Source organism: Apteryx mantelli, chromosome 28, assembly GCF_036417845.1.
Source record: "Apteryx mantelli isolate bAptMan1 chromosome 28, bAptMan1.hap1, whole genome shotgun sequence".
In the NCBI taxonomy this organism is placed as follows: domain Eukaryota; kingdom Metazoa; phylum Chordata; class Aves; order Apterygiformes; family Apterygidae; genus Apteryx; species Apteryx mantelli.
In genome coordinates, this window is record NC_090005.1 from 1,162,321 (window position 1) to 1,233,844 (window position 71,524).

The window sequence follows — 71,524 nt, forward strand, 5'->3', positions numbered from 1 at the left end:
CAATGAACCCCCCAAAAACAGGAGCAAAACCCACCTGTGGCATGAATTATATCTGCTCTTATCTTAGTAAATACTCTTGCTCATATTTCAGCTTACTTTGAGATTGAGAAGTGTATATAAACTGGTAAGACCAGAGAAATTGTCAGGAAATAATTTGGAGAAGAAAAGAAAAAGAACACTAGGAAAAGTCAGCCCAATATCTTTAAATCCTAAGTGTACATGATACTATTGCTCTGTACTTCCAATTGCATATGCCTTAAATGGTTTTGCTTAATAATCAAAAAGATTTTGGAGGAAAGAAAAATGTTCAAGGTTCATCTAGACATAAACTAGGAGAGCCAGAAGCCAAGACAAATGTCTGCCCTAGTCCTGATGTCCATTTTGATTCAGATCACTGTGTAATGTGAAGTCAGAGAAAAGTTTAGAAATTTTTATGTATCAGTGCATTTTATTTCACTATCAATCTGAAATGTAAGTATTTTATATTATTCTTATATTTCTAAATAGTATCCAACTTCTGTAAATTTCAAATATGCGACACTAATTTAGCAACACATACAATTTGCTTTTTTGATAGTTAAACTATGTAGCTGCTTATCCATTTGGAGGTGGGATAGCTGCAAATACAAAGGTTGAGAATTTGGCCCACAGAAGCCAATCCAGAGGTTTGCTGACACCTGTTATGTTTATAGGCAAACAGGAAAGTTAACAAATAATCTTTGGCTTCTGCTCAATAAAAGAAAAAATGGAACGTTCAAATAGTGATGTTTAGAAAAAACACCATCAAGGTAACAGGGAAACTAATTTGAATAAATGCTAAGAAAACAAAGCAGAATGTTTACTATTAAATAAGTTATCAGGAATTACAGCCAGACATGCAGGCAGTGAAAGGCAGAGCCAAGAGAAGGATCCTGTAGCAGGATCTCCTGGATCTGCTGTGTTCCTCTTACAGCTTTAACGTGTATGCTTTGTCCCACTAACTCTATTGATTCTTACTCAGTCTGAGTATTCTTAATAAACAAAAGACCTGCCTTGAGTTTCTATAGTTACAGTCCAAATAATCTGGCTAGTGCACTTTGGTTTTAACTGTCGTAAACGTTCTTCTGTCATTTACGCTTATCAGTTCCACCCAAAAAAGTTCAAGGTCCAAAGACAATTCATGTAGATGAACAGCATCCTCCTGCAAAAAACGTTCTGCCCTGCACACTGATCAATTTGCTCTGGAAGACTCATTTTCAGAATAGCTAAGCATGACAGCTTAACAATTTTCCTTGCCCCAGTACTATTTAGAATAATCTGTAGGCAACTTTATTCTAAGCTAGATAGCATCAGTGACTTTTAAAACTTACCAATACTGGTTTCCTAATGCTCCAGACTTAGGGGTTCTCAGCAGTTTGAAGATACCGCCAAGACACAGTTTTAGGCCCCAAAGTGTAGTATTTCATCAATTTCCCTGCCTCAAGGTCTGAAATCAGTATGCAGAGCAGCTGTTTTCCACCAGTACAAACAATATGTGTTAATTGTTCTACCTGACTAGCTCTGCATTAACAATACACTGAAGTACTATAAGTGCAATGCCCCAAGGAACTACACCTACCATCTGTTCCAGTGCACACCTGCTACACACTTTCCAATAGCACCAATGATCCCCTCAGCAATCAGCTTCTTCCTTTGCTATCCATTTTCTCTCTCTATTTAAACTGTCAAAAGTACACGCCATCCTCAGTTTAGGAACCTCGGTGCCACTAGAAATAGGATTGTTAGGTTTTTTAATACACTTAACAAAGGCAGTCAAATTCCTGTTAATGCAGATACCATCTCCTTTCTGACAGAACGCCCCATAGTGCAACTACTTTTGTACAGAAAACTCCAACTCTTCAGATTGTTCACAGAGAGGGAGAAGGTTTGCAGGAAAGTCAAGTTTTCATTTTCTTGAATCCTGTGAGTGTGACAGCTTACGATGATGGCTTCTGCAAGGATTCCACTCACTCCGAAAAGCTGCTATCGAATGTAGAGGCTAGGTGATCTCCAAGATGTCAAATACCAATGCATATATAGTTGATAGCATTTTTGTCTAGAATATTGACAAGGTAGGATCTAAGCGCTGTCACCAAAATAAGGTTCACACCTGCACAAACAATAACTACATCTGAGTATATAAAGTCAGATGGGATTATTTAATGAACAACTACTGGTGTTGCTTTAATTTCAGCCACACAGCAGTGCTAGAAGCGAGTCATGCTGGAAGCTTGATCTCAACACCTCAGATCACTCCATGGACTTCAGCATCTCAAATGTAAATGAAAGAGGACCTCCAATATTCTTCTTCTTACTACTTTATCCAAAGCAATACCATTTCTGTTTAATTTCGACTGCACTGAAAGCTTGTTCAACATGCAAGGGCTTCTAATACTAAGTGAATGCATATTCAGTGCAAGTTCCCAACAATGTTCACTTTCTGATTACAGTATGAATAGCATTTTGGGCTTACTATAAAATTAACATGGTAGTTATTATCTTTCTAATAATTTATACACTGTTCTAGACCATTCTGAGGCCCAGAGTATTGCTTAATCAACAGAAATATATACTTGATTGTAAATACATATATTTTAAGTCCCTGTCACATATAATCAACTCTCATTTTAATTTCATAAACTGCACATGGGTGTAAGAATCTATTTGTTCATTCAAAAGCACCACACAAACTACAGCTGCAGGTATACTGTTATAAATCATTCAATAGCTTATTTGTGTTTTATGTTTTATTCAAAATAATCACAAAGAAAGCCAAACTACCTGAGGAGTTTTTCTCAAACACAGATGAACAGAGTAAAAACCCCTTACATCCCACAGATTGTGGGGGCAATTTCCTGCATGTTATCTGTGCTGACACCGATTACACTGGGTGTCAACAGAGGTGGGGTTTATAGCCGTTGTGCTTCCTCCTTGAAATACAGTACAAAGGTTTACAGAGCATACGCTGCTCTTCACTTTAGCTGTCCTAAATTTGTGGAGACGTAGCTACTTCCTTTTAGACAAAGAAGAAAAACACAAATGGCATTCTCTAGCCAAAGCTCTCAGTGGGGTTCAACCCCCCGTTTCTATCCTCCTACACCCAGTGTCACTGGTTTAACTGTCAGGAAACCAGCCATCCAACAATTTCAAGCACCTAGCGTCTATGGCGGAGCTGGTGGCTATGGTACCCGCATATCTACCAGCACCAACTACAGACAAGGCTTTGGTGGAAAATTCAGCAATAACTTCCAACTTAATCTTACTGGTAATGACGAACTGCTTACTGGCAATGAGAAAACAACTATGCAAAATCTAAATGACCGTTTGGCTTCATATCTGGAGAAGGTGCGCTCTCTAGAAAGGGCAAACTCCCAGATTGAAAAGCAGATCAGGGAGTATTATGAGAAGAACACCTCAGACATAAGTCATGACCACAGTCCATACTTCAAAATAATTGAAGAGCTCCGAAATAAGGTAAGAAATCATATAATCATCTATAAATATATGTATTTCAAATATTTGGGGAGAAAGATAATAATCTACTTGCATAAAATTTACTTTTCAAACTGTAATTGTCTCAGTTAAGAACAATACTTTACTTTGATTGGATACAAATTAGATGGTGACTGATTTTACATAATTTATATTAGTAGATATATGTCTACAGATGCGAGTAATCTAAAACCTGAAAAATCTTGGAAACTGAATTAATTCTTCTATTACATGTGCTTTGGGCAAGCTTAATTAGCGAAAGTACTAAGGGTTCTTTAAATATTAAAATATAATTTGGTATCTGTGGATTTCAAAGAGCTTTTTCGAAAAGATTATCTTTTCCTATTTAATGTCTAAGTAAGTGGAAACATGGAAATTAACTTACAAAGTAGGACAGCTGCAGCATTAGGGGTGGAACATTGGTGCATCCTGGCCCCCAGTGTAAAGTGAACTGCATTCCTGAAAGGAATATAATATATAATTGAATTCTTTCCTCAGTATCCTTGCAGAATGAAAAATATAAGCTAAGTCTTCATAGTCATTTAATTATTTTACAGGTTCTTAGAACAGCTTGACAAAGTAGACTAAACCTAAGGCTCTAAAAAAATGAAAGGTTTGGAAAGTGCTGCTGCTATCTCTCATAATTTGTGTCTCAATTATTATGACGTCAAAAACAAATACAATTTCATTGTTAATCACCTCATATCATATGCAAATGTCAATAACAATATCATTTATATTGTTAGGAAGGAAGGAATTTAGCATTAATAGTGAAATTACTTTTGTAATTTATCCCAGATGGTCTATTACAAAGGTGACCCAAGTTACAGCATTTTATTTGCCTGGATATAATGGAGTGAGTTATAGAACACTTTTCATTTATGACCAGAAATTGTCTTACATTTGTGAGGTTCCATAACAGATTTTCAGACCTTTACCTTTTTGGCAGGTAGGAGAGAGGAGATAATAATATGTAGTTATTCTAATCTGAATTTCTACCTTGGAGCCTGAAAAGTAATACATTTGATGGCTGCCTGAGAGGAGAAATTGAGTGAGGAACATTCAAATCCAAAACTCTCTCTTCCACTGTATAATTTCCTCTAATTTGCCCAAATAATTTAAATTGATCGTATTGTTAGATAAACATATTATATCTTTGTGTAAACATCTCTCAAAGATTTCTGGCTGCAAATATCCAGAAAGCAATCGTGGTTTATAATCTTATCTGAAAAGGTAGACTAGGGGGGAAGCAGTTTTATGACTATGATGGTGATCAAATGAGGTATGGCTTTTATTTACAGTAAATCAGCTACTAGACTTTGTCCTCCATGTATGATAAATCCATCTGGCTTAAAGCCAAAATTCAGAGACGTCTATTTTCATACCTTCAAGAAAATAACTTTCTCAAATATGTCAAAGAATGTATGGCTCCTAAAACTATGGTATAATGAAGGATACGTTTATTCCTATTATAAGATCCCTTATTTAATACAACAGTTCCATCTGTGGTTCTCAAGCTAGATCTCAGGTACACCTTCCCAATTTTTTTCAAAAGGGTACATTATCTTTTTACCAGTTGCTTAATTTTACTTAATGTTCTTCGGTACCTTTCGCTTTTTTTCTAGGGCAGACACAAACCCTACAGTAAGACAGGCTTCAGCTCTGCTTTTCCAGTGCACGATTTATCATTATATGGGAAAAAGTGGCCATTTTTCCAAATGTTCAGAATAGGAGACTACCAAATGTCCAGAAAAGCAATAGATCACTGCTTGAAATAGTAAATTACCACTATAAAAAATAACCTGCTTGCAGGTTATTCCAGCTGACAGATTTGTCTTTCAAATTATGTTTCCAGTTACCAAAATCTTTCCCCTCTTACTTTTCGCTAGTTCTATTACTGATCCCTTAAAAACACATGTCTTCCAGAGTGCAGATCATCTTGACTCTTTTAGAAACCTATCTTATGGCAGCATACTTCACGTTTCGGAGAAGACTATTTCTTTCCATGCACTTTAAAGGGAATTTAGCTTAAATCTAGATGACTAACAGACAGTAAAGTTAAGTGAGATGATGAAGGCCACATGCAGTATTAATGAGGTTTCCAAGAAAGGACAAAGTGTACATTTATGTGCAAAGATTCTTGTTCTCTTCTTCCCCTCCCTCAGAACTTTTGTTTCCAATTTTCAATTAGAATGGCTTCTCTCAGTATCATAACACACAGAAGAATATAATATACCTGTACAATCATTCCTTAGATAACAAAAATCTGGTTGCTGGTAGAAATTTAGTGTTTATAAATGTAAAACAATGTTATCTTCTATAACTTTTAAGAATCTATCAGCTTTGTCTGCTAATTCTACCACCAATGCGTCATCCCTTTTAACCATTCTTTTTTAGATTGGTGTTGCCCAGCTGGAAAACGCAAGGCTTGTCCTGCAGATTGACAATGCCAAACTGGCTGCTGATGATTTTAGACTGAAGTAAGTTCCATGATCATTCCACACATTCTCTTTTATGCTCTTGTTATTCATGAAAGCTTCTAGACAGCCAGTTTCATTTTTCAAGGGAGAAAAAAAAATTTTATATATGAACTAAAATCCCTTTTACAAAACACAGTTAAATAGTAACACAGAATAGGCGCACTGTGCAAATGTCATTTGCTCCATTCCCTCGAAAAATTCTACATGCATTTGCTATACTTAGGCTAAATTTGTACTTTGTCTTGAAAGTTAACTATTAGAATCAAAACTTTGAGGCAAACCTTTGCTAATACAAAAGTTAGTAAAAGAAAAACTTGAGGACTAAGGCAGCAGTAGCTATTCATTCCAACATTTCTTCAACCAGTTGCATTTTGATGGTGACAAAGCAAGCCTTATTTTACAGGTTTGAGAATGAACACTTGCTCTTGCAAAATGTACAGAATGACATTAATGGACTGTTCCGAGTCCGTGATGACTTGACCTTGACGAAATCTGATCTGGAGTCACAGATTGAAAGTATGAATGAAGAACTAGTTTTTCTTAAGAAGAACCACGAGGAGGTGAGAGCAGCAGAACACCATCACAGAGCGATTATTTTTTCAATGGCATACGTAAATTCAGCCCCACTAGGAATAATGAAATTTTCATGGTTAATCTGAAAGAATATGACACTTAGGGTGGGATTCAGCTCAAGATTAACACATCAAAATTTAGTTGCCTATTTGTATACTATCTGTGTGAATGCTATGCGCTCTTTGGTCTGTAGTGGGCTTAACAGGAGCTCTGGCTCATGCAGATATCAGCAAGTTAGATAACTGCACTAGGTATCTGCTAGGAGTCTACGCTCAAACTGAATCACACCCTTAGCATTACATTTATAATTTCAAAGGCCTACAAAGATAAGAAGGTTCAACAACCACTATTTATCGCCCCTTTTTAAGTTAAAGACACAAACAGAAATGTTACATTAAAGATGACTCTTAAATGTTAACACAATCAGAATTACAGCATATACCCAAGCTTCCCTTTGAGATTGCTAGCCTTAGTAATTAAGAGTCATAGTATCAGCTCTATATTTGTAAATTCCTTGTCACACTGCAGAAAAAATGTTCTTTAAGCTCTGTATTAGAAATAGCCAACCTAGATTTAAAAAAAGCTGGTGCACCTACTTAAAACTGCGCTGTGCTTCACTGAAGCATTTGTACATTTTCCAGAAGCAGTATAACTCTACGTGGCACTAAGCTACATCCCAGCTATTAGGCATCAAATGCTGAACAGCTCCAAAAATTAAGGAGTAAAGGTTTTCCTTAAGAATAATTTGTGTTTTATGAGTTGTTACTAAACACAAAAGCATACAGATGGGAACCATGACTTCTATAGTCATTTCATGGATCGGGCCCTGAGGAAATCATCTTTTTATAATATGTTTATCTATGATATAAGATTTCTTGCTACAAAATAAGTAAAAATTTCTAACGTAAGATGCAATATACAATATTTACGAAGTGATTAAGTTATCTTATCCTGAGGTGCTATTTAAGAATTAAGAACTACTTCTGTTTCTGTGGATTTTGAATTTCCTTCCAATATTCAGGATTAAAAGTTCACTTTAACTGATGCTAATACAATCCTCATTGTTGTAGGAAGTTGACCGACTGCGCAAACAGGTGGGTGGCTCAGTTAATGTAGAGGTGGATGCTGCTCCAGGTATCGATCTTGCAACTATTATGGAAAACATGAGATTGCAATATGAAGGAATGGCAGAAAAGAACCGTGAAGAAGCCAAAGAACGATTTGAAAAACAGGTAATGCTCAGTTACTTAAACATCAGCAAGATCCTCAAGCATGTTTAGTTCTGGGTTACAGTCCTTCCATTTTTTGTATTTCAGATAGACGAACTGAACCAGGAAGTAGCAATCAATACTGAACAGCTTCAAAACCAAAAGACAGAGATCACGGAACGGAGACAGACCTTTCAGGGCCTGGAGCTAGAATTACAGTCCCACCTTAACATGGTAAATAATCAGCAGTACTTGAAATCAGGGATGTGCTTAGCAGAAAATTACACAGATAAATACAGAAACTGTGAGGTTTTTCAGTCTAAATGCAATTTTAACATAAAAATGTATCCTCTTGAATAATACATCTCCTAAAATCTCCTGTTCTTTTCATCGGCTATAGAAAAAGTCTTTAGAAGATACCCTGGCTGAAACTGAAGCACATTATAGTTATCAACTAGCTCAAATACAGGAAGCAGCTGCCAATGTAGAGGCTCAGCTGAGACAAATCCGAGCTGACATGGCAGGTCAGAATAATGAGTACAGCATATTGTTGGATATCAAGACGCGTTTGGAGATGGAGATTGCCACGTACCGCCGCCTCCTGGAAGGAGAGGACAGCGGGTAAGGAACTGAGTATTAAATGCATTTTGCTTATCAGTTCAGTTTCATCTGACAGCAGACAAAACTGTAAATACTGTTTATAGTAAATCTGATAGTAACCCCAAGAAAGGAGAGGAGAAAGAAAGATGAAGACTTACTCTTGTAACCAACATAATAAAAGGGTTATAGATGCTTCTTCATTTTAAAGTATGTTACTGCTGACATGGGATAGTCTACTGATATAGCTGCATTCTCTGTCTGGATAACATCAGTAAGAATGAATGTCAGAAAATGTAAACTGAGAATCTTTAATACTCTAAAACAGAATCATTACTATATGTGGTTTAATTTTCCTCATGTTAAAACAATAACTAATTTTTAAAATTCCCTCACAAATAGCAATAGCAAAATAATAATTACAACAGTTCTCTTTTCCTTTTGTAAGATGTCTTTTAGGCTACAATCTCGAACTATTCAATGTCCGAAACAACATGAGTGGCACTACCCTATGCATACACTTTCACTAAGGGTGAAAGTGGTAAAATCTGCCATTTGGCAACTGGTTTGGGGGAATAAAAAGGTGTGTTTGTTGCCCAGTTCTCTACCATAGATACAGAGCAGGCTGCAGTTCCGGCTCTATTTGAGAGGCTGCTGTGGAAGTCAGTTGAGTTTATAGCCATCGACCTCTGCACCGCTATGTCCTGTTACTCTTTTTGAGCTAAGTAGCTAGACAGGTGTTGGCATCCCATAAGCTGACAAGTTAGAAGCAAAACTAGAGGGTAGAAATGATGCATCAGGTATCAGTGACGCAATTTTGTATCGACTTTTCCATAACTGTAATGACCGTAGCTTCTGCAGGCCTGGGCTAAGCAGGGCTAGATTTTTTTAAATTGGTTTAGACACTGCAGGCACCTAGTGACATTAGAGCAAGGCATTCAGCACAAGCATATTGACCTTCACTTGCAGTCTACGGCACATTCTGCAGCCCGCACTGGATTCTCTGCTGCTCTACCTGGGTCACTAGCGGCCAAGCTACTTAAAAATGCAAGAGGGTCAGGTGAGCCGTCACCAAAGGTTCAGCTGTTCCAGTACCCCATATCCTGTAGTGAAAAAAAGCAGACAACTACGCAAAAGTATAGAACAGGGCAAGCAGAGAGTGATACTTCCCCCTCCATGTATAGCAATTGTGGCTCGGGGCCTAGTTTGGGCATATCTGCATGAGCTGAACTCTTAACATTGCAGAAACTGGACTGCAGATTAATTTCACCTATGGATCGTGCTTAACAAATTTTTCTTTATCAGGGAAAACTGATTTAAACACATGGCTAAATGTCTTGATGAAATGAAGTTAACTGTCTTGATTAAATATACAGGAAACACACAAAGATGTTTCTTCAATGTGTTAAGCACCAGATATTTATATTTTTATAATATATTTATAATATATTTATAATATATTTTTTATAATTTCCACAGGCATTTCCAAGTGGATATAGCTACAGCAGAGGCTGAAAAAGGTATGTCACATAAACTTCCATATTTTTGATGGCTTCCTTTTGAAATGTTATGGAATTAAATAGCCTGATATAAAACAAATAACAGTTTCACAGCAAATATTCAACCAGTGAAATCTTATGCCAAGAAAGCAATCAACTGTTTGGATAACCTACAGGGATTATACAAACCATGCTTTATGTATATAACTCAGGTGCCCAAATTAAAACCCTAGGCTCCTTAGCGAGCCAAAAGAAAAACAGAGAATTACTGAATTACTCTCTGGAGGCCTTCAGAAGTATCTGCTCCTTTCCACTGACTACACAGGGAGAGCAGGTTCCTAAATAAAGCATCTGATTTTAAAATATCCCTTTCAATGTAAGAATATTTCTAGTTTTTAGGTCTACTAAGTTGGTGCTAAACTGAAGCTATGAGGTCAGTCAGGAGGTATAGGAGAGTTATTCAACATGATGTCCCATGTATCATCATGGGTAATAGCAGAAGGACCAGAAACTGGATCCCCCCCAACCTTGCTTCGCAGTAACTGTGCAACGAAATGATGCCTTTCTATATTTTCTAACTGTTGGAATTGCTGCTAGGACTCCAGTGACATCATTCTGTGAATATACATTGCATTTAATTAATTCACTGTTCAATTTTATTAACAGAATTAAGTAAAGTTAAGAAGATCAAGACAATTGTTGAGGAGGTGGTTGACGGCAAGGTCGTCTCCTCTGAGGTCAAGGAGATTGAAGAGAAGATATAAATAGCACCAGCACAAAGGAGGCAGCCTTTGAGCTTCTGGAGCTGACACCCAAACCACATGATTATAAAGGACTCAATCTAATTCTCCCTGAAATCAACAAGGGTTGAAACATGTCAAATCATCAAATGTCAAATTTACTACTTCTTTTTTTCTGTGGGAATATTAATAAAAATAATGTTTTGTATCACTAAGTTAGAAGGTACAAAATACCCTTTAAACAGTTTTGGATTTACTTACATAGTGACTAGATGAAAAAATAGAAACCAGCATTTTATAAATGTATTATTATTTTCAAGATAGATTAAAAGCTTTAGTATAATTTTTTACTTAAATCAGATTTTTTAAATTAAATTAAAAAGACTTGCTCAGTATAAATTTGAAAGCTGAATGACTTACAGCATAAATTTACTACAGATATTAAAATAATTTAAATTAAATTTTGAAAATATTGAAGCAATGTTTACTAGTGAAGTTTTTAAGAAACTCAAAGCACTAAACTGGTGAAAGTCATCCGATGAAGACATGGGCCAAAATTTGCTCATGTGCTTAAAAACCTTTTAATAGTAGTCGACTCTTCTGAAAGCACCATGAGAATTTTCTGTTCATTTCTTCAGATAGTTCACTTCAACGTCTGGTTCATTAAGTTTTCTCATGCTTTCAATATATTAATAGATGAAAAGTTTAAGAAGGTATCTGCTGTTTCTGAAACCTTGAAGGACACTTCATCAAAGCTTTATGGGAAAGAATTTACTAGATACAGATGATACACTCTCTATTTAATAAGTAAATTAGTTAAACTGCAATCCAAGATTTAGCGATCTAGCTTTTTCTCTTATGTATTAGCACATAGAAAGTAGATTTGTTTTAAAAAAGATTTTTAAATGTTGATTCAGTGCATCTTTTCTGAAGTTGAACTACCATTCAAATGCAATGCAGCTTCACCTCAGTAAAAACTGATTTTCTAATAAAGCGGAAATGTCAATTTTGATCATCATAAATTAAAATGTAAAATTTAAGAAGCCATTTTATTCTTTTTCACTCTCTGTGATTTTTTTTTATCACCAGGGACTAACCAAGCAAAGATATTTTATCAGTAAGAATATGTTTTGCCTATTAAACCTTTCTCGATCAATAACTGCATGTAGCCTTTCCCACAGAGCGCAAGTCTGAATGCCATCCCAGACCTTCAGTCCAAGGAGTTTACATCTTCCTCTTGACAACATAAACACAAAAACCTCTCCCTTTTGAAATGTCACTTGTCCAGTCTGTTATTTACTGCACATAAACAGCTGCCAAAGAAAATAATCATTAGCTTTCACAGTAATGAGTCACTGATACCAAGTGATCAATACCTGCCTATATAAATGTTTACTTAAATCTTTGATCTACCACTCATAAAACATTTCTGCCAGAAAAAACACCTATGCTCGTGGATGTAGATAAGTTAAAAATGAATAAATTTCAGTTGACAAATCCAATGACATAATTGAGCCAGTACAAACAAAAATCTATTTTCTGTTTACTGAAATAACATCTTAAGAAAAAGCATATTGATTTTGAAGGGTTTCCATGCCTAAACCTGTAACCTATAACAGGTATTTCTGATCTTCAGATTTATATTAGAAAAGGCACAAAATACAGAAATTACTGTGAGGAGTTTCTGAGCTGGGCTTTCATGTCCAATTGATACAATGGAAAAAAATCAGTGATACAGGTGCAACTGCAAGTGATCGCCTTGTGAATCTGCACAGTAATGCCAACTGAGTTAAGGTTTTTCTGTGAACCCTTGGAACAGTGCAGAAAGGAGAGAACTATAGTTTCACTAATTTGCCAGAATTTATGATTTCTGCATCTGGCTACACATGGAGCATAAAATACTGAAAAACAGACATACACTTGGAGCACCACAGAGGAGACGACCAGAGATTCACTATCAGATAAAAATCTGATGGTCTATTTTTCTCCTCACACCTAAAAGGTGTCTCAGAAATCCCCTCTCTCCCTTTAAGCACAAAAAAGAGCTGTTACAATTGAAAAAGATTTGAAACCCTCAACCACACTAGAGATCATTTACCCCATTTTGGGATACTAGCAAACTATTTAAAAGAAACAAAGGTTATTTTTTCAGCTCAAAAGTGTAAATTGCTGAAAAAGTTAAGCATATTATACTTATGTTGTAGTGGTACTGTTAGCTTCAGCACTAGATGCAGAAAACTGTATTCCAACCCTTACAGAGATGATTCAATGCCTGAAAGTTTAGGACAGAAGACAAAATTACAAATTAATTCAGTATAATCAGTTATATGTTATGTTTTCATATTAACGATCAACATACAAATCACTGACAGTCTGTAAGTCTCTTCATGCACTTTTGTTGACCACTTTCTTACTTCTTAACAAACATATAGAGACTAATCTAGCAGAGGCTCAATAAATTTGTCACAGAAGTATTATGAAGAGAAACTCCTTTTTGACATGCACACAGGAAGTACGGTATGAAAGGGAGCATTCTACTGCCTCAAGCATACTTCTACAATAATAACCCCAAATCAAGAAGGGGGTGAACATGTAATGACAAAAAATTTATTTAGGATGGATTTAAATGTGAAAAGAAATTACTGTGCACTGTTGCACATGGCAAAACATTATTGTGATGTCTCAGCTCTACTCCACCCATCCTCCCTCATACAGCAAATACCTGGAGGGTATTAGATTTCCACTGCCATGGACAATTTAGATTTGCACATATCATTTAGTTTGGTCAGAAGATACTAAACTGCCCCCCCCCCCCCGACAAGAGAGAGAGAGGGAAAGAAAAGGAAAAAAAGAATTAAAGAATCTGTTAGGAGGCGTGAAATACTACTGAAACACCCACCACATTCTCTATATAAAGGCTAAACCTTTCTCAGATCTGCCCTGAGTGCTTAGCATAGATTAGGGCACCTTGAGCACCATGGCCCTTTCCGTGCGCACAAGCGGTGGATCACGGCAATTCTCCTCTCGGAGTGGGCTTGGGGGGGGATCCATGAGACTGCCTAGTCCTAGCGGTGGAGGAGGCTTTGGTGGAAGTGGGGTTGGTTTTGGTGCTGCTTCTATGCTTGGTTCAGGCTCCGGCTTCAGTGGGGGTTTTGGGGGTAGCTCAGGTGGAGGCTTTGGAAGCAGTTTAAGCAGTGGCTTTGGTGGAGGCTTTGGTAGTGGTTTAGGTGGTAGCTATGGAAGTGGCTTAGGCAGTGGTTTTGGTGGAGGCTTTGGTAGTGGTTTAGGTGGTAGCTATGGAAGTGGCTTAGGCAGTGGTTTTGGTGGAGGTTTGGGAAGTGGTTTTGCTAGTGGTTCAGGCGCTGGTTTTGGAGGCGGATTTGGCACTGGCGGTGGCGGGGATGGTGGCCTTCTTTCTGGCTCAAAAAAAGAAACTATGCAGAACCTCAACGACCGTCTGGCTGCTTATCTGGACAAAGTACGATCTCTGGAGGAGGCCAATACCGATTTGGAGCGCAAAATACGAGAGTGGTATGAGAAAAACGGCCCTGGTGGTGGTATCCCTGGATCGGGGAATGATTATAGTAAATATTATCCAATAATTGAAGATCTCCGAAGCAAGGTAAGAAAGCAATGTACTTATTGCATCTTTCACATTTGCAATTCACCTAGTAAGATTTTAGATAAAAACAACAAACTCCTTTCAGAAACTGAGAGCAAATTTGTTCTACAGTTCTGACGCTTGTAATAATCCTCTGTCACACTGCATTGGCATCACATTATATTCAATTTTTTGTTGTATGTTAACCGCAATTCTGTTAAAGCTGTGAACTGACTTGGTCTAATTTGAATAAAGAAGGCAGTGACAGAATCCAGCTGTGCAAACTTGTTGCTTAAAATGTTTAATGTAGTAAGTTTCTTATTTCTTGTATCACAAATTCAAATCCTGAGAGACTACCCGGTAAGCTCTTCAGAGATTATGAACTAGGTAGTCACAGAATGCAAACTGGTGTTTTTCCATTACATGAAGCATGCTGACTTACAGAAGCTGAAAATCTTGTCCTAAGTGTTTTCATAGTAAGCTATACAAGGGTCTAACAAATTACATTTAATTTTATAACCATATTTAGAATTACAGTCACATAAATAGGTATATTGAGCTGTAATCCATCAGACTATGAAATCATTTTCAGGAAATTGTTTGTGTTCCAGATCATAAATGCGACTATTGACAACGCAAGAATTATTCTGCAGGTCGATAATGCCAGACTGGCTGCTGATGATTTCAGACTAAAGTAAGTATATCTTAATATTACAAAAACTTTTACTAGTATTTTAAGCAAAAATGTTTAGTATCTTTAAATATTTCTTTCATTGTAGAATACTTTAATGTAACTATTGAACATTATGATAATTATACATATTAAGAATTTAGAGCAAAAGCTATTTAATGACATAGTAATAGTTTGCATTTGACCCTACTAACCCCATAAAAAGTATATGTAATGACTTTCCTTAAAGATACGAGAATGAAGTGGCTCTTCGCCAGAGTGTGGAGGCTGACATCAATGGTCTACGTAGAGTTCTTGATGAGTTGACCTTGACAAGAGCTGATTTGGAGATGCAGATTGAAAGCCTGAATGAGGAACTGGCTTATCTCAAGAAGAATCATGAAGAGGTTTGTTTTTTTTCCATAAATTCTTAACAAGGCAGAAGAAAATGTGAAATATCAAACATTTCCTTTATTTGTGTCAGAAGAGTTACTTGGTTTCATTGTTTGTTTTGTTTGCTGTTCTTTTTTCTTTAAATCTCTCCAGGAGCTTCAGGGCTTCCAAGGCAGTACAGCTGGCCAAGTCAGCGTTGAAATGGATGCTGCTCCAGGAATTGACCTCACCAAGCTTTTGAATGACATGAGAGGGCAGTATGAAGCCATTGCTGAGCAAAACCGTAAAGAGGCTGAAGCATGGTTCAATGAAAAAGTAACCACCACAAAGATAGCAAATTCAGTCAAATAAATGTAAAAATTAGTTAAATATTTGGAACAGTTAAATTACACTCTATCCTTTCTTGACATTTCAGAGTGGGGAGCTGAAAAGGGAAATCTCCACCAATACTGAGCAGCTTCAGTCAGGAAAAAGTGAAATCACAGATCTGAAACGGACTCTTCAGAGCTTGGAAATTGAACTACAATCTCAACTTGCCATGGTAACTTGAGGAGAAGCTGCTACCAGTGTAAATTTTCCAACTTCAAAAATGTTGTTAAATCCTCTACTGTTCTATAGGATTTAAGATTTGCATTTATTTCCTATCAAACTCTGCATTCTTGTTAGTTCCTAAACAGCAGTAATAGCTATAATTGGATTGCAAGTAGCATGCTATAAAGCAGATTAATTTTTATGTACATATTCAGTGCAAAGACATTTGTAAGAAGTAAAGGCCAGTTTTAAAACCAGTATTTTGCTTTAAGAAAAAACTAAATATCTATTAGTAATGAAGCTATACTTATTCTCATTAAACCATTTTAGTTGCTTTTGTAATTTTAAAGAATTTTTTTTCTTCTCAGTCAGAGTTTATTTAATATCCATCTTACACAGAAAAAATCCCTTGAAGACACCTTGGCAGAAACAGAAGGAGGTTACTGTGCTCAGCTTTCACAAATACAGCTTCAGATTGGGAATCTGGAGTCTCAGCTGTTTCAGGTCAGGGCTGATATGGAGCGCCAGAACGCTGAGTATCAGCAGCTTCTAGACATCAAGACTCATCTGGAAATGGAGATTGAGACTTATCGTCGTTTGCTAGATGGCGAGTTTGTGTAAGTAACAAATTTACATAAAATATCTTCTCCATTTTAATTTCTATAGTAATATCCTTTTCAGGGAAAAAGAAGAGGTATAAACAAATGGTCCATGCACCAAAAGACAATAAGGCACATACAAAGATTCTGAAATAATTATAGTTGGTAGCTCTTCTTTAAACATATAATCTATTTGGGAAGATTGAGCCATTCTACTCTGTATTTATATTAACCTACGAATGCTGACATGAAAAAGGAATAATCTTATTTCTCCTGATCCTGGTAAACATTCTGCAATATTACATGTGTCTATGATTTATTTTTTAGGAGCGCAGGACAGGGAGTTACATTTGAAAGCTCATCTTTGACTGGGTCCAAATCACAAACACAATCATTGGATTCTTCTCAGGGTAGGTAGATCTTGACTGAATAAAATTTCTTTTTACAACCGCTATAATAATCCTGCCCATTAAACTTCAAATTAATATTAAAGTGTGCACATGTTAATTATATATACAGTTGTTTTATCTAACTAGTAAAACTAGTTGATACAGAATTAGTAAGTACTCATACAGAATTCTCAGTGATGTCTGCATGGGGATGAAATGTCCTAATAATATTACTTTTAAACTCATTCTTATAACTAAAATAATACATGCTCTTTGATTTAACTATATCATAAAGTACATCATAACAAGAAACCAATTTGAAAGGAAAAAGGATGGAACTGTTTATGTAAGTATGCTGTTCTGTTTTGTAATTTTTAGCACTTTAATAAATACTTTTTTGTTTGTTTATGATGTTTAGATCCTACAAAAACTAGAAAGATCAAGACAATTGTCGAGGAAGTAGTAGATGGAAAAGTTGTTGCATCCCATGTTAAGGAAGTTGAAGAGAAGATGTAAGACACAATCTGCTATTGCAAAGGATCCATTCATTCCATTCTTCTTTAAAAGCAGTAGATTAATAACTTTGTTCTTTTGTATGAAGTGATAAAATAGATTGGCTTATTTACTAAGATTCTTCTACACAAAACGAAACATACATTTTCATGCTCAACAGTCATGCAATATACTTTCTGCTTCAGTCTATAGGTATTAGCCTGTATTATTTTCACCACGTACTTTAAATCTATCATCAATTCTTTGTTCAGTAACCAAAAACATGGCGCATACATTAGGCATTCAATTACATACGCTCATGTTTTTTTTATATTTTTAATTAATAGATAAAATAATTTTGCTGTTCTAACCTCTTCTTCCAGTTTTCTTGACTAATAAAAAAGGACTCAACAAGCTTTAAAATACTAGTTACCTTTCATCCTTCCTATCATAATTTAGGATTGTAACTCCTGATCCATATTCGCTATTTTTGTTGGGTGTTTTGCTTTGCCATGTACTCTGTGCATGTGTGCACATGTTTGCATTCACTCACCATGTAAGGAAGTTAATCCACTGGTAGAACAAGCACATATAAAAAAACTGTTTAAATGCGGGATTAAAACAATACTAGATAGCATACAATTTAAAAATCTCAATTTACAGCAATCCTAAGGATTAAGAGAGAAATTTTTGCAAGCAGAACAACATACTGTAATAGAATTAATGCTGTAAGCATAGTGGAAAAAAAGAAAGTGCTACATTTGTTTCAAAGTATGCAGCAAACCCAGCTATGAAGTAGTGGTCAGATGTTCCAGAGTGCCATCTGGTGGAAGACAGTTTGATCTTCTGAACTGCAAATTTGACTTCCTGAACTCCACTCCAATGAACTATTTTAAAGAATCTCGTCCAGCACAAAATTACAAACCAGAACACAATCCCCTTAAAATTTACATCCAATTCTTTGAAAATATCAAGTTAAATTTATTTTTCAATAATATTCAGGCAAGATATGAAAAACATGTCCATAATGTCAAATGACTTGCTTAGAGTGCGCTATGTTACAGATCGGTTATAAGACTGATCTAGTATCAACAGAAAGACAAAGATGTCAAATCATTCTTATCTTCATTAAATCCTTTCCTGATGAACCATGACTGACCACCCTATTGTTTTTTTGGGGGGTTGTTAGCAAGGCAAATGGTAGCATTTAAAGGAATAAAATTCACATCTGATTGTAGATCACCACACACTCTGCTCCGCAAAACAACAGACACATTTTGTAAACTCCCATACGTGAACAGTGAAACATATGTGAAGATACTCTCAAAACAGAAAATAAATCATTTAACTACTATTACGCCACCCTAGTTAAGAAAATACAATGAATGGAAGTAGTCCAGAAGAAAGCTATTTGCCTTCCCTTCAATAGGTTGAAAAACTACAGAAGAGTAGAAACTAAAAAAAAATGCTTGTACCAACCAAAAAGGAAGCTGATAGAGAAACAAAAAGAAAAAAACTTACAAACTTGTTGAACTTTGCATATTGACATCACCAATAGCTTGAGGCAAAACAAAGAAACATGAATATTTGGGCTGACTATTAATAACCACTGGTCATGCAGCTATGCATTAGAAATTCTACATTAATAAATATGACAATGGAGTCAGTAAAAATACATTCCAGAAACAGCCATTCAAGTCTACATATAAAAGCCTTACAGCTATCTCAGAAAACAGACGCTTTATTTCTGCATTTGCAAAGCTTGTTTGCTTAATGTCTAGACAAGTTTCCTCCAGTGATGCATCTATAAAATATCAAGTGGTGGAATGTAGTGTTTGGGGGGCAGTTCAGGTCTGGGAGCATATGAGACTGGAGGAAGCAGGGGGGCTAGACCTGGGTGGACTACTACTGGTGGTGGCACTGGCGAAGAAACAAAAGAATGCTCCAGGAAGAATGTGTTTCCATGGGTTCTCTGCACCAGTGAGACTTTCAAATAAAAGTTACCCAACTGATCATATTCTAAGCCCATCTTACTCACTCATGAGCCAAAGTAGTATTAATTTTCAATGGGATTTTTGCTTTCTCTTTTGTGTTCTTCCCCCAAAAGACACATATACTTTCGGTAGAATTATATACAAAGAAATAGGAAATAATGTATATGCCCTGAGGACTGCAATTGTGATTGCTATGAAATCATTATTCCACAGTCTAGAATTAAGAAAATTTTAAATTTCAGTCATACTTTTGTTTTAATGTAAATGTCCCACTGAATAATCATGCAGTTACCTACATACATATTCATCCTGAATTTGCCATTATGATCTAAAGATGACTATTACGCCAAAAGAATTGCTTAGGATCAAGTTTTGAAGTATATAGCGTCTAGAAACCACCCTAGCCATTGTCTGGTGAGCTAGCAACAATAATGAACCAAAGCAGCTGGATTCACTACAACATTATATAATACTCCCCAGAATCCAGATGATTGATTCATAAATATCCAAACTGAGAAGTTAACTAAAATCCAACATCTGTAATAAAATACATACACTGAAAGTAGCCAGGATTCAAAATTGTATAAATCCCAGTAAAGACAAAGTTGCTTCCACCTACCTTTAGGTTTCAGTGATCTTACACCCAGCTGTTCTTTGCACCTGGAAGAAAATTAGGAAAAAGAGAGCATTAGTGTTGATATATTTTTAAAATGTTTTTAAAAATGGTACCATCTGGCAAGCTTTTAGCTCCTGTTTAGCCCCAAATAATAAGATTTGTGCACAGACATGTTTTGGTGCATAAAGTTTAGCTCGTGGCCCCAAATCCAGGATCCTTGCAGAGCTCTCTACTGCATTTCAAACCTATACATTTCTGAATTATTCTTGGAAGATGGTAGACAATCTTGACTTTGACTCATGTGAACAGAAGACATTCTGAGTCCCAGGGAACTGAAAGCTCACTGTAAAGAATTAGTATTGCAATTAAAAGAAAGATTTAAAATTACATTTAAAGTTCTTATTTACTTAAATACATAGGCTCTTCCTATTAAAGTTCATACTGTCCTAAGGTGTAACATCTCAAATTTGTTTGATTGATTCCTAATGTTTTTATATTATCTGAATGTTCTCATACCATGAATGGAAAACAGTGTATTTTGTTTTTAGAACTCCATAGAACTAGAATAATTAAGACACTTGTAGAAAAGATGGTGGACAGCAAAACAGTCTCATCTCAATCCAGGTCTACTGAAGAACAGCCAGCTAACTAAGAAAAATAAAATCGAAACACAGGATCCTTTTACAGGTGCCAAGAGACAGAGCCAAGAACAAGGAAGACTTAGGCACACAAGGAGAATTTTAAGTGGTAGAATACTTTTATTTCTAAAAAGACGACAGTCTTGTAAATGTTTATTGCCTTTTTTTTAAAAACTGATGTATATTCTTATTTGGAGCCTAAAAATGCATTCTATTTCGTGAATAGAATACACCATCTACTTTTTACTGAAAACTGAATTTTTTACTAAATACCTGATTTTTCCCATGACTGAAAAAAGCTTTGAAAATCGGTAATGGCAGTTCTTAGTAGACAAGATCATTGAGATTGTAACTAAACAGCAGTTACAATAAACCAAAAGATCAAGAATTATTTGCAGAAAGCACAGAACAGCAAAGAAACAACCTATACCTTCTACCTCCCTGGTAGCTCTCAAAAAACGTGTAAGGATCTTACATGATCTGCATATACTGTGAAGCGAACACACTAACACGACGAGGCAAAGAGGTACTTGTAAACGCCTTCAGAAACAAAACAGACACTTTTTTTGACCACAGTTCTTTGTTTTAAGTGCCAGTTCACCAGAGAGTCTTTGCGCTCTGCCGAAGGGAAGCCAACCCCCCTGCCACAAGGTGCAGGAGCATTCTGTACCATTAGCAGTGCTCGTTTATCTTCCTCTTTTTGTGTTCCTAGCCCATAGAAACATAGAAACGTTGGCTGCAAGGATGTCTAAAAGTCCAACACTCTTTCTAAGTGGGATAATCACCAACACTGGATTAGGTCAGCCACACCTTTGCCCAGATGAGTCTTAAAAAACTTTCAAAGATGGAAATTTGGCAACGTCCCTAGATAACCTGTGCTTCACAACCCTCCTGGTGAAGGCACATTCCAGCAGCATTGACAGCACTATGGGTGGACAGCTGGAACACCGTTCCCTTCCCTTGCGTTCTATGATTGCACTCTCACGCTATGCAGCTGTAATTTTGTTTTTTGTTTTTTTTTAATCTCTTAACTTCCAAAATTTTAGGTTGTAAAAAATAAAAATTACAGTGTAACAAAAACATAAAGACGTTGTATGTATTTGTTTCTGCACATTTTTAGGTATTATCATGTTAATCACTGCAAAAGTGATAGATATTTGTATTACTAAACTTATTTTTTAAAAACAATTGCAAAGCTCTGACCTTCCAGTGCTTCTTCAAAAACAGAGCTCTGCAGCTTTAAAATCTGCCTGTACTTTCTCTCGCGCTCTGTTCTCACTGCAGGCACTGAAGGCTCTGCAGCAGCCGGCTCATCCTATCAATAAGGTTCAGTTAGCCAAGGTGGAGGATGGGAAGAGAATGGAACTGTCCCAGCTCCTCAATGAGATCAGGGCAAACTATGAAACGCTCATCACCAGAAATCAGATAAAGACCATCATCTCAACAAGGACCCAGGTAATGACTTCATACAGACACGCACCTTCCACAGTAAGGAGACAATCCTTGTCTATACAATTCCTGCCTCAGTCTCCATGAGGTACAGTATTTCCTTTTCAATGCAGCGTATTATTGGGGAAGGGATTTTGATTTTACTGCAGTAAGACTTGAACTAGAAGATAAGGAAATATGTTTTGTCTAGAGTATGAAATTCACACTAAAGGAATACTGTGTAATGCATCTGGATGTTCTTCTGTACCTGCAACGGTGATATTGTGGTGATTTAAAAAATGATGACATATGCAGTAACATGCATAGCTCCATTTAGTTATCCCAAAGGAAAAGAGTATCTTGGAAATCAAAGAGATTGTACAGAAGCCATTTATACAAAGAAGGCTTACAGTTTTTAGCACCTGTATAAAAGAAAACTGTATCTTCTCAAGAACTATTTTATATTGTTCTCAGTAAAACTGTCATACTTTTCAGCAAATATTATTTGTTCTTTCATGTAGATTTATTAAAGGTTATCAACACACAGTGCTACTATTATAAATTTACATATAGAACATCTCTAAAACACAACTGGACTTTAATAAAATGGAAAAAAACATTTACAACCATCAAATGCCAGGAAATTCAGGCTGAAAAATAGGTATTATATCACCCTGTTGTACATAAGGATTGCAGAAATTCTAGGCTTTTTTTTTTTTTTTTTTTAAACCAGGCCAGAGTATCTACTACAAGCTGGCTAATCTACACAGTACTCCAATGACACAAAGCAGCCATAAACTAGATAGTTAAGCCAAGTTCACATTTGTGTTTGGAACAAAGCAGCCAGTCTACTGATATAATCTGGTCTCATAAATTCTGCAGTACCTAGCCACAAAAGGACAAGCAAAGAATACTGAGCTGAAGAGTGTTCACTTGTGGATTAACCAAATGTAGATTTTTCACCAAAATAATGACCTGATAAAATTACAATAGGTTAGTATATTACAAAAAAAAAAAACCAAAAAAAACCCTTGTTTTATTTTACTTGCTTACTAAGACCTGAACTAAAGACTTTATTTCCTTAGAGTTGACGGCATCACAAGAACCCATATAAAGCAGTAAAATATGCAAAAGAGCATGTACGGTTTCAAGTGCTTATGACATCCTCACCATTTGCAGTAAAATCCAGAACTGTAAAGGAAAATTTTCATCAGCAAAATAATCATTCTAGAAGCCCAATGCATTAGCATATTGTCTGAATCACAGATTACCTCAAATCTGAAGTGACCCCACATGAGCTCAAGATGGGCTTAAAAAAATATTTTAATGAGTTAAAAAATACATTTTCTTGCAAATGCAATAAACTGTTGTTTATTTATTTTTCTTTTTTTAGAATAAGCTTCAGCCTTATCTGTGGCAAATCATCTCAGATAATATGTTAGATCAATTCAGTTTAAGTTTATTAATCCCACTACAACTGGGGGCCCACTTTTCCCACTGTACATGTGAATAACAGGTTGCTTCACTTCTGAATTAGGTCACATTTAACATGGCTATGAGCATACATATGGAGAGCACACCAACTTTTTCCTTCCCACGCAGCAGTGTAGGGGGTTCCTCACTATACTGTACATAAAAGATTAATTCATCACTACTAGCTCTACCAAATTTATATGAATCTAAAAAAATCGCAATTAGAGATTTTTATGTATTTTATTTTCATTGTTTAAATATTTTAACACTGTTATCTTTTTTATATCTACTGTAGCTAGAAGAAGCTACAATTAAAAGAATGGACAGAGATGCAGAAGCATTAAAGGCAGCCAGAGCAGAGCTCAGTGAAGCCAGACGGCAGTGGTACCATATGCAAATTGAAATTGAATCTCTCCATGCTGTGGTAAGCATGGTAAAATGATACTTGAAATCTCCCGGAAAAAATAAATGTTTTTCTTGATGTAAACTACTCCATAATTCTGCATATGAGACAATCACATCCACTATAAAGTGGAAACGAAAAAAAAACAGAAATAGCTTTGCCTTGGATTTTCAGCTCATCACATAAATCACTAACCAACAAACAATAACCTTATCAATTGCTAATGTTTAAGACTATCCAATCTTTTGAATCAGAATCTGTCATTCAATATAATACAACTTATTTTTTCACTCCTGCCAAACATACACTTGCCTGATATTCCCCTGTCAAGTTCCCAGTTATTCTACTGAACCAATTCAGACCATGTTCACTGTTATAACTTTTTGTGAATGTATGGCTCAAATTTATCAATACATTCACGATAGAACATGTCAGCGATTTATTGAATTTGGTAACATAGGATACAAGAGTGCACAGACCGCTCAGTTCGTGTATGACACCGAGCTGGCTATCATTTTAACCACACAGGCAAAATCAGTGACCTGTGAAATCAGTGGTAGTGAATTGCTGGTAAAACAAAAGGCTAAAAAATTTTTTATTCTATCTTGAATCATTACACATTTTAGAGGGAAAATTCTCAGCAAAAGTTTTATCTTAAAAGCTTTACTTCTGTTGCTAAAAAGAGTCTTAAAAGAACCGGTTTAAAAATACTGTCTGATTGTTAATTAAGAGCCTGTATAACATCTTTACACATACTTTCTAAATCTTAAAATATGAGTTAAATTTAACAGGAAAAGGGTTTGGAACGTTCACTGCGTGCCACAGAGCAGCAGTACCATATGCAACTTCAAAATTTAGAAGCTGAGATTGAAAGTTTAGAGAAAGAGCTACAGGAAGTGAGAAGAGGTATTGAGAAACAGCTTCAAGAGCATGAAATTCTGCTGAACACTAGGATGAAACTGGAGGAGGAAATAGCAACATATCGCAGTCTGCTTGAGCAAGAAGAGAACAGGTATTTGTTGCATAGAGAAAGAATACTCGAATTCATCTTCCATTTCAGAACTCCTCATTGAAATAATCATCAGAGTTGTAATTACATGAACCAATCATTAAAAAAATTACATGCATATTACAGTATAAAATCCTTTTAAATGTTTTCATTTTATCTTATATGAATATGTATATATACTCATATATATACACATACATACTCAAAAAACAATATATTAAATGATTTCATAAACAAGCTCCAAGACACTAAAATGTATCTTTGATAAAGCCTGAAGCATTTCTCTGTTTTTTATGTTTATATTTAGGCATGTTACTGGTTTCCTTGAATTTAGCTTTTAGACTGTCTACAAACAATTTGGGTTCCAACCACAGCAACTGTGAAAATCATTTAATACTCACCAATTTGTAATGAAAACGCTGTATTTTCATTGTATATATGTTCATAAACAAGAGTTTAAATATATATATATGTTTAGACTAATATATTACTAAACATTTGCTTCAGGGCGTCTTTCACATAATTACACATATTGGATGTAATTCATTGGTAGTATTTCACTGTCACTTCAATGAACTTATAAAAGCATAAAAAAGCAAAAGCAAATTAGTCAAAACTTGTAAATATTGTTTTGTGCTGTAATAATGTACTATCTAGCTTTAACTCTTTGAGAAAAGAACATTGCGTAATTGCAATTGCCTACACAAGTTAATCTTTGCAGGTCGTCTTTGACACATATACACTACCTTGCTTTTATATTAGAATGATCCTTTGCAAGCTGCTATGAAAAAGTGAATTCCCTGCAGTCATCAAAACTCATCTAGCAAATTGCAAGGACAATGCATAACAAAGGCAAGACACAGGTTTACATGTCATGTAAACAGAACAAACATTAATGGAACTCTCATGATAAAAAATAAGGGCTTTCTCTTTCCTAATTTGCAAAAAAACTTGGCAGGAAAAGACGACTCCACATTTTTGCAACACAGAATATCTCCACATTATATTGCAGATAACCATAAGATTACTGCATCCTCACTCAAAGCACTGCATGTTAACGTAGGCTTTGTATCATGTTAACTGCTTGACAGTTTGTTTGTCTCAGACCATCAATGAAGCAAGCCCATATGCATGAAATTCTGTCAGAAGTTCATATCTCATCACACCGTGGATATCCATTTGCATGTGAAGTTTCTATTACCCAATATCATTCAGTGTGTTGAGTCACGCAGTTAGGAGGATTTACACTAGGATACTGTTAAAGAATATGCCTTTGAGTGACGCTTTCCCTTGGTTCCAACTCATCACGGCTGCCCCTTTCTCTCCCTGCTGCACAAATACCAGGCACAAGAGCGGCAGCAACACAAATGTCAACAACAAAGAGCAGAAGGAAAAGGCAAGATACCATGTCCTGCACTCAGCACTTGTATCTTAACAAAACCAGCGCACTCTTCCGAGAGCTTTCAGTGGGATGTTGCCTCCCTCAGCCATCTCTAGAGAAAATACAGGGTTTCAGCCCAACAACCTCACGCACGTCTGCGCAATGGCATTCCAAACAGGGGGGCAGTTTCCTATTTAATACTTACAACTCTGTGAGAACATATACAACTCAGTCTTCATGAGATTAAATAGCTCTTCCTGGCAAACAACAAACTGAGAAAAAAATGAGAAAATAATGATGAAATATACACAGAAATTTTCACCAACTTTCTTTGGTTCTACACTCAAAATATAAGAAATCCTAACAAATAGCTACTACAGTCAACCAGAATTTCTCATGGTTCTTGCATTTTTTAGACTTTCCCCAGTTGCTCATAATACAAGTTGTGGATTAAAATAATTCAGTATTAGTTGATTGTAATGATTTTTACTTTTGCAGGTTTCGTTGTTCTATATCTGACCAAAAGGATGACAAAAAACCTACCACTAGCAAGATCGCCTTTACCCTGCCTTCAAGTGAGTTTTTTTTATAAACACTCTTTCCCCACCTGAGTTTCTTGAACAGTAAATCACATACTTGTTTTTCATAGCAAAATCAATACAATACTAAAAATTTGCAAGCCAAATTCCAATACTGCATTAAAGTATATTAATGCATCCTCACATCAGATATCAACATGCATACTGGATTCTGTATTTAATTATCATATAGTTAGGAAATAATTTTTTGATTTCTCAGTTTCAGATATATTGCCATATGTTCCAGTCTACCTTTAAAAAACAGTTATATACTGGCTCTAGACACAGGTAACACCAAAAATATATACATATATATAGAGAGAGAGAGCTCACTTATCTCTAGGCAAGGCCACAGAATATACCCAGATTTGGAAGGGAGGGCACACTGATATATCATTTTGTACCAGAAACTTGTTTGCCAGAGTTTAATTTGTATAGAAAAGGGCATAGAAAGCAGCACTACTATTCTCCAAGAAAAGGCAGAAAATGCTTTTCTTATACGACTGTATATACCAGATGATCTGTTAGAAGATACAACATTTAACTGAAAGACTACAGCCCCTGAAGGAGGTTCCTAACTACTGAAAAATTACCGGCTATTATAATAGGATCTTTTTCTGGTATAGCAGGAGGAAAAATACCTCCAGTTCCTGTGCCCTGACCTTATTTTTCTCCATGCCTTGTATATCTGCATTTTCTTTTATAGATGGCGTAAAGAAGCATGATATCGAGAAGGTGGAATTGGTGTCAAAACAAGCCATGGAAATATTAGATGGAAATATTATGAAGGAAAGTGCTGAAGCTCATGGCACTATACAGTAAGATAAACATGAATTTAATAAAATAACAAGTATAAGTAAATGGTGGGCACTACTTCTCAGTACCCTGACTTCTCCTTTTATTGGTATGCTATATCATTTTCATAGAGCAAAGATGCCCCAGAGTAAGTTATATTGACTGGCATGTTACTAATAAACTAAATTTTAAAGCCCTTTTCATTAGCATTTATTTAATAAGCTAATGATATCATAATGATGCTTCTAATTGGTAATTTCTATTTCTGACAAGAATGAAACTATTCATAATTCAGTTAGTTAAGGCTAAAAGAGATCATACCATGTTTGCAAAGTCCCTCTAGGGCATATTTATATTTATGCATGTAAATTCAGGAAACTTCAAACTAGGTTCCTTGGTGGGCATGTGAAAGCCTGTTTAGTACATATTATTCATCTTAATTTGCTTCACTCATGTTAGATTGCATCATTCTTCTGCTCTTTAAGTTCTTTTGTATACTAGCATCTAACATAACATTTAATATAAATCGTAGTGTACCATGTCACTAATATTTAACTATAATTACCTGCTGAAATCATGTAGAAATTCTTATTAAAAATAGATGCCATCATATGGTCTAACATACACATTCCATACATGAAGCTTATTTTCATACATAATTTTGTGCATCTTATACAGATAATTTAGATACAGATCCTGAAATACACTTATAGGATTAAATCAATACTTGGGATATTTTGGTGCCTAAATATCACTGAAGCAGCTGAACCTTCACTTCTCCGTATTTTAATTCTGCCTTTTCTTTTTACTGTGGATCTACATTCTGAGGTTTGGAACTAGAATTAGATTTTTCACCTTCCTTTTTTGAAGGCTTTTGGATGCACGAATTTTGTCCTGCCCACTATAGTACAGCGGCTTCTTACTAACAAGTTGAGGTTGTATTACAAACTTTCTCCTCGGCAGCAAGCTGCCTGATGCGGTTAGAGCAATGGTTTTCTTTTTTTTAATCCATGTTCACTTAAAGTACAAAAATCCAAATATAAGGAAATCTTGCCCTTTATTTAGCTTTCCTGAGAATGCAGCTGTAAAAAAAAAAAGAATTCTGGTGTCTCAGAACCTAACAAAATAACTTGACACTCTATTAAGCAATTTCTCATTACATTTTAAAAGCAGTCCTGAACATACGCATTGCATAACACCTAAAGGATCACAAATACGTTTGCTTTATTGTTTCAGGACAGAAAAAGTGGATGAAGTTATCAAAGAATGGGAAGGCTCCTTCTTTAAGGACAACCCTCGCTTAAGGAAAAAATCAGTTTCATTGCGCTTTGATCTCCACCTAGCAGCAACTGATGAAGGATGTTTACACACTAAACAGAAAATGCTCCCAGACATTGAAGTCAGGCTGGTAATGAGGAGGTCTTGCAGTATTCCTTCCATCAAACCGTGACCTACAGCAAACTAACCCAAAGTTCGTTTGTAATGGGCTCTGGAAAAAAAACTGTAGAGGGACTTACATGGCCTCTGTCTGTCTTGCTACAACTATAAAACCTTACCAAGTATGTACTTTGACTAATAAAATAAAAATGTGCAAGTCTTTTAAAGGAAAGGGAGAAGGACAAGGGAGTCAGATTTTGAGAATCTAACTTCTACTAGTTTTTTACTCTGGGTATGGTCCTTTAATTTTCTCATTATTATTGTTACTTTGTAGTATTTCATTACGTATTTAAGAATTAAACTATAACTTTATACCTTGACATATGCTGTCTTTGTAAAAGAGAAACTGTTTTCTCTTTCTGGAAATGAGAACTACATATTTCATTCCCATAATTATTCAATATTGCATACTCATAATGACTGATGAAACCTTGTAATAGTTTATACCACAAGTGTCATACTTATTGAAATGAATTTTAAAACATTTTCTAAAAACAAAAAACTATATGCAAAGATGCTCTTAAAATACATAAAATGTTAAAAATTATTTTCTTCTAAAAGTGGCTGATATTTTTAATCTTTTTTTTTAAGGAAGTAACTGATCAAAAATTTATTTCCATTATATAATCATACACACATTTCTTAAAAGGGTTGTTACAAAAGAATAATATTTAGCCATATTATCCCACTGATTTTTAAGCAGTAATTTCCACTGAAAATCAATTGCTCTCTTATTTGTCCATGTATACCTCTACTATAACTTTCTTAGCCATATTAAGTAAAATTACACCCTTGAATTGTTCAAATTTAAGGAGTCAAACATTTTTAATACTGGTATTTAATTTATCTCACAAATTACAACAATGTGAATTCAAACAACTTCAGCAAATTCCCCTTTTGAAAAATCTTGTAGGTAAGTTATGCTCTTGATCTAGTACATATAACAAATGATTATTATGCCAGAGTACATCTATTATAGCTTCACCTAAACGGACAAAATAAGGTCTATATATTTAAGGTAAAATTCTGCCATACGGATTAGGTACCCCCACTACTATTCAAAGTAGCTTTGGTCAAATACAAAGTACAGTAGATGATCTTACATCTTTACACAGAAAAAAAACAGAAACAAAACTCAGACATTTTCTTTATGAGGTCAAAAAACAAATTTCAAATAGAATCATATTAAGACACAAATGACTGTTGATGAAGGTTTTTAAGAGGCACTGATGCCACAAACTAACTCAATCTAAGTCATAGGGATAGCAGGGGTTGAGAATCTAGGAAAACCACATACAATATTTACTGGATCCATGGTAGCATGTAAAAATTTATTTGGGGTGTCAGTAACTGCCTTATTACTTATGGCATGTGTAACAAAAACTGATACTGCAAATTTTTCCAGTATTAAGTTATGCTTCTATCTTTTGTTAATGGTACGAACAATGCATTTATACGGCCCACAGTTCTGTATCTACTGTATAAAGCTGGCTAAGTATCAATAACCTTAATATTGATCTGGTGTTGTTAATACTTGAGTATTTGGCATCTTGAATGTAATAGCCTGCCATTGCATTTTCACTATGCAGTGTTTCTTTGTGCTTATGCTATGTACATTTTACAATACTTGAATTTGAACTAAGTTTTAATTGCTTTAAGGCACTTTAAACAGAGATATGAATTTACCAAAGTAAACGATAGTACTACGATAAAAAGTAATAAAACTGAGTTTGCCCATGCATATTTTGTGAGTTTAATATGTATATCTTAAGAAGAAAGGAGTAACAGAAAAATAGCAATAAATACAATAAAAAGTCAATAAGAAGAAATCTGTAGCACTGCAGCTGAGTGTTTTTTAAAGCTCTTCTCTACAATTACTAAGTCCCAAATTTCCTAAGAATCTTTATCATAACATGTAGGGTGTGTATCCTTCTTGGACAACAACAATTATTCTTTTCTGGTACATCCAGTAACCCTGACTAGATCTCAAGTACTTTGTTCTGAGCTCTGCACAAAAAAAGAACAAAGACAGCATCTGGCAGACAAAGTTTACCATCTAAAAGATAGCAGACAAGCAGAAATAAATTGCAAGTAAGTACGTGTCTTTTACCACTGGGTGTTTGGCTTACTCTCTGAACCACAATACTTCTTGTGTTTTTAGCTTATCTAGTGCAACTCTAGAGTTTTCCCTAATGATAGAAGCCCTTCCCAGCATAATACAGAACACACATCTGACCCAACCTTGCAATACAATGTACACGTTATTTTAAAAGAGAAGAATTACTGTTTATCTATAGTAATCATCCTGACCTGGAAAACTAAGTACATAGAAAAAATGTTGACTTTATTGATATACATTATTTTGTCCATACAAGGGCCTGACCTCACAGTTTCTGAAACCATATCCCTGACTTTAATGACAGTGTAACTTCATCATGAGCTGTCCCGTGAACGAGAAATTTATTTCACCTACATAAAGTTCCCATTATATACCACTGAACTCAACTGCTCATAAAATACACAACTCCTGTCTGATGTGTGAAACAACTGGGATAAACCCTGTTATATTTTATGATCACAAAAAGTGTCCGTGACAATGGCAGGCGGGCATAGGAAAAAGAAGTATGCACAACAATATCTTGCCCTGATTTTAGGGCACTTTAAAGTTGAATTTAAAAATGCAATATGGATGCATGGTACTATGGCAAAGAATTCTTCACTGCTAAGAGACTAATTAAATTCAGACAAGCTGGGCTGTTACCATCTAATACCTGCAAATGTCTGATGTAAAAATGAGTTTGATTGCCTCAACCTACTTTCCACTGAATATATGTCCTCATTACAAAGTTTATGAAACTGTTGCTAATTGAATAGAATATCCTTTCACAAAAAGTCCCCTTTCCTAGTAACTGTGAAGACCAAAGACATGCTACAGGTCAGCACTGACTTCGTAACAGGCATATACAAGTGTGCAGTGTATAGAAACAGACTCCTATAACTACTTACTAAAAAACTGTCTTAGCATTTTATCAACAAAATCATGTTATTAATAAATTATGGAGGAATGCATGAAGCAGTCAAAACCAGGAAGAAAACAAGGTTATATTTAACCTCTTAACAAGTATTTTCTCACCTGTTCTTCACAAACTTCTATCGATGTGAAGCTGACTATCTGAGGAACCTCTGGGTTCTTATATTCTTTTAATTACTAAATGGAAGTTGCAGATCATTCTATTGTTCTTCAACAAATTTCCACTGTGGCCATAGATAGCATACTGTAAGCAGATGAGGGCAGAGTTATTCTCTCTTTGTCCACAGAAGTGTGTTTAAGAACAAACTTGTTTAGATAAACTGTAGGCATCAAGAAATGGGCCTAACTTGCAGCAACACAGGAGTCTATTCAGTTAAGTTTTTCTCCAAAAAACCAAAGATGTTTCTGCTTACTAGCTTGTCAGGAACATTCAGTTTGGCTTTCCTTCAGCTGCCATATTCACCAGGTCCACCAAAATCTTCCTTTATAAGTGTCTAGAATTTCATCTTATTAGCCATATGACAATATTTCAACTCCCAACTTTACATTTTTATTTTGAATTCAGTCACTTCAATAATTTTCACTGTACAAAACCATCATATGTGGAACATCGATGTCTGAAACTGTTCGTGTTCCTCAGACATTCAGAGCTGCGAGGTGTACTGCCTTCTGTATCTGCAAGCTTTTCACCTCCATATATGACACCTTCGCATATTTATGCAAAATTGTTCCAGATTATTTCAGAGCTCCCTGTCTAGTCTAATTTACAGTCTTCTACAATTCAGCTGCTAAGTACTTGAGCTGGTCTGCCTGATTTAATCCAAAATTAAAACCTACACAGCTTTATAACTGTTTCCTCATAACCCATATGGTTAGTCTTCACTATGCTCATCGTCGTGCCATTCTGCAGGCTGGCCTATTTCCTCTAGGCCATCTTTCACTGACACACAAAATCTTCTGTTTTTCCTCACAGTACCTTAGGCAAGAGCAAACTTTGGGCTAAATTTTGTTGCTGCTCAACTTCTCTGCAAAGCGATGTCATTCCCAGATCGTTGCTTCAGAACTGCAGAACCCATTTTACACGGAAAAACGGTTCCTCAGCGCTGCCCGGACAGCTCAGCTACACTCTATCGCATTCCTGAGAGTTATCGAGGCCCAGAAGCAGCGTCCGTTCCTGATCGGCCCAATTACCACAACACCTGCAGCCGCCTCCCAGCCTACGGCCTGAACCGCCGGGTCCCTCGCGGCCGTTTCCGCGGGGCCCAGCTCTTCCCGCTCGTCTCCTGCCCTATCGCCGCCGCCCCGCGGGGATGGGCCCGGCCCGGCCCGGCGGCTCGCGGCGGCCGCGCTCCCCTCTGAGGCGGCGCGAGCGGAAAAGGCGCCAAACGGCCGCCGGGCGCGTGGCGGGCGCGAGGCGCCAACGGCCTCCCCTCCCCCGCCTGGGCATTCCCGGCCGCAGATTCGCCACAGGGGGACGACGCGGCGGAACCCGCCGCAAATCCCCTCCGCCCGCCTGGCTGCCGCGGATCTGCTAACGACGGCCGGGCGGGAGCTGCCGAGCCTCGGCGAAAGGCGGGAAGCAGGTTAGGGGCAGCGTGGAAAGTGCGGAGGGGAACACGAAGGCAGGCGGGAGCGGCTCCCCGCCCGCACTTTCCCCTCGCGGTGGCGAGGAGGGGCGAAGGGGCCGAGCCCGGCGCGGGAGCCAGCGGGGCTGCGGAGGGGAAGGCCCGGCCGGGGCCCTGCCCCGGGAGCGCCGCGACCGCCCGCCGCGGGCCGGGAAAGCATCTCGCTCCGGGGAACGGCGGGACCGCGCCTGCGCGCGGCGCCCGGAGCCGCCTTTACCCGCTGCGTGCCGCAGATTCGCCACAGCCCGCGCCGCCCTCCCTCCTTCCCTCCCCGGCGGGTTTGCGGGGGGGTTGCGGGGCCGGTCTGCATCCGGCGGGGAAGGGGACAGCGCAGTCGCCCCCCGGTGAAACCCGAGCAGTCTCCGCTGCTGGGGCGGGGCGGGGGGGCTGCGTGTGGAAAGTGCCGAGGCGCAGGCGCGTCCCGCGCTGCCGCCTCAGCCCTGTGGGGAACAAAGGGAGCGCGGCCGGGCCCGGAGCCGGTGAGTCGGGGCGGCGGGGCCGCGGCCTGGGGCGAGCCCGGCCCAGCCCGGCCTGGCCTGGCCTGGCCGCCTCCAGCGCGGGCTCGGGGCGGGGGGAGCCGCCGAGCCGGGGGGCTGGGAGGCGGCGGGCCCGGCCCGGCCCGGTCCCCTCGCGTTAGCGGGCGCTGGGGGGGGTCCCTGCCCTTGCTGCGCTCCCGCCGCGGAGGTGCCGCGGGTCCCTCCCGGGGGGTCGGCGGAGCCTCTCGGGTGCCCTGGGCCCGCTGTGGGGAGCGGGCGGCGCTTCGCCCGCCTGGAGGAAGCGGGGGCGCCGGGGCTGGCTCCGGGGAGCAGCTGCTCCTGCTGCGCGCAGCGGTGTTTCGGCCCTGTTGAACTCCGCGAGCGTTTCGGTGCGAAAAACTAGGAAAATGCAAAGCTGAGAACGTTGTGCCCGCCCGTAGCACCAAAATGGGTGCAACTTCTGTTGAAATCTTGATGGAGTTGCTTTAAGAGGAAGGCCAAAAGAATATTGCTTTATTATAATGTATTTTCCTTACGCACTTGCGAGCTTGTTGCTAAATGAGATTAAATATTCTCATGTCCCATAGCCGATGCTATGGAGAACCCTATAGCTTCTGTCATGTTTGGTGGTTACTTTTTCCTGTTACATAATGGAAATATTTAACGAGGTCACTCATAGATTAAGACTAGGTTTCTGAAGCATGCTGTGTAAAATAGTGATATATATCCTTTTTATTTCTTAGGAAAAAAGCTATACTTAAAACCTGTAACCTGAAGATCACATGAACCTGAATCACAGCTATTTAAGGCCAGATTCCTTGGAAAGCACATTCATTTTACAATGAGAGATCACCTTTAGTTTTTAAAAACCTTATTTTGTCTTTATTCCAAAATTTGCAAATTTTTTTGGTAATTAATGATGATTATAACAATTGAAGCTTCAAAGATTTGGGAAAGCTTAATATTTAATAGAATGATATTCTTTTGTTTTTCAGAATTACAAATATAATGTCAGGTGGCTGAAAATTTGCCTATCAAAATGTCAAGTAAGTTTTCAGATTTTTCTTCCTTTAATTTGATGAATTAAAGATCTGATTCAGCAGAACCTAACTGTGAGATAACTCTATTATTCCTTGTGTGAAAAGGAATGATATGAAGTGTAGCCATTTCTGACCAAACTCTTGGCCTTAAATGTTGCTTGTGGCTGACTTCTGGCATCTCAAGTGTGACCAGAACTTAGCCTGTTCCTGTTTATTTCTAAAGCATACTATAACATATCAAAGACTACTTTTTGAGTCCAACTCTCTGTTTTCATAGGAAATTCAGATATCAGAGTTTCTCCTAAATGTTTTTTCACTACACTTTTGTTTACCTTCTTTTTAACTGATCTGCATTTAAATGCATTTTATAGTCTTTAATCTTATGCCTAAATAAAAGGCTAGCAATATGGCAATGGTATGGGGTTTTTTTTTCCTCCTTTCTCTTCTATCCTTTGTTTTACTTTCCTCAATGACATAATGGAAAGTCTTTGAGACCAGGATCTCTCTCTCTTCTGTAAATCTTTGGAAAGTGTTTGGCACTCTGGATGCCTTATAAAGAATTCATTTGCATTTTCAAGAAAAAATTTTTTGCTTGCATTTATCTTTCAACAGAAAGGCCATCTTACGCCCCACCTCCTACCCCAGCTCCCGCAACCGTAAGTATAGTGATTTTTCTCATTAACACAGATCTGGTGATACGGCCTTTAATAACTTACCACAGCAATAACACTGAAGGTGCATCAGCTTCCTACACTGGAAACATAATCTGATTGTATTTCATTGGTAACAAGATATGCATTGTTTAAATCCATCTCAACAATTTTTTAAAGCAATTTTTGAAAGAGAAGCTGAATAAACTTGTTACACCTTTAAGGCTAGATCCTGCAGATCCTTAATCTTCTATAAGCAGTCAGTGTGATTACTTAGACATGTACCTAATTTTATTTACGCAGATAACATTGGGCCTTGGTCTGAAATTATATTCACAGCTTGTGTTGCAAAAGTATATTAGAATATTTAAGAACAAACTGATATACACTTAACTTTAGAATTTCATGGTCAACTTTTGCCCAAAGCATGGGCAAACACTATGTGTTCTGGTGTTTCTGTTGTACCTACCTAGCTGGCTTTCAGTGGAATGCAAGAGTATGCATGTTTTTGCTATATTGGAGCAGAATAACAAAACGTTCATGGTGACAGTCTTATTCAAACTTCTTGAAATCCCTGGTATTTTGGAGTCTTGCATGAAAAATATTTTACTATACGGTTTGGAATGACACAGAAACATGAAAAGTGGTTTTGAATCACATCCAGTTGTGTGCATGCGTATATAAAAAGGTACTGAATTACCAATGTCCTGTGGTCAGAAAAACACCTGAAAGCAAATGCATCTCTTATGTAGCATTTGCATTTCTTTAACAGCTTGCATTTGAGGATTAATGCATTGACATGAGAAAGTACTAATCTTCTGTGCAAAAGAGGGAGCAAGGATGCTAGTGAAATTCTTGAAGAAAATTTTAAAACTGTTATCCAGTAGAGTGTTCTTGGTCTGTGCATCTGGGATGAAAAGTGCAGGATGGGATCTAGATAAAATGTGATCCTTTAAATTCATTGTGCCAGACTTTACATTTTAAAAGGTTTGAAAATGCTATATTGTATAAACATAGATTGTTCTTAAAAACTTATGAAAATAAAATATTTTACTGCTTTTGGCATAGTTTGTTCAGAGTTTTCATTTTGCACACAGCTTTATGGATTTGTGCGAATATCAGAAAAACTATGATGGCATCTGCTCTTACAACTGGATTCCTGCATCAAGAACCAGGCATACACATAGAGCACATTGATTCCCTTGGGTCTTAGCATGGCTGCAGATGTTGTTAAATGGGGTATATTGATGTGGATGTTGGGATGGGGGGTATTTGGGTTTTTTTGTTTGTTTTTTGTTTATTTTGTTAACTTTAAGTCAAGTTAGTAAGTCTTTAGAAGGGTACCTGAACGTTAAATTTCAGCTCTGCAACATGACATGTATTGCCTGTTTTACAAGGATCTTCTGCATTATGTAAATTACTGCATACACAGTCCTTGATGGTCTGTACTCTGCTAATGCAAGTCCAAAAAAAACCAAAAAAAAGTGGACAGACCTTGCTTACAGCTCCTGTTACTGTTCTAAACAAAATGAGCAGTCCTCACTAACTGCAGTATTATATCTGTAGTAACAATTCTCTAATGTAATGATAGGTAGTTCCCCTGTAACATTTAACACCTGTCTTGCAGAAATAAAGAATTAAGCACACAGAGGTTATAATTGTCATCCAATTTTGTTGGAGATGTAATTCAATTTACTCAAAACCTGTTACAGTAATACTGAACTATAGTAAAACCACAGTTTATTAAATAGTGAATCCATATATCATGATCACAGGCACACAGACTGAGTAAATGTTAACTACTGTGACTGAGTTAAAGTTTGGCAATAAAACATATGTTTGAAGGTTGGCTCTTAAAGGATAACTTTACTCTGTATTTGTATGTTTAGCAATAAACTAACTACACTGTGTCTATGTATACTTGAAAACTTTGCAAGTTAATGTAGTTTAGTTTATAGGCTATTCTTGTTCACTGTTTTTACCTGTGTAGGTGTCATACTTTGGCTCTTTTGGTGTTCCTGAACTTATCCATAGATTTTTGTAATAATAATCTATAATGGATCCAGTGAGCAAATCATTTTAAAAGACTCTTGGTATATGTGTTTCTTATTAGGGCCAGAATGCCACTAAGACTGGGGCACTGTATAAATGGTTTTTTAAAAACTCCTAGAAACGCTAGAGGACATCATGAATCTTTATATAATGGAATGAGATAGGACCATCCCAGTCTGTAGATACGAAAAGTAGGGATTGGAAAGAATTAAGACTATCTTTACACTACTGCAGGTGAAAACAAATTGATCAACTTTCAAGAATGGATGAAGATATGTTGATTAACTTCTGAAATTGTCTTGAATTCAATGAAGTAGTGATCTGATAAGATTAGTTTGTAGTTTCTAACCTATGGATTTTATTGCAGTGGTTCTTCAACTCTGTCATTCTGCAGACTACCTCCTAACAGAATTATCTCTGTGAATCATCTTCTCCCCAGCTTTCTAATCTCATAGTTCCCCAAAATATTTAAATATTGCAGATCACCAAGAAAGTCTTCAGCTATTGCTAGTGATGCACAGATGATGCTTTGAGAGATTCTTTCCTGTTGATAGTATTAATGTTTGTTGGAAAGGCAGAAGGATGGAAAGAAAGGCAGGCAGAGATTCTCATTGGTATAGTAAATGTTGATATTGGGGATTTCTGCCCCAACTACTGTGTGCTATGTTACCTTGTAAGTTTAATCCTATGGATATGGGAGTCTTTGAATTGCTTGGTGGCTTATATATTGGACAACTTTATTAGCCATGTGCAGGATTTATGGAATACTTGTTTTTAAAAGTTACACATTTAATAGAAGTCACAAACTTTAGACAGAAATTTGTAGTGACACACTTGGCTAAAAACCCTGTTTCCTTGATAGGTTTATATTGGAGTAACTTTTACATGTTGAGAAGATATCAACTGCTACACCTCATTTGCTTGTTTAAATTCTGATTGCTTTTGCATGCCATATTGCAGTTCATTTTCATTTCTGTGTTTTCCTCGTTTGAGCTCATTTCTCATTCGTGTTTTTGTCTCATTTGTTTCCATCAGCAAATGCCCAGCACACCAGGGTTTGTGGGATACAATCCATACAGCCATCTGGCCTACAACAACTACAGGCTGGGAGGGAACCCGGGCACCAACAGCCGGGTCACGGTAGGAGAATCAACTATTACATCATCCGGCAAACAACAGGAATTGACCAGAAATGGCTTTAGAGTTAGGTTCTTCTGAATCTTGGCTGCTGCCGCTTTTTATAAAAACAGAAATTACTTCTGATTTCTCCCCTTCCCTCCCCCTTCCCCTTCACTGTGAAACCTTTTACAGGAAAATGGACTTCTATTCAGTAGGGGAAAAAAATGTGATGCTCATGTATGATATGGAATTCTAAAAAGAAAGCCTTTCTGTGGTCTTCAGTGGCCGCTGCATGCGTAGGGAAAAGGTCTATAGTGTGAGTACAAATTATTCTTGGAGGGAGGGAACTACTAATTTTATTGAGGCTTATTAGCGCAAAAAGGAAGAAGGTATTTTCCAAACTGGTGATCATTAATAGTAATTGCATCATATTATTGAGCCATGCAAGAGATGCATGCCTTTATTCTGTACTCTGGGGGTATATGGAAAATGGATGTTACATCCATTTTTCATGGAATAAATAAAGTGAGATGGACTCAAGTGATGAGAGAGAGAGGTGACAACTTCTTTCAAATACAGATAAAAGTTCTGAGTGTGAGGTGTAGTCAGGAAAGAAAAACATACTGTGGAAAGTGTAACTTTTTCATAACTAACACAATAGAAATAGAGTAAATCCTTAAAATTTTTAAAATACAACCAAGAAGAAAAACTTCTATAATTTTTATAATTTTTTTTCATGTAAATCTTTCCATCTCAAAACACCTCAATTTGGAACATGGTATAAAGAAAGATTGATCAAGGAATAGATGGTGCTTTTAATGCACTATACATCCTTATGTCTGTCTTGTATAAACCTTCACAGAAGTTCATCTGGTTTGTTAAAATGTTTACAGGAAAGACTTGCCCTATGCCAGCTGGAACGCCATATATCTCTTTTCTGATAGAAGAATAAGTTAGGTTTTGTCTGAGAACTTTCATTGTTTCTGTATGTCATAAGCATATGCAGCCTTCTCTGCCATGCATATACCAATATATGTATGGTCTCTTTAAATTCCTATTAATTTAAAAGCATTGAACAATTTCCGTTAATGTTTTCCAAATCCATCTGTGTGTGTATATGTGTATACATTTTGGTAATGCATATACCTCATGTACATTATTTATATCTATATGCAATTCTGTATGCATTGTTTCATAGAACTTCATAAATTCAGTGAAACAAAAATATCAAGAGGAAAAATTTGGAAGCTGAATACTGAACACTAGCCTCCTTGGCCAGATCCAAGTATTTGTTTAACCTATGGCCATAGTCTTGAAAAAGTTTTGAAACTGCTTTATATTTTCATGAAAATGGTCCCACTTAATACAGTGAAACTCCTCGCATGTGTAAGTGCTTGAAGAAATGAGGTTTTCAGAACCTGCAGTTGATATGGACTGTAATGTCATTGCATTACTTTAGGAGAAGAAAACCCTGTCTTATAAATCTGTTCTCTAAGGTGGTTTGTAGTTGGAGGGGACAAGAACAGGTGGATGCAGCGGCTTTCCATCAGTAATGCTTACTGTTCAGTGCTCTTTTGCTTAGTGCAAGCAACGTGCTTGATGTTGTACTAACCTAAAGGAAGATAAGAGCACACAGGGATATTACAGTCTAATTTGGACAGCTGCAGTACAGCTTGAATACGAATTATGCACACATTGAGAGATCAGTTGCATAGGGATGTTTTCTTTTTATAATAAATAGCTACAAATATATTTCCAAAATATATTTCTGTAACAAATGTATATATTTGTTCGGACAAGCATTTCTAAAATTATTTGAAAATAAAAGGATGTCTAGATAACTTCATGCTCTTAAAACTTTTTCCTTATCGCCATTCCCCACCCCAAGTAGGCACATTAAATTTGTCAAAACGGGTACAGTAACAGTTGCTCATCAGAAGTGAGGAAGACAACACGCTGGGACTGGCGTTCCCACATAAATTTCTAAACCTTTGAGTTATAAGAATATGGAGCCCTTTTGGACATTTATCTAGTAACTGCTTTGTAAACTTACAGATAAAAGGACAAATTTAGGTTGGAAAAATACTACTGTGAGGACCAGTTGTAGTACCTGTTCAGTTTTGGTAACTTCTTGGGGTGATGTTGCTTGCTATTTGGGTGTGGTGTTTTGTTTTGTTTTTTAACTACACAAGAATGAGTGTATTCCAAAACTAGTGTGTATGGAAACTGTCCAGCGATCACATTTAACAAATGGATTTATTCGGTTCTTTTATAGGCTTCCTCTGGTATTACCATTCCAAAGCCCCCCAAACCCCCAGACAAGCCTCTGATGCCCTACATGAGGTACAGCCGGAAGGTGGGTATACTGTGTCAAGCAAGTAATAATAAAAGTTAGCGTTTGTATGTGCTAACAATTAATTGCTATGATCTTAGTTTCAGCTTCTAAACTTTTACTTCTAACAGCCTGCACATTCTTTTATGGGAATTTTAAAGTACAGATGCATTGCCCTTCAGAATAATGGCAGCAGTAATCTGTTCGTGCAGTTGCCAGTTTCTGGGGGGAAAAATTTTCTCTAAAATGATAATTTACTACCACTGTCTCTGCTGACAAGGATCCACCCTGCCACATTCAGAAGTTCCTGTGACTTACTGACAGAACTTTTTATAAACAGAAAGTATTCCTTGCGGTATACTGGGCTTGGTACAGTGCTGTAGCTGGACTGAAGAGTAGCAATGAGTGGACTTTGCATGTTCTCCTTCACCAACCTAGCCTGTGGCAACGTTTACTTCGCTGTTCTATGAACTGTTTGACAGAAAGTAGGAGAGAGACTCCTGTGGAGTCTGAAATCTGATTGGGCATGGGGAGGGCATTTGAGCCTGTCTGCAGCGGGTGAGCCAGAAGGAAATTCTTCCACTCCTGGTAAAGTATCTTTACCAGCATATCTGTCTTAGGCCAAAAACCAACAACAAAAAAAGTCAAGTGGCGTTCTAATCTCTCACAGCAAGAAATAACACTGGCAGCTCGCTCCTTTTTTTTTTTTTTTCCCTATAAAGTTAGAAACGTTTTTTGGTGGAGTCAGAACTTGTTGGAACTCAAATTGATCAGCAAGACTGAAAAATATTTTGAAATGTTACATTCAGATCTGAAAAGCTCAGTGCTCTTTATCATAACCTACTGCTGGATGTGTTTACTCAGTAGCATTTTTTTTTTCCCAGAGATGCAGCGATGTGCATTTGAGAAGAGAATTAAGAGGGTTAAAGGCACTATTCTCATGAAACCAAAGCCGTTTCAGCAGTTGCCCGTTTCAGTAGATGGCCTCCTACTGACTTCCTGCCCCAGAACATAATCGAGATAGTTTAGCCAGACTCACTCCTAACTTAATCCTGTTTTTTCATGGTGGTTCCAGAAAGAACACTGAGATGACAATATAAAATGTTTAATTTGGAAGTATTTAGATATCATTAGTAAAGCTCCAGCTGTTTCTGTTAAGGTCTGGGACCAAGTGAAGGCGTCCAATCCTGATTTGAAGTTATGGGAAATTGGCAAGATTATTGGAGGAATGTGGCGAGATCTCACTGATGAAGAGAAGCAAGAGTATTTGAATGAATATGAAGCCGAAAAGGTAAATGGAAGAAATCTGGGATGTTTATTACAGCTGATTCTTCTAGGAACTGGTCTGAGAAGAAAAATTCATCTTACCCATGCAGTGATGTATATGAGGCATTCACGAGACCCCCTATATGTAACTTAAATGGAAGTATGTCCTGACACGTCTTTTAATTTTTTTTATTTTTTTAAATAACTGTACATCAACTGTGACTGGTCAGTTTTTAGACCTAATTCAAAATGAAGTATTAATAATTGTGTCGATTTTAACTGTTTAATGAATGGATTTGATTGTACAACATCAGTGTTGAAAAGATTGTCTCAACACCAAAATCCTCTTTCAAAACTGGTGCTCTGCAACTACTGCTATTGAGTCATGAACATGTTCATAAAAGACTTCCAGTCACGTAGGGGTTTGTTTCCATGGTATAATCTGGTGTAACTCCATGTTATGGCATAGTATATTGTTTCTTGATAGAAAAGATACCATTTTTAGGGTTTTCTTGCATTTGTTTTGTTTTTTTATTGATCTTCATGACAAAAGACAACAGCTACGTCTTGTGTCTAGGTTGGTAAGTGTTGAGGACTTTCACAAGACTGTTATTGTATCAGGTATCCTAAGCCACAGAGGGTAACTTGTCCACCTGCTGTGTTGTGCTTAAACCTGGTAGGCGTCTGAGGTTGTGCAGAACCTGATCAAACCTGAGGAACTTAGAGCTGTTCTTATTCCAAGTCAATAGAAGAGTACTTCAAAGCTGGATGCTCTTTTAGTTGCAACAAAATCAAGGATTTTTACTTTTAACTTGGTAACAATGCTTAGATTGTAAGCTCCTTGGGGCAGGGGCCATCTTGATTATATTTTTACAGTTCCAAGGTAGAAGGATTCCAGTCCTAATAATATAATAAAGAAAATGACACATTTAGGTACTTGTAACAATACTGTAGAATATATCTTGCTTTTCAATGGAAATACCTCAAATCACTATACAAAATCTAGACTAGGCAAATTTTAAAGCGAGATTAAAGAAAGCAATCGAAGGGAAAATATTTCAAAGAAGGTGACAATAGTGATGCAGTCCTGCTACCAGAGGAGACAGTAGTCTGGCTGCAGCATTCTGTATCATCCCAGTGCAGGGATGGATCAAAGAACTCAAAAACATAAATTACTTTGAAAACTGGTTCATGTCATATTGGAATAAGGGAAAGAGAAGAAATCATAATCAAAGATCTAGTTAGAACTCCAAAAAAGTATTGAGAATGATTGATTAAATAATAAAAATGAGGTGCCTTAAAACACAGCTTGTCAGATCATAAATACCTTGCTCTAAAGTGTTTGATTTTTAAATTTCAGTAACAAGGCTGTCATAAGACCTCTCAGGTATTATGACTGAAGCGTACCTAAAAACTCAATTAGTGTTTTTAAAACATGAATGTCAATGAAATCAGTTCTAATATGTAAAAGAAAAACTGGGAGAAGTCATTTGTACAAAGTAATTTTGTATGAGCCAGATGGTTCAAAATAGGTTTGTCTGTATAACTACAATTTGAGTTGCACCTAATTATGTCAAGTCTGAAATTGTCCAACGGTGCGATCAAACAATATTGGTCACATTTCAGATAGAGTACAATGAGTCCATGAAGGCCTACCATAACTCTCCTGCATACCTTGCCTACATCAATGCAAAAAGTCGTGCCGAGGCTGCATTAGAAGAAGAAAGCCGCCAAAGGCAGTCACGCATGGAGAAAGGTGAACCTTACATGAGTATACAGCCAGCAGAAGATCCAGATGGTAAGCAGAAAGGAATTTGTTTGCACATCCAATGAGACAGTCTCATCGTAGGACCTACAGTATAAAGAAACAGATGCCAAATATGAAAAACGACCAATGTATAACCTTCAGAATGCTTAACATGATTCACTTTCTATTTCAGTACTTTTGAAACTAGTTTTCGTGATCACCTTTTATCTGGTACAGCTAACAGCTGACTTTGTCTTGTTCCCAAAGACTAAGGTGGCAAGCCAGGGATAAAAGTTCTTCCAACCCTTAACTGTATGTGAAATAACGCTTATAGCTCAAAAGAAAGAAGTCTATATAAAACTGAGTAATAGTTTTAATGTACGAATTATAAAATGCCTAGATGCTTAGTTTAATCCAGCTTGAATGGAATTTTGTGCTTTATTACCACACGCACATGATTCTGACACTCAGGCAGAGTTCTAGTAAGATTAAAAGCACCTGAATCTTAAACATGTTCAACAACTTCTGTCATTCAAGATTGTTTAAAAAAGAAAAAGTTTTTCTTGCTATTGACAAGTTGATGAGAAAATTCCTAAAGTTTATTTGACTTTAAGGAAATATACCCCACCCTGTGCAAAAAGTTAGACTCTTATAGTTAACTTCTGCTTTTAAAATTATACTAAATGGCTGACCAAATAAATACGTGTTGAAACCTGAGGGTAAAAAATGTACTCAGGCAGTTACACCCTTCCCCCCCCCCTTTTTTTTCCTTTGATAAAAGCACTCCCTTGAGATAAATGACAAACAGCACCTTTCCCAGTGTGAGGTAACTGTGCAAAATTTTTGCAAATATATTTGTGTTCCATTAGCTGGCATTTTTGGACTTTCAATCCATTCTGCTCTACCGGGGTCAAATTAACTCAGGCAAAAGCAGCTTCACTAGCCCTTGAGTTGCATCTGTTCATATCTGGGATGAAACAGCAAATTCTTTTCTGTGACACAAATGTTGGTGTTGTCCTAGCCTGCATGTCACGAGGATCAAGAAACTTAGTGTAAAAGGAGTCTTTTTGAGAGGACAATGACATAACATTATTAAAGAGACTAATTTGCTTAATACTTGTCTCTTGCAAATCTGTTGTCTTCCCACTCTGTGTTCTCTTTTCCCTTCTTTTAATTGGATACCTCAATGGGAAATTGAACATAACACTTTAAAATAAACCAGGTAAATAGTTTAATGAAAACTCCTTTTTTGGTAATATTTTCTGGCATGCTATATTAGGATTCTGCTTCAGATTTTGTGAATAGTTGGAGAATAATCTCCATTAGGAAAACTTCATGTAAAATAAACTCAACTTCTGGACTTTTCTCTATGACATCATTCTGGAAGATAATTCATACCTTTTAATTAACTGATTTAATTAGTCAATTAAATGTGAATTATACTCACAGGAGTTTCCTCTTAAGTTTGTGTCCTCACCAGTACTTAATGCTATTTAATTACTCTGCTTTAAATTCATGCTTCTAGTTAGTTTGAGTTGAATTTCTTGAGTTTGTTTTGTAGACAAGTTCTTGAGACCAAAACTGCAGACTGTGGTTTGATTTATTATGTTAAAAGACTTTATCTGCTCTCCTTGAACAAACATAGAGTCTCACAGCATGGGAAGACTTCCATCTTCTGTAGGTCAAAAGCTTTTGAATGCTCTAGATACAGGAAAACAAATTTTATAGTTTTGGGTATTATTTTGTTCTGCTTTGTAGCATCAAACTGAATTTTACTTCTAAAATGAGTTCCTAGTACTATCCATAATACAATAGTTCATGTTAAATTATATAACTAGATTAACACTAAGTTCAGTATCTTGCCATAAATTGGAAGTGCTTCCAATTTGATTGGGGGGGGGGGGGGAATTCCTTTGACCTGTCATATTCTTAGATCTTGGGTAGTTAATCCTCTAGATATATGTCAAAAAAGACAGCTTAGTTCCTGTTAGGCTTCCTTTCTTTCTTTTATCTGCAAGAAGCTTATAAGGAGACCAGCACTTGACCTATGTTCATGTATACCTTTCTCCCAAAGTATATTTTTTATTTCAGCAACTGTTCTTTAGAGGAAAAAAAAAGTACCAAAAGCAATTTTTGTACCAAAAAATTCTAGAATACTCTTCTTACATTATTATAACTTATCTGTGATGATTAAGCATATGTCTCACTGCTTCAGGCTTTCATTTCCCTGCAATTAAAAAAAAAAGTCTTTTTGATCTGGTGTACAAAGCTTATTTACAGAGGAGTGTCTCTTCTGTTACTGTTCTGGTAAAGTCAGGTCTTCTTGCACTAGATGCAGTTCTGGTAAAATGATTAATCAGGAATTTTTTTGATTTGGTGCATTACTTAAAATAGTCCCTCTTACTCTGGAAACATGGAAAGCAGCACATTACACTTGGAACTTAGTAACTGCTACTGCAGTAATTGGGTCAGTCCAAATTTCATGTATGTGCAAGTCATGTAAAATCATGGCTGCCATAGCTGGGCCACTTTCCAAGGTGGATGCCACTCTATCCTTGTATTGTCTTTTTTCAATTACTTAATGTTCTATAGCCATTTGTTAGCATGAACTCCTTTGTACGTGACAGAAACTGGTGTTAGTGTTTGGGAGGTTTTTTGTTCTTTTTTGTTCCTTTTTTTTTTTTTTCAATTAGTGGTGATGCAGGTACAGTTTCATTAGACTTGCTATTCAATATGTGGAATTAAAGTAGTTGCATTTAAAACCTCTGTTTCAGATTATGATGATGGATTTTCTATGAAGCACACAGCTACAGCTCGTTTTCAAAGAAACCATCGTCTCATCAGTGAGATACTGAGTGAAAGTGTGGTGCCCGATGTCCGCTCTGTTGTCACTACAGCTAGAATGCAAGTTCTTAAACGTCAGGTTCAATCTTTAATGGTTCATCAGGTAAAGATAAATGATATGAACAGCTAAACATAATGGTGTTAGGCTGTACTCCAAGTCTTGTGTCATTTGATCATCTGCATGACTATTCTTGTTGGGTGTCAAGGTACTGAACGCTCTAATGGCTCATCTCTGGGCTTTCTTGGGAGTGGCAAGATGCAAGATCTTACCCTCTGTGCTTTTGTTATCCCTGAGAATTATGTTCAACTGTATGTTGTTCTTTAGGATATTTTAAGTGATAAATCTGTAGCTTTTCATTGTTTTACATGATCCTTCTGTATGTAGACAGTCTTCTCCTTTACAGGCATTGATATAGTTGTGGCTTTCAGCTAGCTTATTACTAGTAACATTGTTCGTAATGGTCTCTTATGGTAAATTCTCCTTATGGTACCATTTTTCATTGAAAATTACGTGTCTACAAGGAAATGTAGAAGGTCACATTTGCACATATCAGATAGCTTTGCCTGAACAGATGCCTATATTTTCCAAATAAGTATGTTAAGTATAGTCAGTGTACATGTAGGCAAAAAAAACCTGACAGAAATTTGACCAGGATCAGAGAGAGATTTGTTGCCTGCCCCCGTTATTTTTTTTTTTTTAACTGAACAAAGGGAAATGGGGGGAAGTACTTATTTCCTTTCATTGTGGTCTTTTTATGTTAGAAAATGTAATTGAAGTATTGTGCCCATATCTCTGTGGGGTGTATAATATAAAAGAAAACATGGAGCTTGTACACCTGAAGACAGTAGACTGTTCACCTCAAGTACCTGTTGTTTTTCATTTATAATATGCCTAACAATCATGAATTGCTGCATAAGCACATTTATTATTCAGACTTTGTTAATTTTAACATGAACTTCTTAGTCATTGGGTATTAGATCAAAGAAAACATTTTGGCATAAGGATGTTTAATATATTACGTGGGTCTACTGTAAATTATTGGGTTTAAATATTTTTATATGCAGCAGTAAGCCTTGTCCAGTACTTGTGCTGACTGCATAGTGAGCTTCTTATCAATTTCATTTCCAGCGTAAACTGGAAGCTGAGCTTCTGCAAATTGAAGAGCGTCACCAAGAGAAGAAGAGGAAGTTCTTGGAAAGCACAGAATCCTTTAATAATGAGCTAAAAAGGGTACAACTCTTCCACTTCTCTCTACTTACTCTTCGGAACCTGTAGTTACTCATATTTAGGAGTACTCTGTCCCGCTTCTGTTTAGTTCTCTTTTAGAATATTCACAGCTAGATGAATGGCAGTGTCCCAAGTCTGGTGAAGTATGTGGGTGTTAGAAAGCCTGCAGCATCCTGATTATTTCATGCTCCATCAGTGACCTTTAGTGGTTATTTTGAGTCAGTACAATTTAAAAGAGCCTTCAGGCTTCATTGGCTGAGTTCAGTAGAGAGCAATACAAGGAAGGTGGCCTAAAGCCATTGTGGAGAACATATTGCTCTGTCCTTGGTTGCATTCAAAAACAAGACTTAGACTGATAATACGCTTGTAACTCCCCTCCTAGTTACTGAAGCTCTTTATTATTAACCTTGTCAAATCCAAAGAATTATGCTGTATATAGAAAGACTGAACTTACAATTGGGTTTTCGTAAGGTTTTTCAATGCAACTGGGATAGTAATTTTTTATTTTTTTTTAATTGCTAGCTATGCAGTTTGAAGGTGGAAGTGGATATGGAAAAAATTGCAGCTGAAATAGCTCAAGCTGAGGAACAGGCTCGCAAGAGGCAGGAAGAAAGGGAAAAAGAAGCGGCTGAGCAAGCTGAGCGCAGTCAAAATAACATAGCAGCTGAGGAAGAACAGGCAGCTAACAAGATGGAGGAGAAGAAAGAAGAGGAGAATACTCCCATGGAGACAGGTAACTGCATGTGAAGATCAGCTTCAGAATCTTCAAAGGATCAACAGGATATCTGTAGAGCCTCACCTTAGGAGGAGTGTCCTGCATTTTTGCTGTCCATAGGAAGAAAGGCTTATTCAGCAGGTTGTTAAGAATAGTTAACTTCATCTTGGTGAACACAGGTGTTTGCTTTCTTCTCATTAAATTGTCCCTTTATTAAAGGTGAGAGGAAGAGATACCACAAAGCCAGTATGTAATGCTTGGTATTTAATGTACCCAGGAAAAAAAAAAGTTTGATTTCTGGACCTTTTCCAAATCTAATTCACCTTTTAGACATCAGTTAAATTGGAGCATATTGGGAGTATTTTCTTCTTCCAGTGAAGAGCTCTGCTGTTGATGTCTAGCAAGGATGATGCACTTCTTTCCATGTCCCTCTTACAAACTTTACAGGTGTTCAGTACAGTGACATTAGAAAAAATTAATGTATTCAAGAGTATCAGTGGCTAGTATTTCAGTGGCCCACTGTCATAACAGCATGAGCCTAAGGGAAAGTGTACCAAGGAATCTGATTCTAGTGTTTCTGGTTTAACAAGGCACATTGCTTTTTTGTGGCTATACTTCTGAGGTCTAGCAGCTGTGTTTGACTTTCAGGAAGACGTGGCAAGACTATGCATACATCCCAGGTACTGAGCGGTCTTGCAGAGCAGTGCCTGTTACAGCACACTCTGATAGAAATAATTACTATGAAATAGTCAGAATTATTACTGATAGTCTTTCTTCCTAAATTCTCATTGGAAAATCTAAATAAATGTATTGGTATGTAAATGACATGGAAAAATATCTTATTGCAGAAGAGCCTCACCCAGAAGAGAGCACAGAGAACCAGCAGAATGGTGAAGAAGGAACATCTACCCCAGATGATAAGGAGAGTGGCCAAGAAGGGGTCGATAGCACTGCAGAGGAAGGAACCAGTGATAGCAACACTGGTTCAGAGAGCAATAGTGCAACAGTTGAAGAGCCTCCTGCAGACCCTATCACTGAGGATAGCGAGAAGAAAGAATAAATATTGACTCATTTCATGTGTCTCTTTTTAATGAAGTACTGTTTTGAGTTCAAAATGTGCTACACGGCTTTTGTATCTTCCTTGCCTGTATCATTTATCTCCAAAGGATACTGGGTTTTATTAATGTGTCAGATATCAGCATAGCAACTTAAAGGGGCCTTTAGGGGCAAAGTATGTCTTACAACAGACAGAAAAGAAAACATCTCACTCTTAAATGCAGCCCTACAATAGGGAGAGAGATTATATGGGATTTCTTCCTCTCAAAGATTTGTGTTGGTTTTGTTTTTTACAGTAAAAATCAGGCGCTCTCACTGTTTTCTAATTCCATGATCTCAGTGAAAATGTACTTTTTCCGAAGGGCCCCTTTTGTTCATCTGTAGCTGAAGTGAGACGCACATACTAAGATTGCTTGTGTGTGCATCGCCACTGCAGCAGTCGTCCTGACTTAGCTTTATTGACAGACTGACTTGCCTCCCACACATCTTGCCCCAATCCATCACGTTGGTTGATGTAAGGGAACATTACATTTGCATCCAGGAAACTGGTAATATGGTCACAGAGGCTGATGACACAGGACAATTGAGAAGCATTCTGCTTATAGTACCTGCTTTCGAGTTAGTTTAGAAATTCACTAATGCATCTTATAGTTGGCATTAGTAGTGAGCAAAGTCACCTAACCCCTTTACCTCTGGTTATAATTTAGAGCATTTCCTTGATTCAACAACAAAAAAAATGCTACAGCAGTCTAGTATGTGTTATCACTGCTGTTTCAGTTCTTGCCAGCTAGGATGTCTGCTGCAGCTGCCCTGTTCTTCACTCTTCACTTTTAAAGAAAGCTTTCAGTACATGAGCAGTGCTCCCAAATAAGGCTGAAGGACTTGGTCTTGGTGTTTGTTTGTTTGTTTTCTGTGTAATCTCTTTCATGCAGTAGCTGTTATAGAGCTAAGGAAGTTTGCTCATGTTCTGTACGCAACTTTTCAGGAGGTACATTTCCAAGTCTAAGAGCACAGTCTCCTTGAAGTAACTGACTACATTATATCTTACGGTTTTTTCCTATGATGCAGAATTCTTTTCAACAACAGTCTTTGCTTTTTCTTCACCATTTAACTCTATTATTTGCTATTGCAATCTCATGGTCTGACCTCAGCCAAAGATACAGCAAAATACAAAGCAGGAGAGCCTTTAAATGTGTACTTTTATCTCTGAGCTCACAGTCATGAAGGCAGTACAAACAGTGAATAAAAAAAATAGTGGTTTTGCTTGCCAGGAGCTTTCAAAACTTCTGGCAACTCTACAAAAGTACTGAAAACGCCACATTGTGCCCTGTATAAACAGAAGCCCTCTCTGAAGAAAAAAAAATGCTCTAATTACAAAAACAGATACAAGCCGTTTCATGACTCCAACTATAAAAGAACACATGATGCATATGCTTCAATAAACTATTATGTTTTTACTGAATAGTGGGTATATCAGATGGTAATGTTTTTTAAAACCCTTTTGGTCTTTTTTTTTTAATGGTCTTAATAAAATCCAACATGTTTGGTTTTTTTTAAACTTACAGTGGTCTGGTTCTTGTCTTTTAAGATAGTGACGCACTTGATATAGGGCATTCATCATCCTTTCTCCACCCTAAGCCCAGAGGAGAAAAAAATACATGGAATTCATTACTGAAATATATTAAATACAAAAAGTTATGCTCCAAAAGTACTTTGAAAACTAAAGCGAAAAATTCCTGAGTAGCTCTAGGCTTTTGTTCAAAAGCTAGCTATCTCTAAAAGGAACTCTGACTTTTGACTTTGAAAGCCGATGAACAGGAGAATTTGTAGTGGGGGTAACACAAGCAGCAGCTAACTTGTCAGCTTTTTGCCTGTGAGCTTTTAGCTGCCTCTCTCCAAATTATCAGCAATAATTTTGTGTTGCTTTGAACCAAGTGAAATTTCCAACCTGAAGGGGCTATGAGATATGAACTTAAAAGCAGCAAGATACTTGCAAGATATGAAGGGGAAGATGCAATTATAGTCCAAATACTTAAAATCTGAAGTCAAATTTACTAGTGATTAAGTGTTCTGCACTCCACCTCAGATGATTTCATGGACTGTCTAAGACAGACTTGGACCTTTATTTCTCCTAGCAAGCTGTTATTAAATCAGGCACTACAGCACAGCCTTGTATATGCGTTAAATAGACTGTTAAGAGATACTGCCTTGTAATTCACAATTTAGTTTCATACTCCAAGAGAATTAAACCTTTTGGCAGCTGATACCTAGTAGACGTTTTTGTTGAAATGCCTGCAGTAGTTCTTACAGTGTTGTAGGTTCTCCTACGAAAGAGTACTTTAGGCTCTAGAGAACTGATTTAAATCCTTACTGTAGGTGTTGTTAAGACTAACCCCCACAAATATACGTCAGTGTCAGCACTGTACCTAATTTTCCCCGATGGGCAAATCTGAACAACACATTTGCTTGTTCACGTGATAAAGGAGAATATGTATACAGCCAATCATAAATCAATTCCTACAGATAATGTTACAGCTTATTGAAATATAATATATATATATATAAATATATATATAAATATAAAGTCACTTTTATCTACCAATGATCATTTTGGCATATCAGTTGCAGAAAATACAAAGCACAGCTGAAAACTGGGAAGGAGAAGCCCTCACCTTATGAATACCATCACACAATGGGCTACTCAAGTGGGAATACTTGTATTTTTCTCACCTCTTAAGGAAAAACATGAGTTCTTATATTAATGTATCTGCAAAAAGGTGTTGCCTTGGACACAAAAAGAACTCTCATATGAGGAAATAGAAACCATAGCTGCTCCTTAATCTTGTTTAAAAAAAACTGAAGCAGTGAAAACCCCTAAAAATTAAAGTCATTTTAAATTCAAAATTTTAGTCAGTTTTGCAGAAGAATGGCAAGCTGTTCTTGCCATTAGGCTTAAGCACTTGTAGCTGTACTAGTTAAATTGCATTTTAGGAGCTTCTATTTCCAGTGATTAAAAGGATTGCTTTTAGAAAAATATACCTTGAGGCACTTATAAGAGTGGGGGGGGGAAGGGAAAGAGTTGTACCCTTTTTAGCGCAAAGATAAGCAACCTGCTTGCATAGGCCATTGTGTTACTCGCTTTTAACTGAGAAAGTATTAGCATTAGTGTTGAAATTATGAGGAATTCTTTGTTAAAATCAAATTACTCTAACTACAGAAGACCATAAAAAGACAAGGCTGTTGCCTTTCTTACATTTAAAATTTAAGTTCTAATTAGCACTTTATATTTTCATATTAAATTTATATTAAATTATATTTATATAATTTAGTATGTTAAATATATATATTATATAATTTATATTAAATTTAAAAGATGAACAAATGGGTTCACTCACTCCTGTTGTTATATTCCCTTAAATCCATACTGGGACCTTTTTTGACTAGCTGCTAACGTGATCTGATCAGTGGTGCTTATCACGCAGAAACTAATGCAAAGTGCTGTTCCTATCAGCTGAGTTCCCTTTAACAAGCCTTTCTGATTATACGTAGAGACTGTTTTATATCTTCAGTTAACTATCTGAAGATTTATTTACTGCATTACATTCTCCTAAAATTCTTTCTTGAACGGCAGCTGCTGCCAACATAAAACCTCAATTTCTCAAATGATAGCAGCTGCTACCTGGCCTGGACCTGACCACAAAGGTGTTCGGCGTTTCCACTGGAACTGGCTGGTGCACAAGCACTAGGAGACTCCACACTTCAGGTGAATGCTGTGAATGCTTGTTGTGCCACTGCTTTTATCTGTGCAACAGCTTTGGTGTTTGAAGGCCATTTGTATTTTTCATCTGCTACATATTCTCAAGGCATATGTAAATACCAGTAATTATTGGCAGAGACGGGGTGTGTTGCAGCTAAGGGTGTGTACCCAAATGAGTAGGTGTCACTTTCAAGGGAAAAATAACTTTTCCAAGCACACAAAACCCCCCTGAACGAATGCCCAGTAGGTAGCGCTTGAACCACCGGCCAATCCCAGCGGCATCGGGCAGAGGTGCAGAAGTCTCTTGCAGGAGGTGCCTGCAAGGTGTGGGAACATCAGGCACCAGGTACAGCAGAGGGACCCAAATCAGTGCCCGCAATGGGTACTGCCGGCTGCTGCTCCTGGAGCCCACAACATCCCCGGCTAGCTGCGGTACATGCTGCCTCCTGCCTGGCCAGCAAGCCATAAAAGGGGAAGTGTGGGGAACTAGAGGGCAGTGAGGAGTAGCACAGGCAAGGGAGAGAGCTCGGGGAGGCACTGGGACAGGGGTAAGACCCAGGAGCACTGCAGCCAAGGCTGCAGCACCAGACTCACGAGAAACCTGGCTCCTTTGCTGTGCTGCTGGTATAGCCCCTTCTCAGCCCTGCTGCTCTCCCAGCTGCAGCTGGGACCAGCTCCCAGGCACCTGCTTCACAGCTCTAGCTAACTGGCTACCTACAGCCCTGGAGGGAGGCAGCTGATTAAAGCTGCTGCTGAGCCAGCACCCCCACCTCCTCGTTATGGCCTGAAACCCTCCCACAAGGAAGATGGAGTAGATAAAGCCCACCAGCTTGTTGGGGGAATTGCTTATGTTTGTCACCTACCTCCTCCTGCCTCTGCTTCTTGCATGCTTCAACCTGGGGAGTGGGTGCAAGCTTGTTAGAGCCATGGTGACCACAGCTCCTTCCTCTCCCTCCAGTGGTGCAAAGGCCATGCTCTGGTGAGTGTCCCCAGAATCTGCCCAAGCAGGGGTAGATGTGAGTGGGGGCTATGGGGGGTACCTGCATTGCTGGAGACACCAGCTGAGGGGGTGTGCAGGGGGGCCTATGCTATCTTTCACAAGATACTCAAGAGCGGGCAAGTCTCTCACACCCACTGGGCACTGACAAGAACATTGCATCGTGGTGAAGGAGTTATTTACTTTAGTCTGCTTTACTCTTCAAGAAAAAACAGGATGGGGGGGGTCTGACTCATGCTTTTTGACCTTTGACAGCACCACTGCTGCAGTTTGCTCTAGTTTGCTCTACAGGTTAAATCAAGTAGGAAGAGGTTCTCTTCTGTGTCTGGCAGTTCTGAAAAATATGCTTTTGTCTCCCCACAAAAATACTCCTATAAGCAGTTAATCAACTTTAAAGGAAGCTTTTTTACTTAGGCTTCTTGAATATCTTTTGCATTGTGATTATCAGATTTTATCACCCCCAAAAGCCTTCTGACCTACAAAACTGAAGTGTAATAGGTGTGAAATGTGGAGCAGGTGCTAAAGGATAAATGTTCAAAGGTGTTTAGATGCTAAAATATGAACTAGAAACCTTGTGAGACTTTCAAAAACAATTCAACAGGTTAAGTGCCTCACTGGTATTGAAATACATGGGGCTTAGCCTCCTGAAAATTTTGTGCACCTAAATACCGTTTCAAAACATGATCCTACATGTGTGGTTGAGGTTAGCTTCTAATGAAAGACTAAGTCTCAAATCCTTGTGCAGCTGCTAAATTAAAAAAAAAAAAAAAGGCTTTTGGGGTAACTAAACAAGGGTGTTATAAAAACTAGCCCATGTGACGTGCTTTTTTTTTTTAAAAAAAAAAAAGCACAAGCTAATCCACCTCAAGCAAAGGGAGCACTTTGATTGTAGGAGCTGTGCTTACATAAAGGATTATCCCGATGACAGAACAGAATAAAACAGATGAGTAGAGCTTTAAATGGACAAAATACCAAAGTAAAACTGAAGTCTGGCACAGATGAAGGCCAGGACAGCTCCCTGAATGTAAGGAAAGATGAGCTGCTGTTCAAAAATCATATTGCAATAACACACCGCACTTTAGAGCAAGAAGTGGAAAAACACTATACTCAAATTACATTAAAGGGGGAGTTTAGATGGGTCAATTAAACAGCCTATCCTAGAAGACTGGCAGTTAAGCTACCCCTATGACAAATGTTTTTGCTGCAGTCATCAAAGCTGGGTTGTGGAAAGTTCACAGCTGGGGGTGGTGGAACTTCTGACAAGAAGGGGACACGTTGGCAAGCAGTAAGTTTTCCTGGCCTGAGGGGAACAGCATCCAAATCCTCTCTGCTCGATTCAAAGCAGGCATTTGATGAGGCTTCTTACCTGCCCTGTGTTTCTTTCAGTTCCCACCAGCCGTAAGTGCTCCACCTTGTATGAAATAACCTTTTCTGTGTTCTACCACATCTCATGGAGTCAGTGACGGTTTCTTTCTCCTCTGCTTTTCTTTCTCTCTCCCTGGTTCTGTGCTAAATGCCCTGCTGAATAGTTCTTGCTTTTTACTTAAAAGAAAAAAGAGAGAGAACCCCTAAATAACTTATCAAAAACTACTTAAAAATAAAAAAAACCTTTCAGACTGTCTATCAAGCTATAAAAATCTTGTATTGACACAGTGTCATTATAACAGTCCTTGCTCCACTCCTTTGCTGACCTCTCTTTCTATCCTGTTAACTGACAGATGTGACCAGCAGTGGTGATTGCTGGGTTATTGAGAAAATTACTCTTCACTACAGATTCAAGACAGGAATTGGTGTCAACTGTGTGACTGTGGAGGTCTGTGAATTAGCATAAATGCAGCCACCAGGCGTCTCTCTAAGCCTCCCTTTACGACTTGTCTGCCTGGAGATGGATTAGGGGGAAAATACACAGTCCTGCCTGTGGTAGCAAGCGCCAGACAGGACTGCAACAGTAATAACCTGTTGTAGCACACATTGGTTTTTGACTGTGATCAGGGCTTGAAACCGCGCTGTTGTTCAGTTTGTGAATTTAACTCCCCCACCTTGTAAGGCTGCTGGTTATCCTGATACCACAATATAATGCACGCAAACAAGCTTGTCTGCATGCCCTGTTCATGACCATGAGTAGCAGTTATAGGTTTCTTGCTTATTACAGGTTATGGCAAATAGAAATGAAAACCATCAAGAAGACATCAGACTCTGACTCTCTTTCTTCTTTTCTTTTTTCAATTGCCTAACAAGAAAGAGCTGTAATGAAAAACATTTCATCTGTGCCAGAGGGATGCCTCTGTCAGAGGGGAGAATTCTGTGCATAGAGAAAGGTGTGCATTGAGGAAAGGTGTCTAAAGACAAGATACCTTGCAAGCAAGCAGAGAGAAATGTTTTACTGGACTGTAGCTGAAGCTTTAGATGGTATGTGCCAAAGGGAGGGCTCAAACTTCCATCCCTGTTCTCATGATGGGACTAGTGGATGGAGGTTCGAGTCTCTTCATGTCTTGTCCCATAAGATAGAGCCAATCTGCAGTCACATCCCTGTACAAATTACAGAAATTCAAAGGTAAGCACTAGATTTTTTTTTTTAAAGCTGATTTTGGAGAAATGTGACCAAAATGAAGAGAAAAACACTCCCAAGCACCAGCAAAAGGTTTGGGTGGCCTGATTATAGGAAAAGCTCCATTAAAAATATTGGTCTAGAATGTATCTTCTGCTTTTTTTGTCTCCAATTTTAAGTATGACTCTGCTTTCCTACACAAGTATAGTAAGTTCCATTTTGCTTTTGGATAATTTGACGTGAACCTTAAGTAGTTGTGCCACAGCCAATTCAACTAGCCAGCAGAGGTAACTTATAGTTACACTAATTTAACATTCAGTGTGAATTAAACTAAATTGAATTAAGGTCACTTTAATCAGGAATAAGATTGTCTTTGTGGGGGCTTAATGCAGTTTAACTAATCCACTTTAGTTCATGCAGGTTAACTTATCAGTGTATCCCTGTATGTAAAAAATCCAGAGTGCAAAGTTAATGACAGTAATAGTCTGAATTTTTTGAGTGCAAATGATAAATAACTGAAAGCTACTGCCAATGTTTTGTACCACAAACTGTCTCCTCTGCTGAGGAAAAACAGGTTCTTACAGCAAAATAACAAGCATGCTCTAGCAGTGCTATGGAGATCACACTTGTGGGTACAACAGTTTGGCAAGAACAACCTGGGTTTGTTGTCACTTAACTGCATTGCATTAAAAACTACAGAGCTGTGCCCTGCTAGGATTTTGCAGCCAGATAGTTGCTGCATATCAGTCACCTGACTGAGAAGAAGCATTTTATGAGCAGCGGATAAAGGCTACTGTGTTTCTCAGACCTCAGTTTGGTAACCTATTGCACTTGGAAGCATGTGAGGCTGCAAACTCCTCTCATCAGTCCATTGCGCATTTTGTGCTTGGACGTGATCTTGCTGTGAGCTAGAATTTTTCTTGTTCTCTTGTTCTTGATCCTCTTGGATCTCATCTTGAGCAGAAACCATCTTCAGCCTATTACTATTGCCTGATGGTAACTTCTTTACTGGGTATAATTCTCCACAGATATAATTCAGTGCTAGCATAACAGACATGGTACTGATGTTGCCAGATTGCGTTGAGTCTGGAAATGGGACAGGTAAATGTGGTGTTTAATGAGCCCATCACTATCAGAAACGGTTCCTCTAACGGTTAGAGATTGAGAGCAGGGTGTTCTGGACTCCAAGCTTTGCTGTCTGTTCTCAGTGTGACTCATGCTATGTACATACAGAGAAAAATGCAGGTGTGAATGTTGTAATAGGCACTGGTACAACTTCAGCAGAGGCTAGAAATCAGCTTCAAGCTCTCTGGTCACCTTGGACATAAACTGAGATGGCTACCCTGCCGAAGTGTGCATAGTGTCTCTTTTAACTGATGTTAGGTGGACTGAACAAGCTGTAATTGCACTCTCACTCTCCTGGGAAGGCACACAGCAAGCCCCAGTTCCTGCTTATGCAGACTGATTGCAGCCATAATCCTTCATGGCCTGAAGGAGTTCACACCACTTGACTGCAGTTTTGAATACTTAATCAAGTGCTTTGATTCCCGTATTTGAAATCTTTCCTAGGTATGCCCAGAAATCAGACAGTGATCCCGCAAATCTCTCTCAAGTGGAATTTGTATAGACAACTAAACAGAAATCAGCTACAGAGAGACCAGCTATTAGACTATAGGCTTGAAAGCATGGATCCTTGCTTTGGTTTAGGTCTATCTCTCACTGTTTTTGTTCTCAGTTCCCTTCTTTCATTTTGACATTCTTTCTCAGTGTGTGTGCGTGCGCATTTTTTTTGAAGTGGTTTTGCAGTTATCAGGCTGTTGTCTTATTTTGTTTAAGCTATCACATACAGCTTCACTTGCTACTTATAAAAGGCTGTAACTTCTGTGAACAGCTAGTTTCAGTTTGCTTTCTGTAACTCAATTCTATCTAATAAAAAAAAAAAAGGCAAGAAAGATCCATTTAAAATCCTGGCACCAATTCCAGAGGGGAGTGGGGAGAACCAGAAAGGATGACAGTAAAAATGCAAACATGAAATGAAATAGCATATGACTTTTGATTTTTTCAACCCCAGGGATGGAGAATGGCAGAAGCATGTGATAAAGGAGACTTGGTGAGCTCTTCTTAGCTGGAGAAAGCAGCGATGGGATTAATCTCTGTTCCTATATCCACCCTGGTTTCAAAGACCCCAGGGAATTGGGTTTAAACCTTACACCTCTGGAATATGGTAACATTGGCTCACAGGAAGGTTGTTTTCTGTATGTTGTTTTCTGTATGAATCACGCCATTCTGTGATTCTATGTTCAGCTGACATTTTTTTACACTCAGTTCTTTCAGGAGACTTAATTACTTTTTGTTTTGTTTCTCCCTAAACAAGTCGTTTGTGTCACTAGTGTTTGATACCCTTTGGGAAGTCAGAGGCAGTTACCACTCCTGAGGAGGGAAAAAAAGTATAGGAAACTCTTTAAAAATGTCTCTAGGCTTAATGAGAGCTACATACACCCTCCCCACCATAGTTTCCGTGCAGTTCCAGGAGTCTTTTTCTCTTATCTCTCTTCCTTTCCTCCTTGGAGTGACTGCTGTCTCTGTTTCATGTTACTTCAGGCCAGAAGGGATCAGTATGTTCATCACAGATCCCTACATAACACTGACCATGAGAGGTACCTGCAAGAGCTTATAAAGGGCCTGGTAGTGTGGGCAAACAAAATGGAGCAGATCTCCTAGGAGGCCAAGCAGCACTGACCTACTGTTCAGCATTCAGACAGCCAGAGCAAGCAGCAGTCTGGGGCAGTGGCTCATTACCCTGCTCTCCTTTGCACCTCAGCTGAAGCAACCAGCAAGCTTCTCTGCTCCTAGCATGACCTTGCCCTGCTTGCTTGAGTCTCTGGGTGCATTTGCCTTGTTACAGCTCAATTCTTGGACTGCAGGTTGAGGAAGCTGCTTTGGTGCACAGCAGATGCAACTCTGGTCAAACTGTTTTATTTCCTATGAAAAAGAGAACTGTAGAGAAATGCCACCACCCATGGTGTGAGGCAGGCACGGAGAAGGTGAATTCCCAACGACACCAACTGCGTGCTCTTCTCTCATGTGGCTGACATAGGGGCAGCGCTTACGCTAGTGAACATGGGCAACTGTTTGCTCCTGAGGTATAAGTCTGTTGTGCAGATTACTTCCTCTATTGGGTGGATAAGAATCTTTTAATAGCCTCATAGTGAGATCATAATCATAAGATTTTTCAGGGCATCCCCTACAGCCCTGGTAAGAACCCCTGTTCGTGAAGAATCCCATCTCACTACCACTCTTAATGTCAGGAATTTACTCAGATTTTCACTTCTGCTATTTTGTTTGCTTGAAGACCAACTGGGTCAAAGCCCTCCCTGGAGTAAACCTACTGACTTCAACACAGGAACTTTCCCTGTACGTCTCTGAAACGCTAGCCCAGTAGCTTGGGATCTGAGAAGGGTATTTGGGCAGGAGGCAGAACTGGAAGTGGGGAGATTCCGGGTATCTTAGCTTTGCCCAGGGGCTTGTCTGCCTAGCAAAGCAGCAGAGAGGAGACAACATAATCTCACCATGACGTAAGAGAAGGGAGGTTATTGGGAAGTGGGCACTTGAGTAATGTTCATTTATAACTCACCAGTGCTTCTGTCTAAGTGACCCTGGTCTCCCTCAGGTAATGGGGAACAATCCTTCCTTATGGTTTAGATCAGAGAGAGAACAGAACATCACGGGAACTGAGTGGGCTGACATAGTTGGTGTTTTCCTTTAGTGCTCCATGCTGTCTTCTCTCCTGGCAGGAGGCAGGGAAGAGAGGGACAGATCAGAAGTTGGCAAGGCACCTGCTTAAGCCTATAATGTTTTATTTCACTTTTATGAAAACCTTCTTCTGATACTCAGCCTGGAGTTGGACTTTAGTAATTCCAGTTTATTTACCTGAAGCCGTTTGTTAATGCTGCTTATTCAGCACTGTGTGAGCTAATCCATGAAATGCAGTTTAGTTGATTCTTTGTCCTGCAATGACCAGAACCAGGTGAAGCTGAATGGAATTTCCACCTGCTGAGAAATTCTGCTATCAAAGTCTGTTTTCATCTCAATTCACTTAATGTCAAGCTAATGGAAAATGCAGGAAAGCTTTGATTTGGTGACATGAAAACATCTTGTTTCATGCCTTTTCAGAATGAAGTTGCACCTTGCTAAGGTACAACAGAGCCTTATGAGTTCTGCTTTATAAGATTATACCACAGTTACTCCATACAGCCTGTGTATGCTGCCCAGACACTGTCTCCTATGATGCACTGTGATATCCATATGACTTAGCTGAAGAAGAGACTGCAAGAAGTCCTATTTTATAGACCAGGACATGGATGTGAAATACATCAACTAAATTCCCATGAGACATTTTATCACCGAATGAGTTGCAATTTAATGTCAAATTGATTCAAAATTACATCTTTCAATTCAGTTCAGCAAATTCAGTGTTTCAGTTTGTGTTGAATCAGCCCAAAATGAAATCTTTTTCTGAGCTAATTTCCTGTGGAATTTATTGGGAACTGCACTTTCTTTTGAACAATCATATTGATGAATAATTTCAAAGTAGCTCTAGCACTGCAGTGTGGGTAGTAAATTGTATCACTGATTTCTTCTTTTTTTGCAGTGGAAGTGGCAATAATAAATCAAGGTTCTAACAAGATATCCATGAATTAAGATATTTTCTATCTTGAATATGTTCTTATAGTTAACTTGAATTTTAGGGTAAAGAACATATTCTCCTGTGGAAACAGCACAGTGTGACTGTCTTTGGCAAGGATTAGACCAGGCATTGTTGAGGAGTGTATTATGTCTGAATGTTCATGTAGGCTCACATTTTAGCAAAAGATATCTCACAGGAAGCGCATGTTAAAGGGAATATGTCAGAGACAGTCACTAAGGAATGAAATGGACTGTGAATTAAACATCCCATCCAAATTAAACAAAGCTTTAATAAATGTTTTGAGAGCTATCCAGGTATGAAACATTACTGCTACAAGAAGATTCAGTGACATAAACCCATTGCAGGTTGTCTTCCTGGAAAAACAACTTTTAAAACAATTTGCTTAAATCAGTTGGCACTGACAACACACAATTTAGCATGTACCAAAACTTTGAAGCTAAAACCTGTGAATATGCACAGGAAACAACAACCTGCAAACCTTCTGCCCGACTTCTTTCCTCTCATTGTTTTTTGGCTTCAGTCACCATGGATTTGGTGATATATTCACTGAGATTCTGCATTAAAGTCTGGTTCCCTTCTGTCTGAGAACTGTGAGAGTATAGAGAGTAAATCTGGGAGATTGTGCCTATCTTTACATACCCACCACTCCCACAGACAGCACAATGATTCTGTTTAAAGACTTTACACCCACCTTTCTAAGTATTCTGCTGATACCTGAGAGAAGCCTTTGATCTCTAGCCCTTTCTTGCGGAAGTGGTTAAAATATAACTCTCAAAGGTAGCATACCTGCCTGGATAATTGATGAACAAAAGGAAAATACAGCAATAGAGCCACAGAGCCATGAAATGCACCTGCCTACAGAGATAGGTCAAAAGCAAGTGTGTTGAAAACCTAGTGATGTGTGCTTAAACAATGCTAAGGAAACTTTGTAGGTCACCTTCTGGGAAGCCAGATAAAAATGCTGATAGTCTCCAGGCATGTTTCGTGTTGCAGTGCTGAGCGCAGTTACCTGTGGGCACCTGGCCTTGGGCGAGTTATGTGGGGGATGCGGAGTCCAGCACAAGACAGTGGCCTTGGCACAGCATGGAGGGCACGTTAAGTACTCCAGAATGGGATCAAGACAGCAGTGGCACTGGCTTACCCAGAGCCAAACGCTGAGAAGGCACTTAAAACTGGGCTGACACAAAGCTTAAGGAGGGTCTGAAACTGTAGATGGGTGTTTACATATGATCTGAAAACATTGACAGGATCCACAGCTTCAGATATATTTAATTCAGGCTAGGAAAAGATCGAGGAAGTGGAACATTCAGCTTCAAGTTGAAGCATTTACAGTATTAAAGGCTGGGTAGCAAGTGATTTGTAGTTTTAGGATCAGACTCTTAAATTTAGGCACTCAAATTCTACTGAAGTCCTGTTTTGGATATGGTTAACCATTACAATCTCTTAAAATAATTTTCAACAGAAACATCAAACTTTTTTTGGTGCTTTTTTTTTAACAACAAAAAAAAAGAACTTCAGATCTTCCAGAGCTAACCCATGCGAGAAGAAACTGGCTCTTCCAAACAGTGTGAAGTGCTCACTGTTCTCAAGAGCTGTGGACTATCAGACTTTCTGGGGTCATGAGCTTTAATGTTTAGGAGAGTTATCATTCACCTGCAACTGAATCTTACCTATTCTGGACAAGGTTTTCCTCTCTGAAAGGCAGGAGGAGGAAGTGTTTCTGGGACAAGCAGTTTTTTTTGTGTGGATACTGGCTGAAGGCACTTGCACACATGGAGTTAGATTCTGCCTTAGGCAGTTATATTGGAGGGCTGAGGTGCTAGTGCTGATGTAACCAGTCAATTCATGTAATTTAACTGATCTAGGCATTCTGTTCCTTTTAATACATATTTCATGTTACCAGGTTATTTGGCAATACTCCAATCAGATTACCTTGGAGAGGATAGCTGTTCATGATAGCCAGATATCAGCTGTCCAACACAGATATCTCTTAAAGCTATTTAATTACACAGTAAATATTTTTCTGATGCAGAGTAAATATATAATCTCTAAATCAGTTTAGATCACCTAGATCTGAATCCTTCAACCCATCTTTCCTCCCTGCAAAAAGAATCAATGCAATGTAGATAGGCATTGGTTTTGCTTTGTTTTGAATTTGCTGAAGCAGGACAGTGTCTTTTTAGGTGTTTTCCCAATCACACAAAGATTGCCCAAGTTTCATTCTCTTTTGTGAGACTGGTCTTTCCAGCTAGTTTTGGCAGTTCTCTGCTCAGTGAGCCAGCTGTTTTGGTTCCATCCTGAACTGTTAAACCCTCTTTGCACCCTAAGCAGGACACCTGCATGCATAACTCCAGCCCCAAAATGCTAGGTACTGTTGAGCCTGTTAGGAGCTATAAGTTCCATCTTAGATCTATCCTGTAATGCTTTATTTTTCCATCTCTCCTGGCTGCAATAACAGTATTGCCATATCATAAGAGGAAGATGCACAGGTCAAGGTGCTAAAATAATACAGGCTGTACAGATATGCTGATACATCAAAAACAGCATTCACAGCACTCTGTTAAAAGGTAATTTTCTATAGTAAGTACCTGTGTATGTGACAGCACTTAATAAGGCTGTGCAATTCAGAAGCAAAGCCTCCAGCAGGAATTCTCCCAGCAAGGAGTGAATACTTTAAGTCACCTTGGAAGGACAGAAAGTGCGTAAGGAGCTGGTGATGTTTGTTAGCTGTTACAGGAGTGAGTTGCAAGATCAGCTGTCCAAATCAGACAGCCACAAAACAAAAGCTACTGATTTCATATTGAAGCTGTATCAATTTAGGAATAGGATTAGATGAAGTGACTCCCTGTCAAGGCAGGGACCAGAACTGACAGTGCTGCAGGTCTTTCTAGGGCTATGGCTGGTGTCTGAAACTTCTGCAGTAACATCATGGTGGGGAAGGAGCAGGACTAACCATAAATGTGCAAAACCTTTTGAGGAAGACAGTGCCTGCTGGTACTCAGCAGATGATAACACTAAATAGAAAAGCAGAAAGAAGTGGGGAAGTTCACTTGCTGGCTTGGGAGCTGCTGATCGTCTACTGACAGGGTGCTGAGAGAGCATGTAGGAGAGGGGGGAAGTTCACTTGCTGGCTTGGGAGCTGCTGATCGTCTACTGACAGGGTGCTGAGAGAGCATGTAGGAGAGGGGCGAAGGGATGCCTGTCACTGGCAGTCCTGTGTATTGAGATTTTCCCTGTAGTAGTTGACTATTTCTGGAGAAGGTGTTCTGGAGGAGATCCTACCACACTCTGTTCTAGCAGATGTTCTGCTAGATAAAGTAGCATTTACTGTGAGTAGAAATAACAGAAGAAAGGAGAGTCTTTCCTGTTGTCCCTTTACCACAGTCACAATTCGCACGTGTCAGTGCAAAAGCAGAACACACTCTGTTTTATTGCGTTCTCAGAGTGTGTGTGTGCGTGTGGTTTCAAACCTCAGCTGCGTGCACTGAGGAAGAACCTGAACATCCTGAGTATCTGAAGAGACTGTGGGGCACGTAGCGCAATTTTCCTGTAGCGGTGAAAGCATAAGGAGAAAGAGGAGGGTCTACTAAATGTCAGCAACGCCAGGGCACGTCATGAGCTTCTTGCAGAGGTGCAGGAAGTATATAATGCAGAGTTTCCCTAAGAGGGTCTTTGGCAGGAGCCACAGTGCGTGGAGGCTACACTGGAACGTAGGATGCTCTCGCTAGCCTTGTGATTTCGTTACTGTTTGAAACAAGACCATGGACAGTGGTGAGTACATGTTCTGCAGTCTCTGGTTTTGTCTTCTGCTTTAATAGTAAGGACAATGCCCAAATTCATGTCCTATGACACAGGAATGCAACAGACTTTTAACAGAGTATTTAAATGATGTAAAATAGAAGGTTTCCATCTTCCTCATATTATTTAAAAAAAAAAATCCAAGCAAAATTCTTTTTTTTTTTTTTTTTTAAACAAGCTCAAAAAAATGAAATCAATTACTTCAGAAACAGGAAAATATAGGTTTGGAGAGGGGACTTCAAGGAACTCTTCTGTCTCAAAGCAAATGAATTCTTCCTGTATCATTCATACCTTGTTTTCGTGTTCCTAAAAAATAGACAATGCTCTCTCCCTGGCATTATCTATCTTAGTTCAGTGAATAAATCAAGGCATTGGGAGCAAGTATATCTGAGTTTATTCTTGGCTAAATCTCCCCAGTCTCATGCAAAATGTTTCCATTAATGAATATCTGCACTGCGGCCATAAAACTTTGAACCTCTGCAAAAATTAGTTTTGCATTTGCTTGTTGCTGGAACAGCCCTGAGTCAGTGCATTCCGCATGGATCTGTATTCCCATGGTTTACCCGGCATCATGAAGTGCACAAGAGAATTGTCTGCTCTTTGGCGCATGACATCCCCATTAGCCCAGGAGGCACAAGACTTGCAGCTTGTTTCTGCTTCTTGCAGAAAGTTTCATACTTTAGTCATTTGTTATTGTTTTTTCACATGCAGTGCTCCGCAGGCACCTGCTCCCAGTAGCTTGAGTAGGTGGAAGGCTGTAGGAGGGGAATGGCACTGTGGGTCAGAGATGTGGTGGATAAGACGGACTCTTTTTTCTTTTTTTTTCTCCTCTCTCTAAGACTATTTATTCTTTTTGACTTGTTTTATTAACTTTTTGCTCAAATATTTGAAAACTGTAATTCCAGTGTGAATGAGGGAGGTGCAGGGAAGAGGGACAAATGAAGTAACTCAGGAGGTTAAATTAGTTTACAAACAGAGCTCATAATATAACTGATACCTCTCTACGACTAAGAGCGTGGTCAGAGATGTAATAAGGATGGTGAGTGCGAGGGGGCAATAGCCAACAAGTTCATTCCAGTAAAGCCCCCCTCTGGTAGTAATGAATTAAGCTTTGCAACGGGGTGGAATGGGAGGTGCTTCTGCCTTTTCTCCGTGACATTTTTCAAATCAAAGCTTTGAATTTATTGGGATTGTAGAGGCTCCCCTGTGCATTCCCAATGCTGCAGCAGGCAGTATGCAGGGAGGTGTAGATGTCCCTGTGCTAAATGTTGCAGACACAGAACTGTCTGTGAAATGATTTGAGATTTGAGCACTCTATTCCCTTCAGGTGCATTAGAAGCCTGCAGCACATCAGACAAGAAGGGGTATTATTCTCCACTTTTTTGAAGAAATCAAGAAACAGGAATGCAGAAACTTAGTAACTCATGTAAAAATCTCACACAGAGCTGGTCTGGTACATGGGAAAATAACTGCTTCTTTTTGTATCTTTGTCTCATGTTTCAGCCCCCGAACTACTCTTCACTCTCCAGGCAGGGCTTTCTCCTCCTGGAAAGTCAGCAGTGATTTATGAATGAAGCAGAGGGGCGTTCCACCAAATGTAAAGCAAAGAACAATGCAGCTGGTGCTGAATCCCATGCTGAATTAGGAAGCGGGAGCTCAGGGTCACCTAACCTTTGAAGTGACACTAGGGAAAAGCAACTGGGGGATGCAGAATGCTCCTGCTCAGTGTAGGAGAGAGGGATTCACCACATGCGCAAAGGTGATGGGAAGAATACAGAGAGTTCCCAACTCTCCACTGCCTGTGGAAGTCTTAAAAGCACAGCATTATGCATGAAGAACCATCTCTGGCACACTCTGCTCACATGGAAAGTCTCTAGAAAGGTTACAGTAATGAGACAATTGTGAGTAGAAGATAGGAATGGATGTACTGGATCCCATAGGATCCAGCATGTAGAAATGGGGAATGGACAGAGTGAGTCTTCTCATGGATGCCTCTTTGCTGCTTCTAGCAATCAATGGTTTAGCAAATTTCTGAACCAGAAGCTGCATCCAAACTAAAACATTTCGTAATCCAACTGGATCTATTCACCACAAATTAATCTCTTTGATCTCATTTAAACTTTTGGCCTGTGTAACATCATCTGGTTGCTTTGTTGTTTTTCATTTATTTTAAGGTGTTCAGTATTTGGGGGGACACCTGTTACTCTGAGGAGGGTTCTATGTTTTAGTTAATTGGTAAAGGTTAATTATGATAGGAAAAAGAGGGAAAGAAATAGAACCTGACAATAAGGGTAGGGTAATACTCCTGCTTTGGGTTTTGCAGGGTTTTTTGTCCTACTATTGAATTTCAGCAGAATATTCCAAAACAGTTCTAGGAATGTTAAAACGTCTGGGACAAATGCACAGCATTATTGTTCTTATTTTTTCTTTTTTTCTTTTTTTAATAGCAATGTAGGAAACGCATGATCAGCTCATTTTAGAATGATATTCTAATTTGCTTATCTCTGCTTATCTTGCCTTTTGATTCACAGTTTCCCTAAAGGGGTGGAGAAAAATAATTATCAACTTTCTTCTGTAACACAGGTCTATGAACACATGAAATAAAACTATGACTTAGCTTCACTGGGCCTTTTCACTCATGAAATGAGAGTCTCTTTCCTCTACTAGCTGTGAAAAATAGAAGGGAAAAAGTTGGGGGGAGGAACAGGCACTGAGCTGTTAACAGCCAAAAGTCATTATATTATTTAAATATGATTAATTCTTCTCAGAAATATCCGGTTGCTTTCCCCAAAAGCCTACTACACTGATAGTGAGGAGGCACCAGAAACTGGTATGTGGGTAAAGATATAAACAGTACATTACTCACTACATAAATGCACGCTAAGGTGCTTGAGATTGAAACTTCCGCTTTGCAGTTTTGGCCAACAGGAAAAAAATCCCACCATGAGAGTTTAGCCAGAATAGGTTTGCTTAACATTGCCAATACTATCTAAAGTATTCCTGAGAATCCAATGAATACAACTTACTGCTTTTCACTTTGCACATTCCTCAGCATTAGCACAGAGGTGAACAGCTTCTCCTCCAGGTTCAGAGCCCAATCCGTGTGGGAAGGAGCCAGCCTGCAGAGCAGGAGTGAGTTCCTCGTGCAGAACAAACCCCAGGGATTCATTCTGCAGGATTTTGTTTGTCCAGTCCAGTTTTAAAAATCCTCACTGGTTGTGTTTCTGCTCCTTCTTCCTCCTCTGGAGAGACTTTCTGCTGCCAAATACTTCTCACTGTCAGAAGCTTTCCTGCTGTTGCTTAGCGTTCATTCCACTTTTTTCTAATTCCATGCCTGAGTGTCTATCTCTGGGAATTCCTACAGGGCTTCATTTGTACTGCTGCTGCTTTTATCTTGCTTGAGATTGGTTCCTGATGCTGAGGGGATATACAGATAAACTGTATGGGATTCACCTGTCCAAACTTACATGTTTACCCTTCTGTCACAGCATGAAGTGAATTGCACTCCAGACATTCACCCCCAGACAGGTGAATCATGCCTTAAACATCTGTTTTTCCCTTCACTATCAAGGGAGCCTAAACAATTAATCAGATGTCAGTGGCTACAGTTAAGTAAGATGAACCCCATCCCATGTGCTTGTTCTGTGGGGGAAGATTTTTAAAACTGACTGGATGCTGCCCCACCTTCCCCAACCACTGCCATCAACAGCAATTTTGCTATTTCATCTGTGAATAAATGTGAACAGATGAAGGGTAATTTTAAGTGTTTTTAAAACTGCTGCTATCTTTCACAGGAGTGACCACAGGAAGTCATCTCCTTGCAGTTCATTTGATAGCAGTTGCACTGAGATGTTCCCAGAGTGTCCCCCCCCTCCCTGGCCACTTCCCAAGAAATTCTCCTTTCCACAAAGTCTTCCCAGGGCTTGCAGGACAGGAGGGTGCTTTTGAGAATCGCAGCAAACCAGTGCGTAACCAGCTGAGGGAGATGGGGGATTAAACAGGGCTTTGTGGCATGTCTTGACCCATTCACTGTAATGGGGCTGCTTTTCTTTTCCGTAAGGTTGCTAGTTCTATGGTTTGTGGGGACTTTTGAGAGGGGGTTTTTCTTAATATTTTGAGGAACGAAACTTTAGGAAAATACCCACAGTTGAGAACTGCCACAGGCTAAAAAGGAGAAAGAAAAAAAGAAAAGAAAGCTATCTAAAATTGCCTATTAAACTCCAAAGCATGTCTCATTTCCTCTCTGCAACCCATTTGCTTCTGCCACCCTCTTCCTTCCCCCACAGCACAGTGCAGTGAGAAGTGAGGCTCATCCAGCCTGCCTTGAAACTGGTGACTCGGGAACTCGCTCAACAGACTAGCAAGGAAGGACGACGAGGCTGCACGGCCTCTCCAGTTATGCCTTTGCAAATGCGTAAGCTGAGGTGGGGGGGCAGCAAGGAGGGGAAGGTACAGTGGAAGCTTTCTTATACTGAAAATCGTGTGACATTTAAGACATCTGAAATAGCAACCAAAAAAAAGAAAAAAAAACCCATTGGTGAAACTCTTCAAAGGAATGATACTTAGCTGAACTGTTTCAGGATCGTTAGTTGAGTCACTTTATCAGTCCTATTTTGTTATACACTTCAAAGAGTATTAAAAAAAAACAACAATTCCCTGCGGCTGCGCACTCATGACTTTTCAGACTAAGTAGAGGCTGGTCTGGTCCAGGGAGGCGAAGGGGAGATGCAAAAAAAACTCAGAGCAAAATGATACTGTTAATGCAGTGCCCTCTAAATCACCAGGCTGGTACATCTGTCTGGCACTAGGAGGCACCATGGTAGTGTCCTTTGGAGGAGATAATTAATTTAAAAAAACATATAGTAGTTCTGTTAGCAATGCACTGATGGAGTGGGATTCATGTTGGTCTCTTTTCCCCTGTGGACTGATAGTGGAGGATTCTTCTCCTCTGCCTCCTCCATTTTTATAAAACTTCTAGGAACTTAATTACCTTTGAGACCTCAGCCTCTGCCAAACATGGTTGAGACTGGCCAACAGAGGTAATAATTATCCAGCAACAGGCATAGGCAGACAGATGCACAAACTGCAAAAGCCCTTAGGAAAGCAGGCTATTAAGAAGGTTTAACAGATGATTAAAGACCCAAGTGGGTTTTTAGCAGGGGTCAGGTTCCCCATGCCAGAGAGGGTAAAAACATTCCAGGCTTCCTTAAATTCACCCAGTAGGTTTAGGTGGTTTGGGGTTTCAGTGCATTTCCTGTGTGATATGCAAATTCAGAAAAGCAGCTTAGAGGGAGAGATGGCTAAATCAGGTGCTCACTAAGTTTCTTCCCGCAGTCTGGGACTGGTCAGAGCAAAAGGCATTAGACATGCAGAAAATGCAGACAGAAGCATTTAGCCAAGCCTCATCCTCAAGGCTAATCTTGACCAAGCTACCTTGACATACTCTGCTCCTTATTGTAAACTTCAGTAATGACACATGATTACATGGTTCACATTCCCCC

General features: G+C 38.4%; 4 protein-coding genes across 6 annotated transcripts; all 4 read left to right on the forward strand.

The window, feature by feature from the left end:
- The first annotated feature begins 2,988 nt into the window (after window positions 1-2,988).
- KRT20 (keratin 20) lies at window positions 2,989-11,654 on the forward strand. Its single transcript, XM_013946387.2, has 8 exons — window positions 2,989-3,492; window positions 5,908-5,990; window positions 6,394-6,550; window positions 7,634-7,795; window positions 7,880-8,005; window positions 8,172-8,392; window positions 9,848-9,888; window positions 10,534-11,654. The coding sequence occupies exons 1-8, from the start codon at window positions 3,058-3,060 to the stop codon at window positions 10,629-10,631; spliced, it is 1,323 nt and encodes a 440-aa protein (XP_013801841.2). The 5' UTR covers window positions 2,989-3,057; the 3' UTR covers window positions 10,632-11,654.
- A 1,930-nt stretch (window positions 11,655-13,584) lies between these two features.
- On the forward strand, window positions 13,585-17,306 carry LOC106487609 (keratin, type I cytoskeletal 12-like). Its single transcript, XM_067312178.1, has 8 exons — window positions 13,585-14,229; window positions 14,820-14,902; window positions 15,129-15,285; window positions 15,425-15,586; window positions 15,687-15,812; window positions 16,202-16,419; window positions 16,729-16,811; window positions 17,209-17,306. Exons 1-8 carry the CDS (start codon window positions 13,585-13,587, stop codon window positions 17,304-17,306), a joined length of 1,572 nt encoding a protein of 523 aa, XP_067168279.1.
- Window positions 17,307-21,889: 4,583 nt separating this feature from the next.
- On the forward strand, window positions 21,890-29,047 carry KRT222 (keratin 222). Its single transcript, XM_013946386.1, has 6 exons — window positions 21,890-21,985; window positions 23,727-23,855; window positions 24,626-24,846; window positions 26,723-26,799; window positions 27,509-27,620; window positions 28,834-29,047. The coding sequence occupies exons 1-6, from the start codon at window positions 21,890-21,892 to the stop codon at window positions 29,045-29,047; spliced, it is 849 nt and encodes a 282-aa protein (XP_013801840.1).
- Window positions 29,048-33,803: 4,756 nt separating this feature from the next.
- SMARCE1 (SWI/SNF related, matrix associated, actin dependent regulator of chromatin, subfamily e, member 1) lies at window positions 33,804-51,777 on the forward strand. Of its 3 annotated transcripts, none has more exons than XM_067311867.1 (11): window positions 33,806-34,169; window positions 35,162-35,212; window positions 35,819-35,862; window positions 38,944-39,111; window positions 41,303-41,383; window positions 42,519-42,650; window positions 44,252-44,423; window positions 47,147-47,319; window positions 48,346-48,447; window positions 48,967-49,177; window positions 50,008-51,777. In XM_067311867.1, the coding sequence occupies exons 2-11, from the start codon at window positions 35,206-35,208 to the stop codon at window positions 50,217-50,219; spliced, it is 1,302 nt and encodes a 433-aa protein (XP_067167968.1). In that variant the 5' UTR covers window positions 33,806-34,169; window positions 35,162-35,205; the 3' UTR covers window positions 50,220-51,777. The 3 variants fall into 3 exon arrangements, with proteins under 3 accessions (XP_067167970.1, XP_067167968.1, XP_067167969.1); XM_067311868.1 differs by having other exon boundaries at window positions 33,809-34,169; window positions 38,944-39,048; XM_067311869.1 differs by lacking the exon at window positions 42,519-42,650 and having other exon boundaries at window positions 33,804-34,169.
- The last annotated feature ends 19,747 nt before the right edge of the window (window positions 51,778-71,524 follow it).

Bases quoted from the DNA above. Each gene is read 5' to 3' on its own strand.
- KRT20 (XM_013946387.2), top strand. From the start codon at position 3,058: ATGGCATTCTCTAGCCAAAGCTCTCAGTGGGGTTCAACCCCCCGTTTC. The intron at 6,551-7,633 runs GTGAGAGCAGCA...TCATTGTTGTAG, and splicing joins TTAAGAAGAACCACGAGGAG to GAAGTTGACCGACTGCGCAA. The intron at 8,393-9,847 runs GTAAGGAACTGA...TAATTTCCACAG, and splicing joins CTGGAAGGAGAGGACAGCGG to GCATTTCCAAGTGGATATAG.
- LOC106487609 (XM_067312178.1), top strand. From the start codon at position 13,585: ATGGCCCTTTCCGTGCGCACAAGCGGTGGATCACGGCAATTCTCCTCT. The intron at 15,813-16,201 runs GTAACTTGAGGA...CATCTTACACAG, and splicing joins TACAATCTCAACTTGCCATG to AAAAAATCCCTTGAAGACAC. The intron at 16,812-17,208 runs GTAGGTAGATCT...TATGATGTTTAG, and splicing joins ATCATTGGATTCTTCTCAGG to ATCCTACAAAAACTAGAAAG.
- KRT222 (XM_013946386.1), top strand. From the start codon at position 21,890: ATGGAACTGTCCCAGCTCCTCAATGAGATCAGGGCAAACTATGAAACG. The intron at 23,856-24,625 runs GTAAGCATGGTA...TAAATTTAACAG, and splicing joins TTGAATCTCTCCATGCTGTG to GAAAAGGGTTTGGAACGTTC. The intron at 24,847-26,722 runs GTATTTGTTGCA...TTACTTTTGCAG, and splicing joins CTTGAGCAAGAAGAGAACAG to GTTTCGTTGTTCTATATCTG.
- SMARCE1 (XM_067311867.1), top strand. The intron at 44,424-47,146 runs GTAAGCAGAAAG...CCTCTGTTTCAG, and splicing joins GCCAGCAGAAGATCCAGATG to ATTATGATGATGGATTTTCT. The intron at 47,320-48,345 runs GTAAAGATAAAT...TTTCATTTCCAG, and splicing joins AATCTTTAATGGTTCATCAG to CGTAAACTGGAAGCTGAGCT.